Below are 72,089 nucleotides of genomic sequence, written 5' to 3'. Positions count from 1 at the left end.
TATATTACAAAAGAAACTCCACAGATTAGTTGATAAATTTTGCAAATCAATTGTGAATTAAAAAATTCTCTGTATCAGAAAATTATCTGGTTCGATAGAGAAGCACTTTAAGCACTTCCTACACTTTGATGAGAAGATAGACAAGAGTTGAAGGATTCTTGAACGCATGTAATTATAATTTTAAGGTGAATAATATGCGAAAAATAGCTGCATAATTTTGTCGATAATGCATAGTGTGAAGCACCGTATATTACTAACACAAAAAAGCAAAGCAAAGCAAAGTCATCTCCGTACAGGCCATGTAAACCCTCGAAGGGGTGGAAGGTAAGGGCTTCCACTATCCGTAACCTCGGCACTTGATGAAGTAAAGTGCTTAGCTCTATTCCCGGCCGCCTTTGCCCCCAGGAATTAACCTGGTGCTAATTTTTGGTGCTGGCTGAGTTAACCTCAGGGCCATATTCCTAACACAGAAATGCTAAATTCAACAAAATACATCATTACTTTATCTTTATCAGTAGGCATGCAGTATTGTCTCTGCGTTACTTTTTAATTGTAAATATAAGAAAAGCAAGTAGCAAGTGCAGAGTTCTACAGAAATCAACACATATACAAATCAATTTTTCTCATTTTGAATATTTTCTTTTTAAACAATTGCTCACTTTACGTAACTTAGATTAGAGATAGGTAACTTTTTTCTCAGTTTACGTTACCCATTTAACATTCCAACAACATATCATGTAATGCCAATATTGAAAATATAGATTACTTCGTCTCTGATTGAACCTAAAGTTGGAATAATGAGAAAAATTGTCTACGTCTTAGTCACCGAAGTGGCCCATATTTGGCGATATTTAGTTGATAAGTAATGTCTCCATTTTAGTCACTTACAAAATTTGTTCGTATGAGAGTGCTTCTAACGTATGGACTATTCATCAGTTCTGCAGTTCATTACGCACTCACAGAATCGTAAGCATTACTTATTATTTCTGAACATTATGCATATCATCACCGAAGAAGCAATACCTCGTATGTCACAATGTTCTTCCAATCCATCTTGTTCATTAAGAAGTGTCACGTCTCCCAGTCACTTGTGGATATGCAGTCTATCAGAATAATTTTGGTTGTGTTCATTTTCCTATGGTTACGTGTATAGGAAAACGAACCTTAACATATATCTGCATGACGTTTTTACGCATTTGTACAATACACCGTATTTATGATTCATTTTCATCTGTACACAAGAATACCAAAATGAACACAACGGACGTTGTTACAATGGACAGCGTATCCGCTGGGAGACTTGACCAGTCTCAAGGAAAGTACTGGAAAGGTGGAGAATTGTGACATACGGTTTATTGATTCTCTGGCGTCGATATGATATTTGACCGGTTATTTTCCTTGTTAGCATATTAACGTTGAAATTCTAATCGATTAAATATTCTTTGATGTTACCTATCTTACACAAAAGTATAGGAATTGTTATACGAAAGTGATTCTCTAATACACCAGAGAATTTGCTGGTACAGAATTACTGTATTTTCTCTTAAATGACGGCAGATTGAACAAGAATTCTATCTCGCAACCTTCAGCTGGACTGTGAAGTTATGCTATTTTATCGTCATGAATGAAGGAATTAATGAATGAATGAACGATCGAACCAGTGAATCAATCAATTGATCATTCTTAATTTCGTAAAAGTAAGCATGAAAAGATAGGATCTATATGTCCGTTGATATTTTTGTCGATATGAGTATAAAACATTCCTGAAGAGCCGAAGACAAATCCATCTTGGTACAGACCATGAAGGACCTTTGAGAAGTGGTATTAACCTTGGTACTAAATGGAATGTTGCGGTTAGCTCTGCATCAAGGAATTAATCTGGTGCTCACTATTGGTGTAGGCTGAGTGAACCTCAGGCCCATGTGACTCTCCTGAAGTTCAAATCTCATTTCGACTTCCTGATGAATAATCGAACCCACATCCTGGAACCGAGCACGCCTTTACTACTTCAGTTAAGCAGTCCACAATCATTTCTCTATTGTTAACAATACGTAATGTGATAATATGTATCATCTACTAACATTTGCTGGCCCCGTGGTTTGGAAGCCCGGAGGCCACGGGTTCTGTTCTCTACCAGGGATTGAGGACTGATTCGAGGTGCACTCAATCTACGGGATTACAATTGAGGATTTATCTGACAATGAGACAGCGGCTCCGGGCTACATAGCCAAGAATAACGACTGAGAAGATTCGTCGTGCTCTTCGCGTCACCTCGTCATCTGTAGATCTCTGGACTGTGCAGTGGTCTCTTGATATGCCAAGGTTCGTCAGGGATCTGGTACCATGAGATTATTACTATCATTTATTGGAGCATGCAAAGTTTTTTACGCTATTCTGCACTTAAACTGAGAATTATAATAATGTCAATGAAACTGGACTGTAGTCTAGTTCTTGATTGAACTCTGTTAAGGAAGCATTATTAATGACTAATTTTAATTCTAAAATTCCACTATATTTAGAGCATAAATAAAGCAACTGGCCATTACTTACTAAACTAATTGTTTACTCTTGTTTTTGATTTCAAACGACTTTTGGATGAAGTATTCAGAGTACTCGAGCGCACAAACATTTCTGGCACGCTCTCAAAGGATTTGTTGCGTCTCATTCATAGAAACAGCGTTAAATAAGCCTACCTTACCACTGAATTGTTTATTCGAGGTTTATGACAATGAATTTCGAGCCATGAAATGTGCCGTTACGAGTAATTTGTCTCTTGACCATGGGAAAACCTTTCTACGGAAGAGGTGGGATGCCTCAGCGCTGTTCCATTCACCTTCCTAAAAATGGCAGACAAAAGGAATTGATGTTCACGTGCGACCATTGTGTCGTCCATAAGCATGAATTCTACTAATTCAGAATTGGTCATATAAGATAAATTCGAACTTAATTTCCTGTTTTTATGGATTGGTCATCCACATGTGTGTACGTAGTGTCGTGCATTGTTCGAATTTGAGACGGGTAACCAAGAGAGAACATCATGTGCCTTGCTGCATATGCAACCAGTACCACGCATGAGTCGAGCGTGTAAGCTAAAATGCCCGAGTTTGCTCCAATTTGTTCGACAGGGCATGTTCGAAGTGAAGTTTTCTGAGTAGGGAGGATGGCCTTGCTTGCTTTACTGACGTTGCAAGCAACGTGGTTTTTCCACATATAGGGAATCCCTTGTTTTCATAGAGCAAAGCTCGGGATTTCGGTGAGCTGAAGTTCACCATGCCACGTGAATCGACGGACAGCGTTATGACTAAAATTCAAAGCAGTGTATATAAACTATTCAAAGGAGATAGGCTCAGTTCTGGTGTTTTGAAGAAGTTCCTGCTTGTGATCACTGCATATAGTCAGCAGGCAGGGTATGTGTTCTGTGAAATGTTCAATGCACTGTTAACATATAAATCCGGTACAACTCATTAAAAAAACACGTTTGTAAATTTAATGCAGGCTTTTCTCGCCAAGTATTTCCCGGCATTACAAAGCAAACCTTAACTAGCACGGGTGTTTTCATGTGTGCCAAAGATTTCCGACCGTTTAAAACTATTGCCGGAGAAGGCTGGCTACTCAGGGGATCAGTAGTGTGGAGTTACAGCTCTAGTTCTGTCCAAAATTAATCTTGTTTTCCTACTGGGCATCCTACCTGTGGTACATAAGATGAGACGATACGTACTATTGCTGACCCGGTGACAACTCGAATGGCGATCGGTATAAGGTCTAAGTATCTCACAGCCTCTTGGAGACGGCAATTGTCAAACCATTTCGGCAGGATGTTGTGCCATACTACAAGAGCTTATATCCTGCACCAATGTCACAGGCTTTCGCACCTTCCCACATCGTCTACTGAATACAGGCAATGTCGACTCGTCATAGCTTGAGTTTATTTGGCCAACTCGCGGCTGCGTCTAGTCATTGTCCCATTGTTGATCCTTGCAAATTTGGCAATTCGGGCTCGCTTCCTTGAACTGGGGTCGGTACTTAACAGATGAGGTTAATTTTTTACGGCCGGAGCATTTCCTATGTAGAGGGATGTGTTCACTGTTGCATATTTTAGTAGTGGTTTGCAGTGTGATATGTTGTATGTAAACGAAAATGTATATGAAGACGAACATAAACACCCAGCTTCCAAGTTACAGCGCTTAACCAGAAAATAATAAAATCTCTGACTTCGCCCGGAATCAAACAGAATGCCATTACACTGACCATTCAGCCAAGGAGCCGTTCTTTGACTACATTCGCAGAATGAGAAGATAACGTTACAGACATGAAATCTGTGTATCGTTGGAATTCCCTAATAATATACGTGGGGAATTTACGGAGAACAGCTCACCTTTGAACTATTTTGTTCTTGGGAAATTAGTAGGACTTAAATTTTGATGGATAGGAATTTGTGATTATCCACGAGAATCCAGTATTCCTCTAGTGGCCTTGCTCAATCAGCACGTTAATTAGACAATACGGGTCATCCAGACGTAAAATTTCTTTCACGTAATCCACCATCTGCAGAACTGAAGATATTATTGCTGTTTGTGCTTTATACACCAGGCAAATGCCAGATTAGTGGCCTGTCACAGGTGAGACCAACATTGCTACATTCCTAGTTCAACCCCTTTCCTATCTTAACGTCACCGCAAACCTATAAGCTAGCGTGACTATTAACAGCCAGTAAGGATTATGGACAACATTTAAAGAAATAGAGATGAACTCTTAGTCTTTGAGCTGCGTTTAGTGTCTTTGTGAAGAAGTGCCAAAGTTAGACTCATGCGTATTGTTAATTCTTGGGTTGTCCTTAGGATAGATAATTATGTCGAAGGTAGTGGTCCACGTATAAAATAACTGTAACTGAGATGCTTATTGGACCACGTGTGGAGAGGTTTGTTCTAGGACTGCTCTTACAAAACAAGTTGAACAGTAGAAGATGCAATGTGTGCCTTTCTTTTAGCAGTATGCTACTTCACGGGATGAAAATTATATTTGTCAACAAATTATTCTTTTTCTTAGATTTAATTCCTATGTATAGAAAAGTTGCCTTTCCGGTGTACTCGCGGAACATCCCGCTAATCTGACTACTTCGCTGTAGAGTTAACTATGTAGCTTAAGACTGACGTCTGGTTGGTACGGATTTGATGCTATCCATTTGAGGATTGATGTAAGGATTATAATGCGATTCATTCCGGTAAATAACCTCAAATCCCTAAGTCCTCCACTCTCCATCTTTCTGCAGAGACACCACTTGGCACCAAAAACTCAAAGTTTATCGTAAACGAAGGATAATTGAGAGCTCTAAAAGACGGAAAATTTGCGAAGTTCCTGGGAAGTCCGCTAGGATTCCACACCATGAAGATAGCTTATTCTTCGGACCTGTGGTGGCGTTGGCGACTGGATCCGAAGATCACTGGTCCAAACCTTACAGAGTTTTGAAGAGCAAGAAAGAGAAAGCCTACATCCGACACTCCAAGTCGTATTATTTAACAGAACTCTGGTGACCCATTTGGTGTTTACCCGACAACATTAATTAAAATTCGATTATATATCACTCAACATAGACCTGGTTTTCTCTGACCCCTGGTAACGTAAAATGGAAAGTCGAAATTGATATGCAGGCAGCCGAGATTGTGCCAGTGGTGTTTACACCCGGTATGCGAGAACATACGGTTATTATTATTATTAGGTGAAGAAGTGGGTTAAAATGCATCGTCACTTCTGTGATTCTCCTTCAGTTCCACATTTGACCACATTTTCGAAGTCTACCGCTTATAACATTTTTTTTGCTATTTGCTTTACGTCGCACCGACACAGAGAGATCTTATGGCGACGAACTTATAACTTCTATTGCAGGCATTGCTAGCGATGGTAAGTAGTATAATTGGATGGTTCGGCGGCCTCCTCCTCCTCCGGCTCTCGGAAGAGGCCTCCTCCTCAGCCAGTGGCCTCCTCCTCCTCCTCAGCCAGTGGCCTCCCAGTGGCCACCTCCTCCTCCTCCTCAGCCAGTGGCCTCCCAGTGGCCTCCTCCACCTCAGCCAGAGGCCTCTTCCAGTGCTGCCAACTTAACCTAACTAGCGCGAGATAAACAAAGCCACGTGCTTTTTGACAGACAACAACGCACCGCTAACCTCAGTACTGCCATCTTGACGGGCCTAAACCTCAGTAGTGCCAACTTAACCTCACAAGCGCGAGGTAAACAAAGCCACGTGCTTTTTGACAGCCACGTGCTTTTTGACAGATTTGTAAACAAAGCCACGTGCATTTTGACAGCTGTCATCGACAACAACGCATCGCAAACCTCAGTACTACCATCTTGACGGGCCTAAACCTCAGTAGTGCCAACTTAACCTAACTAGCTCGAGATAAACAAAGCCACGTGCTTTTTGACAACCACGTGCTTTTTGACAGATTTGTAAACAAAGCCACGTGTTTTTTGACAGCCACGTGCTTTTTGACAGACAACAACGCATCGCTAACCTCAGTACTGCCATCTTGACGGGCCTAAACCTTAGTAGTGCCAACTTAACCTCACTAGCGCGAGGTAAACAAAGCCACGTGTTTTTTGACAGCCACGTGCTTTTGACAGATTTGTAAACAAAGCCACGTGCTTTTTGACAGACAACAACGCATCGCAAACCTCAGTACTGCCATCTTGACGGGAATAAACCTTAGTGGTACCAACTTAACCTCACTAGCTCGAGATAAACAAAGCCACGTGCTTTTTGACAGCCACGTGCTTTTTGACAACTGTCATCCGCCATCTTTGAGCACCGTGCTGCCCTCTTGCGTCACCTGTCATCGGCAGTGCTGCCATCTTGGCGGGCCTAAACCTTAGTGCTACCAACTTAACCTCACTAGCTCGAGATAAACAAATCCACGTGCTTTTTGACAGCCACGTGCTTTTTTGACAGCTGTCATCCGCCTTCTTTGAGCACCGTGCTGCCCTCTTTAGCTACTTACCTTTGAAATGTGGTGGCGGATAATTTGAAAAATGCTTTTTGACAGCAGCCATCTTGCATCGCAAACCTCAGTGCTGCCCTCTTTAGCTAGATACCTGTGGTAGCAGACAATTCCACGTGACAGCAGCCATCTTTAATCAAGAGAGCACCGTGCTGCCCTCTATGTGGTGGCGGCAAATTGAAAAATTCCACGTGCTCTTGTTTGGAAACAAACTCACGTGCTTTTTTGACAGCTACCATCCACCATCTTTAATCAACAGAGCACAGTGCTGTACTCTTTAGCTAGATACCTTTGAAATGTGGTGGCGGCAATTTGAAAAATTCTATGTGCTCTTGTTGGGAAACAAAGCCACGTGCTTTTTTGACAGCTGTCATCCGCCATCTTTAATCAATAGAGCACTGTGCTGCGGGCAATTTCATCACCTATCACCCGCCATCTTTAATCTACAGAACACCGTGCTGCCCTCTTTATGGCTACTACCTTAAGCATGTAGTAGCGGGCAATTTGAAAAGTTCTGTTAGCTATCATCCGCCATCTTTAATCAAGAGAGCACCGTGCTGCCATCTTTAGCTAGATACCTTTGAAATGTGGTGGCGGCAAATTGAAAAATTCCACATGCTCTTGTTTGGAAACAAACTGACGTGCTTTTTGACAGCTACCATCCGCCATCTTTAATCAACAGAGCATAGTGCTGCCCTCTTTAGTTTGAAATGTGGTGGCGGCAAATTCCACATGCTCTTGTTTGGTAAACATAGCCACGTGCAGCTATCATCCGCCATCTTTAATCCAGAGAGCACCGTGCTGCCCTCTTTATCGCAGTAGATGTAAATTCGTCACCTGTCATACGCAGTGCTGCTATCTTTAGCTAGATACCTTTGAAATGTGGTGGTGGATAATTTAAAAAGAAAAATTCTACAGCAGTCCTCTCTCGACGCTAATTGCATAAGATGGCGGCTATACATGACTACTTAAGGGTGCTTACGCAAGATGGCTGCTATACACAGGTTCTTATGAGACGCCCTTGGGATGCTTGCGCAAGATGGTGGTTATACAAGGCTCCTTATGAGACACCCTAGTGATGCTTGCGCAAGATGGCGGTTGCTCTTATGAGGCGGCTTAAGGGTCCTTGCACAAGATGGCTAGAGACGCCCTAAGGATGCTTGCGCAAGATGGCGGACACAAGATGGCGGCTATACACGTCTCCTTATGAGACGCCTTAAGGGTGCTTGCGCAAGATGGCTGCTGCTCTTAGCTTAGAGGCTAACGTGTCCTGCTAGTTCGATTCATTAAATTTAGGGCTTAAATGCAAAATGTTAAATATCTCGAAAGCAGTGCACCGTAGAGCAAAACGGACAAAATTTTTCTGCCTAATACCTAGGTTCGCAGTATGAGGAACAAGAAAATCATAGTCTAATGATGGGATCAACGGTTCGGTTCCTACTTAGGCCCTTTGGCATTTGCTCTGTTTTAGCTTGTATTGAAGCGAGTCTTCGTAACATGATCAGGTTTAGCTATGGTAGAGAGTATAACGTACCGTGCAGGTTCGATTCATTAAATTTGGAGGCTTAAATGCAAAATGTTAAATATCTCGAAAACGATGCATCGTAGAGCAAAACGGACAAAATTTTTCCGCCTAATACGTAGGTTCGTAGTATCAGGAACAAGAAAAAACATAGTCTAATGATGAGATCAACGGTTCGATTCCTACTTAAGCCCTTTGGCATTCGCAGCTATCTATTTCCACAAGATGGTGGCTGCTCTTATGAGAAACAAGATGCCTTGAGACGTCCTAGGGATGCTTACGCAAGATGGCAGACACAAAATGGTGACTATACATAGCTCCTTATGAGACGGCCTAGGGGTGCTCGCACAAGATGGCGGCTACTCTTATGAAGAAAGCTAGCTTAGAGGCTACTGCGCAAGATAACAGCTGCTGTTATGCATGTGGTGGAGGGCAATTTGAAATTCTATGTGCTTAATCAACAGAGCACCCTGCTGCCCTCTTTAGCTGAAATGTGGTGGTGGATAATTTGAAAAATTCTTTTGACAGCTATCATCTTTAAAAACAATGGCGACTATACATAGGCTGTTAAGGCCTTATCATTCTCCTCCTCCTCCTCCTCCTCCTCCTCCTCCCCCTCCTCCTCCTCCTTCTCTACCTCCTCCTCCGCCTCTTATGTCAAGGCATAGCTTTATATCGAACAAGTTTAAACCTGCATCGCGAAGGCAAGCGTGTGCAGCGATAACATTATTGTGCATGTTTAGACTTTCGAAACATAAGAAGAGTAGAATCAAACGCTGTACTCGATACGACATGTGATCAGAACATTGATTGATGCGTTCAGAAAACAAAATAAGTGATCAAGACTAGAATCGAACAATGTACTCAATACATCATGTGTTTAGAATATGTCAGGGGATACGCTTGTTCTAAGAAGATCAGATTGAAACATAACAAGACTAGAATAGAACACTGTAATCGATGTTGTTAACTTCAACATGTGATCAGAACATTGATTGATGTGTTCAGAACACAAAATAAGTGATCATGACTAGAATCGAACACTGTACTCGATACAACATGTGATCAGAACATTGATCGATGTGTTCAGAACACGAAATAAGTGATCAAGACTAGAATCGAACACTGTACTCAATACAACATGTGTTTAGAACATGTTAGGGGGTACCCTCGTTCTAAGAAGATCAGAATGAAACATAACAAGACTAGAATCGAACACTGTAATCGATGTTGTTAACCTCAACATATGATCAGAACATTGTTTGATGTGTTCAGAGCAAAAGTACAATTTTGATGATTTGCGCAGCTAACTCGCTCGGTAAACGATATAGCCAAAGTATAACTTCAAATTATTTACCTTCCATCATTCGTCTTGTGTGTAAAAATCAGTCGAACAAGTTATCGCATAAACATGGCTGAAAAAAAATCGTGATAGGGTACGGAACCCAGGGGTTACATCTTACCAGAAGGGCAAAAAGGATGAAAGGACTCTTCCTCCTCCTTACCGCACATTCCTTGGCTAAAGGGCTAATGGGCTAAAGGACTAAAGGGCTAATGGGCTAAAGGGCTAATGGGCTAAAGGGCTAAAGGGCTAAAGGTGCAACAACCTCATCGATCGCTATCAGCAAGAACGCTTGTACTTTGTAGAAAATTAATCTTTATTGGTAAATGGTTTTATGTTCAGAACAAGGAATGGAACCTAGGGGTTACGTCTTACCTAATAAAATCCCCGAGGTGCGATGAGTTACGTTTTTCGAACTAGTGTTTGGAACACTGAACTTTTCAAGATGGCAAGAGTGAGGTTAGCAATGTTCTGTTGTTGGATTTTAAATTCCGCGCTACAACATGCATAAGGTGGCAGCCCTTGAGGTTTACTCCCGTAAAGATGGCAAGAGTGAGGTTAGCAATGTTCCGTTGTTGGATTTTTAAAATTCCCCGCTATAACATGCAAAAGGTGGCAGCCTTGAGGTTTACCGCCGTAAAGATGGCAGCAGTGAGGTTAGCGACGCTCCATTGTCCTTCAAAGTGAGGTTAGGGTTCGTCAAGAAGACAGCTGTCAAAAAACCACGTGGCTATGTTTACCAAACAAGAGCACGTGGTCGTGACGTCACGGTCACGTAGTATGCTGCCTCAGCATGTAAAGTTCAATGTCTACACCTACGTAGTTAACACTCTGCTATGTTCACAAGATTTTTATACATCACTATTCTTTAAGCTTTAAGTGCATTCACATAGGCTATGCTAAGATAGCAGCACAAACACATGCGAACTTTGTACATTCTAATGGAATAAGTTTAGTACTGTGTGCGTCATGGATACATGATGTGTGCACGCATTTAATCTTAACTATACGTAATGCTGCTGCTTTGTTTACAAGATTTTTATACATTGCTATTCTTTATGCTTTAAGTTCGTGCACGCACAAGCGATACTCGTACGCTCTAGCAGGAGAAGTTTAGTACGATATTCGATACATACATTATCGATAGGTGATGTGTACACGCTTTAGAACATAGCTCATCTTTATGCTTTAAGTTCATGCACATGGGTTAGGGATACTCAAAAGCGATTGCTACATGCTCTAGCGGAAGGCGTCTAGTACGATAGTAGATGCATGTAAAATCGATAGGTTATGCTAAGATAGCAGCACACTTACATGATTTTAGCACAATCTAGTGGGAAATGTTTAGTATGATAGTCGTTTCGTGCAAAATCATTAGGTAATGTGTAAACGCTTCGAAACAAGGCTATTCTTTGTACTTTAAGTTCATGCGTACAGGTTATGCTAAGATAGCGGCACAATCTAGCGCAAGAAGTTTAGTACGAGAGTCGATGTATGTAAAATCGATAAGTAATGAGTACACGCTTTAAAACATGGTTATTCTTCGTACTTTCAGTTCATGCATCTTAGTTATGCTAAGATAGCAGCACAATCTAGCGGAAGAAGTTTAGTACGATATTTGTTGCATGCAAATCGATAGGTGATGTGTACACACTTTGAAACATGGCTATTCTTTTTACTTTAAGGTCATGCGTATAGGTTATGCTAGGATAGCAGCACAATCTAGCGGGAGGAGATTAGTACGAGAGTCAATGCATGCAAAATCCATAGGTAATGTGTACATGCTTTGAAACATGGCTATTCTTTGTACTTTTAAGTACATGTGTATAAGTTATGCTAAGATGTCAGCACAATCTAGCGGAAGAAGTTTAGTACGAGAGTCAATGCATGCAAAATCGATAGGTAATGTGTACACGCTTTGAAACATGGCTATTCTTTGTACCTTAAGGCCATGCGTATAGGTTTTGCTAAGATACCAGCACAATCTAGCGGAAGAAGTTTAGTACGAGAGTCGATGCTTGTAAAATCGATAGGTAATGTGTACATGCTTTGAGACATAGCTATTCTTTGTACTTTAAGTTCATGCGTCTTAGTTATGCTAAGATAGCAGCACAATCTACCTGCAGAAGTTTAGTACGAGAGTCGATACATGCAAATTCGATAGTTGATGTGTACACGCTTTGAAACATGACTAATCATTGTACTTTAAGTTCATTGGTATAGGTTATGCTAAGATGTCAGCACAATCTAGCGGAAGAAGTTTAGTACGAGATTTGATGCATGCAAAATCGATAGGTAATGTGTACACGCTTTGAAACATGGCTATTCTTTGTACCAGATACCAGCACAATCTAGCGGAAGAAGTTTAGTACAATATTTGTTGCATGCAAAGTCGATAGGTAATGTGTACACACTTTGAAACATGGCTATTCTTTGTACTTTAAGTACATGCGTACAGGTTATGCTAAGATAGCAGCACAACCTAGCGGAAGAAGTTTAGTACAATATTTGTTGCATGCAAAGTCGATAGGTAATGTGTACACACTTTGAAACATGGCTATTCTTTTTTACTTTAAGGTCATGCGTATTGGTTATGCTAAGATAGCAGCACGATCTAGCGGAAGGAGTTTAGTACGAGAGTCAATACATGCAAATTCGATAGTTGATGTGTACACGCTTTGAAACATGGCTATTCTTTGTACTTTTAAGTTCATGTGTATAAGTTATGCTAAGATACCAGCACAATCTAGCGGACGAAGTTCAGTACGAGATTCGATGCATGCAAAATCGATAGGTGATGTGTACACGCTTTGAAACATGGCTATTCATTGTACTTTAAAGTCATGCTAAGATAGCAGCACGATCTAGCGGATGAAGTTTAGTTCGATGGTCGATGCATGTAAAATCGATAGGTGATGTGTACACGCTTTGAAACATGGCAATTCATACTGCTGCTCTGTTCCCAAGACTTTTAAGAATAGCTAATCCTAATACTGCTCTTAACGACGTCGAGCTAAGGATTGATTACGTGACCGTGACGTCACAGCCACGTGCTCTTGTTTGGTAAACATAGCCACGTGCTTTTTTGACAGCTGTCTTCTTGACGAACCCTAACCTCACTTTGAAGGACAATGGAGCGTCGCTAACCTCACTGCTGCCATCTTTACGGCGGTAAACCTCAAGGCTGCCACCTTTTGCATGTTATAGCGGGGAATTTTAAAAATCCAACAACGGAACATTGCTAACCTCACTCTTGCCATCTTTACGGGAGTAAACCTCAAGGGCTGCCACCTTATGCATGTTGTAGCGCGGAATTTAAAATCCAACAACAGAACATTGCTAACCTCACTCTTGCCATCTTGAAAAGTTCAGTGTTCCAAACACTAGTTCGAAAAACGTAACTCATCGCACCTCGGGGATTTTATTAGGTAAGACGTAACCCCTAGGTTCCATTCCTTGTTCTGAACATAAAACCATTTACCAATAAAGATTAATTTTCTACAAAGTACAAGCGTTCTTGCTGATAGCGATCGATGAGGTTGTTGCACCTTTAGCCCTTTAGCCCTTTAGCCCATTAGCCCTTTAGCCCATTAGCCCTTTAGTCCTTTAGCCCATTAGCCCTTTAGCCAAGGAATGTGCGGTAAGGAGGAGGAAGAGTCCTTTCATCCTTTTTGCCCTTCTGGTAAGATGTAACCCCTGGGTTCCGTACCCTATCACGATTTTTTTTCAGCCATGTTTATGCGATAACTTGTTCGACTGATTTTTACACACAAGACGAATGATGGAAGGTAAATAATTTGAAGTTATACTTTGGCTATATCGTTTACCGAGCGAGTTAGCTGCGCAAATCATCAAAATTGTACTTTTGCTCTGAACACATCAAACAATGTTCTGATCATATGTTGAGGTTAACAACATCGATTACAGTGTTCGATTCTAGTCTTGTTATGTTTCATTCTGATCTTCTTAGAACGAGGGTACCCCCTAACATGTTCTAAACACATGTTGTATTGAGTACAGTGTTCGATTCTAGTCTTGATCACTTATTTCGTGTTCTGAACACATCGATCAATGTTCTGATCACATGTTGTATCGAGTACAGTGTTCGATTCTAGTCATGATCACTTATTTTGTGTTCTGAACACATCAATCAATGTTCTGATCACATGTTGAAGTTAACAACATCGATTACAGTGTTCTATTCTAGTCTTGTTATGTTTCAATCTGATCTTCTTAGAACAAGCGTATCCCCTGACATATTCTAAACACATGATGTATTGAGTACATTGTTCGATTCTAGTCTTGATCACTTATTTTGTTTTCTGAACGCATCAATCAATGTTCTGATCACATGTCGTATCGAGTACAGCGTTTGATTCTACTCTTCTTATGTTTCGAAAGTCTAAACATGCACAATAATGTTATCGCTGCACACGCTTGCCTTCGCGATGCAGGTTTAAACTTGTTCGATATAAAGCTATGCCTTGACATAAGAGGCGGAGGAGGAGGTAGAGAAGGAGGAGGAGGAGGGGGAGGAGGAGGAGGAGGAGGAGGAGGAGGAGAATGATAAGGCCTTAACAGCCTATGTATAGTCGCCATTGTTTTTAAAGATGATAGCTGTCAAAAGAATTTTTCAAATTATCCACCACCACATTTCAGCTAAAGAGGGCAGCAGGGTGCTCTGTTGATTAAGCACATAGAATTTCAAATTGCCCTCCACCACATGCATAACAGCAGCTGTTATCTTGCGCAGTAGCCTCTAAGCTAGCTTTCTTCATAAGAGTAGCCGCCATCTTGTGCGAGCACCCCTAGGCCGTCTCATAAGGAGCTATGTATAGTCACCATTTTGTGTCTGCCATCTTGCGTAAGCATCCCTAGGACGTCTCAAGGCATCTTGTTTCTCATAAGAGCAGCCACCATCTTGTGGAAATAGATAGCTGCGAATGCCAAAGGGCTTAAGTAGGAATCGAACCGTTGATCTCATCATTAGACTATGTTTTTTCTTGTTCCTGATACTACGAACCTACGTATTAGGCGGAAAAATTTTGTCCGTTTTGCTCTACGATGCATCGTTTTCGAGATATTTAACATTTTGCATTTAAGCCTCCAAATTTAATGAATCGAACCTGCACGGTACGTTATACTCTCTACCATAGCTAAACCTGATCATGTTACGAAGACTCGCTTCAATACAAGCTAAAACAGAGCAAATGCCAAAGGGCCTAAGTAGGAACCGAACCGTTGATCCCATCATTAGACTATGATTTTCTTGTTCCTCATACTGCGAACCTAGGTATTAGGCAGAAAAATTTTGTCCGTTTTGCTCTACGGTGCACTGCTTTCGAGATATTTAACATTTTGCATTTAAGCCCTAAATTTAATGAATCGAACTAGCACGACACGTTAGCCTCTAAGCTAAGAGCAGCAGCCATCTTGCGCAAGCACCCTTAAGGCGTCTCATAAGGAGACGTGTATAGCCGCCATCTTGTGTCCGCCATCTTGCACAAGCATCCTTAGGGCGTCTCTAGCCATCTTGTGCAAGGACCCTTAAGCCGCCTCATAAGAGCAACCGCCATCTTGCGCAAGCATCACTAGGGTGTCTCATAAGGAGCCTTGTATAACCACCATCTTGCGCAAGCATCCCAAGGGAGTCTCATAAGAACCTGTGTATAGCAGCCATCTTGCGTAAGCACCCTTAAGGAGTCATGTATAGCCGCCATCTTATGCAATTAGCGTCGAGAGAGGACTGCTGTAGAATTTTTCTTTTTAAATTATCCACCACCACATTTCAAAGGTATCTAGCTAAAGATAGCAGCACTGCGTATGACAGGTGACGTATTTACATCTACTGCGATAAAGAGGGCAGCACGGTGCTCTCTGGATTAAAGATGGCGGATGATAGCTGTCAAAAAAGCACGTGGCTATGTTTACCAAACAAGAGCATGTGGAATTTGCCGCCACCACATTTCAAACTAAAGAGGGCAGCACTATGCTCTGTTGATTAAAGATGGCGGATGGTAGCTGTCAAAAAGCACGTGAGTTTGTTTCCAAACAAGAGCATGTGGAATTTTTCAATTTGCCGCCACCACATTTCAAAGGTATCTAGCTAAAGATGGCAGCACGGTGCTCTCTTGATTAAAGATGGCGGATGATAGCTAACAGAACTTTTCAAATTGCCCGCTACTACATGCTTAAGGTAGTAGCCATAAAGAGGGCAGCACGGTGTTCTGTAGATTAAAGATGGCGGGTGATAGGTGATGAAATTGCCCGCAGCACGGTGCTCTATTGATTAAAGATGGCGGATGACAGCTGTCAAAAAAGCACGTGGCTTTGTTTCCCAACAAGAGCACATAGAATTTTTCAAATTGCCGCCACCACATTTCAAAGGTATCTAGCTAAAGAGTACAGCACTGTGCTCTGTTGATTAAAGATGGTGGATGGTAGCTGTCAAAAAAGCACGTGAGTTTGTTTCCAAACAAGAGCACGTGGAATTTTTCAATTTGCCGCCACCACATAGAGGGCAGCACGGTGCTCTCTTGATTAAAGATGGCTGCTGTCACGTGGAATTGTCTGCTACCACAGGTATCTAGCTAAAGAGGGCAGCACTGAGGTTTGCGATGCAAGATGGCTGCTGTCAAAAAGCATTTTTCAAATTATCCGCCACCACATTTCAAAGGTAAGTAGCTAAAGAGGGCAGCACGGTGCTCAAAGATGGCGGATGACAGCTGTCAAAAAAGCACGTGGCTGTCAAAAAGCACGTGGATTTGTTTATCTCGAGCTAGTGAGGTTAAGTTGGTAGCACTAAGGTTTAGGCCCGCCAAGGTGGCAGCACTGCCGATGACAGGTGACGCAAGAGGGCAGCACGGTGCTCAAAGATGGCGGATGACAGCTGTCAAAAAGCACGTGGCTGTCAAAAAGCACGTGGCTTTGTTTATCTCGAGCTAGTGAGGTTAAGTTGGTACCACTAAGGTTTATTCCCGTCAAGATGGCAGTACTGAGGTTTGCGATGCGTTGTTGTCTGTCAAAAAGCACGTGGCTTTGTTTACAAATCTGTCAAAAGCACGTGGCTGTCAAAAAACACGTGGCTTTGTTTACCTCGCGCTAGTGAGGTTAAGTTGGCACTACTAAGGTTTAGGCCAGTCAAGATGGCAGTACTGAGGTTAGCGATGCGTTGTTGTCTGTCAAAAAGCACGTGGCTGTCAAAAAACACGTGGCTTTGTTTACAAATCTGTCAAAAAGCACGTGGTTGTCAAAAAGCACGTGGCTTTGTTTATCTCGAGCTAGTTAGGTTAAGTTGGCACTACTGAGGTTTAGGCCCGTCAAGATGGTAGTACTGAGGTTTGCGATGCGTTGTTGTCGATGACAGCTGTCAAAAAGCACGTGGCTTTGTTTACAAATCTGTCAAAAAGCACGTGGCTGTCAAAAAGCACGTGGCTTTGTTTACCTCGCGCTTGTGAGGTTAAGTTGGCACTACTGAGGTTTAGGCCCGTCAAGATGGCAGTACTGAGGTTAGCGGTGCGTTGTTGTCTGTCAAAAAGCACGTGGCTTTGTTTATCTCGCGCTAGTTAGGTTAAGTTGGCAGCACTGGAAGAGGCCTCTGGCTGAGGTGGAGGAGGCCACTGGGAGGCCACTGGCTGAGGAGGAGGAGGAGGTGGCCACTGGGAGGCCACTGGCTGAGGAGGAGGAGGAGGCCACTGGCTGAGGAGGAGGCCTCTTCCGAGAGCCGGAGGAGGAGGAGGCCGCCGAACCATCCAATTATACTACTATGGTAGGTCTGTACAGGGTGGTCGGAAACAACGTGAACCAAGTATATTACCGTTAGAGTGTTGATGTTAGCCAATCAGATCGTTTCGCGGGCGAATTGGAATGTTCTTGCGAGGCGGTGTTTCTAAATCTGCGCGTGGCTTAAGACCGGCTTGAACGCATTGCCAAGAAATAAGGATCAAGCACAAACACATCGTGAGCTTCCTGTCACCTCGGAGGTACGTGTTCAAATCCGACCCCTGGTTGAACATTTTTTTCTTTCAAGCCGGTCTTAAGAAGTCTTATGCGCTAGCCTTCTGACCCCAACTTGGCAGGTTTGATCCTGACTCAGTCCGGTGGTATCCTTAAGGTGCTCAAATACTTCAGCCTCGGTGTCGGTACATTTGCCGGCGCGTAAAAGAACTCCTGTGGGATTAAATTCCGGCACCTCGGCGTCTCCAAAAACCGAAAAACTAGTTAGTCGGACGTAAAAGCAAACAACATTCTTCTTCTTTTTTAATATTATTATTATTTATTTATACGTCAACCTCAGTTCAATTGCGAAGCCATTGGCGCCGTGCTAGTTATGCTAGAGAATGCGCTATAGCCAAGTCACCATGCGTTTATTTAGATCACGTCAATACTGGTTGACAGATCAGAATATAATTTAGATTATAGTTTCCTGTTTAAGCACTAGTATTTCAAATCCCGCAATACTGGCGACTTTTGAGAGTGTATTTCTTTTTAGATATTTGGCATTCAAATGGCAGATATTTCTACAGAACTATAACTTTGAATTTCCATGGGATTTTAATCAAACACACTGCAATTGAAATATATGATAGTTTAATACTTCAATTGAAGTCAATATTGTATTGTGAAGTATTTTTCCGAATATGAACATCTCTGTATTACGAAATGTCAACAACAACGTGTTGTGGATACAGAAAAAAGTAGAATTTGCTGAAATAAGGAATCCATAATGAATTGTGTTTGTCGTTTCACATATCGTGGGTACCTGTTTTTTATGTGAATTAATTCACCTTTTCCTTTCCTATTCTTCATGCAGGTCCAGCCTTCGAATCGTCCCGAAAATTTTATTTTCTCACTTCACTCAGGTGCAAGAATTTTGTGAAAATGAACATGGAGGAAGAGTATTGGGTTGTCTGTAGCATACCACAATAACAGATTAACAGGATACTGTGTCCGTAGGGATGTTCCAAAGTCACTTGGACCTACGAGTTACAAGCCTTAGTCTATCAGACGAATTTTGGATAACATGTTTCCCTTTGTAACGATAAGGCAGTTCATTCCTTGGGACTCAGTTCATTTGAATAGGAGGTGAATTCCCGTTTTTTCATTTGGTGAGTCAGGATTTATCTATTTGTCCTTTACCGTTTTCAAGAAGCTGGTGCCGAATAGTGGACGTAAAGTTTGTATGATATATTCGTGCCTCCCGTTGTTTTCTGTGGCTTCTCCTATGATGCCAGATGGAGTAAACCCAGCATGTTAGTTAATTTTATCGATTGGTGTGGGTCTTAGGAATCCTGTAATAATTCTGAAATTCTCATTGAAAGACACATCAATTACTTTAATGAGGGCTGATTTTTACCATACATTATGGTGGCGAGGAAGATAGCATAGACTTTAGGTACTGCTGTTGTCTTTTTTCTAAAACTTAAGTTAAAAAATCCATCAGTTCCATTTGAAAAGATGCATGAGTTTATAAAATTCAGATTCAGAGTCTGTCTCAGTCACTTAGTGTTGGCCATCGCAAAGCACAGACTGACGGACTACTGCCAACGGAAACTGTTAGACAACCTATGTCATTGTCGTATGAGGTGGAAGTGTGTGCTGTTGGGTGTGGGACTAGGATAGGTGCTCTGGTACTCGAAATCAGGTACTACCGATGTATTTTCGTGGAAAGTAGGGAAAACCACGTGGAATTACCACAATGACAACGGTCGGTGTAGGTGTTAAATTCGAACTACAGGTGTCCGAACGGAATGGTGAATAAAGTTCTTAGCAGAAGTAGTAACGAAAAATTCTCAGAAAACGGCACCATAACAACATCAGATTATGAGTGTCATAGAACAAATTAGTAGCATTCGAACTCTTACACTCTAGTGCTTGTCTGCTTCGATTCCAAGCGATGCAGTGCTTGTCAAACGCTGGAGTCTGTGTAACCGAGTGAAAGCATGCAGGCGATGTAATTGTATTCGTTCACTCTGCCATCCGTCTTCATTCTCTATTAACGTGTCGGCAGCCCTACGCACACTCGCTGCTGGGCAGTGTCGGATAGGACTCAGAGTTTTAAACATTCCGACAATAATATCTTCCTTATTATTCCTCCTGTCGAACAGGCTAACATGAGAAAAATAACGTTTTTAAAAATATTTCCACACCACTTTCGGCAGCCCTGAAGATGGTTTTCCATGGTTTTCCATTTTCACACCAGGCAAATTTTGGGGCTGTACCTTAAGGCTGCGATCGCTTCCTTCCCTCTCCTAGCCCTCTCCTATCCCATCGTTGAAATAAGTGTTTTTGTACCGAGCGAGTTAGCCGTGCCGTAAGGGGTGCGCAGCCGTTAACTTGCATTTGAGAGAGAGTGGGTTCGAACCCCACTGTCGATATCCCTGAAGATGGTATTCCACGGTTTCCCATTTTCATCCCAGGCAAATGTTGGCGCTGTACCTTAAGGCTACGGTAGTATACTTCTCACGCCTAGCCCACTCCTAGCCCTTTCCTATTCCATTGTCACCGTAAGACCTATCTGTTTCGGTACGATGTAACGTAAATAGTGAAAAAAGGAACCTCCGTTATCTGTGTCGATGTGACGTAAAGCAGACTGTAGATAAAAGTGTTTCTATTAAGGCTGGTAATTATGCATAAATGTTGGTTTTGAATGTTTTGTGGGAGAGTAAAATCACTTTTTGTCTTCTTATAAACCACCATTCCAATCAGGAATTTTGAAATTTTATGAGCTCTAAAACCTGCCTTTAGATAGGTTGAATTATAAATATGAAATTTCGTTATTGTATATGCAGTGGTTTTCCAGTTACAATCTAACAGATAAGCTAAACTATCTATACATCATCATTATTACACCTGAAACGGGTAAGTATGCCAAATTTTTTTGAAAATAATCAATATACAAGCACACGGTAGTTACACGTATTTTCCCAACAGCCGTTACGGCTTTATTTAAATAATCTATGAAAACCGACAAAATAGATCGTGGGTCGTAAAAACAATAACATTTGAAATTATTACTTATATACATAATTACGTACATAGTTTTCATATAACGCCGTAGAGTCACGCTAGCATTCAGTAAATGACTGAAGAGCAAGGTAAAGGTCATCACTGTATTTCTTGTCTTCGAATGTCTCGTGCAGAAATGCATATATTGCGCGAATGTAAAGTCCCTTCGTGGAATATCGTCACGATCGGATATGCTGCTCATACTTTTCAACTACTGGGAAAGGGGTTTGGCTGCGGGCAATCTGTGCTGCGGCATAATGCCAGCACGCAGCCACCCAACAATTGGCTCTTTGAACGACCCGAGCTCCAAGTGGGCGGGAGGGCTCTATAGCTCTGCCAGGAACAGATACACCGCATTGCTTTCCTAATTTTATGTTAACCGAGCCGCAGATATCAGACCATTTACTTTTCAACCACCCGGCCAATGACTGGAACTGACGGTAGAGATATTAAACATTGCCGTAACAGAAGACCTTACACAATGAATTGTGTCGTATTGCAGATCATGATGAAGGACAGATGTGCGAGGATTGTTATGTGGATGTTTGCCACGTTGATGAATTTCTTCTTAACTGAACATTTGCATTGCCGGTCATTATTAATGATGGCAAATATGTCACAATCAACTTTTATAATAGTAGTAACAATAAATAGTTATTTAAATTATAATGTAGAAATATGTTGAATATAATATCTCTTGTCGAGATTTACGTCTTCCGCCTTGGCTCTACACCAGAAAAAAGCGTCGGCTGGCTCTACAGTGAGTACAAAGTTCTTTATAATTCTTCAAAAGTTATTGAGAGTAAGACTATTGCACAAATTGCGACGTTTCTTAGAAATTGCTTTTTTTAAAATTAACATTTATGATATAATCCATATAATTTGCGAACGTGTAGATTAATCATCCTTTATACAATTTTGGAAAAGGATTGACGGATCAAGGAGAGGGCATCAAGACTCACTAAGGTTAGCAGATGACATAGACATTTAGTAATTTCTTATTGTTTTAAAGGCTTGTGTTCCAGGAAAACGCCGATTTTTCAGGTTTATTTATTTATTTATTTATTTATTTATTTATTTATTTATTTATTTATTTATTTATTTATTTATTTATTTATTTCACAACAGACAAATGCTGGGGCTGTACCTTAATTAAGGCCATGGCCGCTTCCTTCCCACTTCTTGCTCTTTCCTCTCCCGCCGTCGCCATAAGACCTATCTTTGCCGATGCGACGTAATGCAAACTGTGTTTATTTATTTATTAAAGTACGTATAAATATAATACACTTTTTCTGCAAATAATGTTTCTTTCAAAACCTCAAGTTCATCAACGTAGGGAATAATATGACAGAGTACAAAATCATATCTACTAACTTTTTCGGTATCTAGTAACCAGTAACGGGAAGAGCTTCCCATGAATTTTCCATTAGATACCTGACCTTCAATGTTACAGAAAGGAGCAGCAACAAGTCATTATTTCATACTGTATATGATTTCTCCATGGTAAGGTCATTCATTTCCGAAGGTATCTGGAAAGTATCTCCAACGTACCCAACGTATAGGGAAAGGAACTATTTTGAGTAGGAAGTAAACAGTATTATTATAAACATACGAATAAATCCAAATTTGCTCGTGGATTCAGACATGCGCGGTCTTGCAGCAACAAGAGTGCAGAAGGGCTTAGGGAAGACCTAATGAACCATACCTGAATACCCACAAGGACTTCTAACAAGCACTCAGCAATAGGAAACGTTCGTAAAAAGATGCCACCAATATTAAGAAGTTTAGTCCTAAGAAGTTTTATCTTCTGAAATTCCTTACAGTTTTCAATATCTTAAAATAATAATAATGTTATTTGTTTTACGTCCCACTAACTATTCTTTTACGGTTTTCGGAGACGCCGAGGTGCCGGAATTTTGTCCCGCAGGAGTTCTTTTACGTACCACTAAATCTACCGACACGAGGCTGACGTATTTGAGCACTTTCAAATAGCACCGGACTGAGCCAGGATCGAACCTGCCAAGTTGGGGTTAGAAGGCCAGCGCCTTAACCGTCTTAGCCACTCAGCCCGGCTTTCAGTATGTTACCATACAGCTACTTGACTGAAAGGCCAGGGTATTCGCCTTCAGTTCAGAGGGTCTCGAATTCGATTCCCGGCCTAGTCAGAGATTTTAATATTAAATGGCAAATTTCCCTGGCTCATGGACTGGGTGTTTGTACTGTCCCCAGCATCCCTACAACTCATACACAACACTATCCTCCCCCCCACAATAACACGCAGTTTCACACACACGGCAGAATTCGCCCACCCTCGTCGGAGGGTCTGCCTTACTAGGAGTGCACCAGGCTAACAAAAGCCACACGGAATCATTACTAGCTTATGCTTTCAAAGTCGGTCAGGTGTTTATGGTGGTGACTCGTTTTAAGGGGACGAAATAATGTCCAACAGCTCCACTTTAGATTTATCATAAGAGAAACTGAAAAGTCTCAGGGCCTTCCCAGATCAAGTAATGATCTTGAATGGTTGATTACGTTTTCACTTTATGAAAAAGTCCCTTGTATCTGCATTTTTCTAACCTTTTCCCGATTTTCTAGTCATTATTCCTTTATTTGGTGTGATCCATTAAACTTACAGTACATTACTGTAATTATATACGAGCGCTACTGTGATAACCTTGATCTTCCTCTTCCTTCCTTTCCTAGTATTTTTCCTTCAAAGACGTTTACTAGGAAGGAATTATGTCTCAGAATATGACCAACAAGTTCTATCTTCTTTCAGCTCATATTCCTTATCAGTATCCATTGTTCATTTCCTTTTCAGTCCAGCATGCCCTCGTCATTTTCCCCCAAGTCCATATTTCAGTTGCTGCTAATGAATCTCTTTCCTTTTTTCCAATAGTCCAGCTCTCACAACAGTAAAATAGTACACTCCAGACAAAGGATTTTACAAAAGGCTACCTTGTTTCTGAAGTTTTATGAGTATGTGTAAAAAGACTTCTTTTATTTTGAAAGTCCTGATTGGCAAGAGCTAACCTTTTGATTTCCTTTAATTTTTCCTAAGTAACAGAAATGCTGCACTTGCTCTATTTTGGGATTCCCTATTGTTATGTTTGTACTAAATTCCCTCCCATCTTTGCTCACTATTAAAATTTTGGTTTTCTCACTATTGATTTTAAGTTTGTAATGCTTCATTGTATCTCACAGAACAGTCAACATTCTACAACAAAATAATAATAATAATAATAATAATAATAATAATAATAATAATAAAAGTAATGGCGTGTTGTCACCGGAGAGGCCTGGCACAGGTCTTTTCCAAATAAACGGCCTATAGGTGACATGCACGTCTGTGAGGATGATGCCGTAATTAGGGCGCTGTCTAATGCTCAAGATATCACAAAAGCGCAGTCCCCGAGCCAAAAGAATTAATAAATTAAGGTGTTCATTGAAACGCGAGTGGATACACGTCATTCTTTGTTTACCCATATGTTGGAAAGTTAGCAGATTCATCGGCAATGAGTTGCCTAGTTACATGAAAGTACATCTCTAACACGGCATGTTGGATGGCTATTTCCAAAAAACAGGCAACGAGTTGTCTATTTACATGAACCTCCTAGCAAGAAAGGCTCTTCATAAATCATGACGGCGTGTTCCCATCCTCCTATATACAGCACTTCTTGCTAGCGGCAATCTATCCATCAAAGTTGATCCGAATCTTGGTGCGGCTTTGCAATTAAATGAATTACAGAAAATAAATATATTTCCGTTGACTTTTCAAGAAATGCAAGATTTTTTCCTGTACTATTGAGACCATTTAGAAGATTTTTATACAAACCGCACCTTTTAACTCCCTCCGCTTTAAGAGCTTGAGTTTCGTGAAACATAAACATCAGCGTTTTTTATACATAGATATTCTCTACCTGGCCAAGAATCAAACCCGGGACCCCCTAGGCCAAAAGCCAGTGCCTTAACAATTTGGCCGTGAAGCCGGCGTCCAATAATAACTTATTCCTGATAAGACTCTCCCCCATACTTCAGCGCTCTCTTCTGCCTCTACGTTACATAGCGTGTGAATTTCCGTGATGTGACGTCGTTTGACTTCCGGAGATTTTCTTGTTTACGACGATGGGGGACCTGAGTGTGTGGCGGGTGATGGTAATATTAAAAACAAACGTGAATTCGTATCGATGCCCCGTGATGGTGCAGCTATTTTCAGAAAAATCCTCGAAGGAGGTCAGGAGGTACCACTAGAAACACACCAGCACATCAGCCATTCTTAGATCTCAGGCAGTACGGGTCGAACCCGGGTGACACTAGGCGAGTTGGACATGCGGTCAGGGGCACGTGGCTGTGAGCTTGCATCCGGGAGATAGTGGGCTCGAATCCCACTGTCGGCAGCTCTAAAGATGGTTTTCCGTGGTTTCCCATTTTCACGCCAGGCAGATGTTGGGGCTGTACCTTAATTAAGGCCACGGTCGCTTCCTTCCAACTCCTTGGGCTTTCCTATCCCATCGTTGCCATAAGACCTATGTGTGTCGGTGCGGCGTAAAGCAACTAGCGAACCCAGGTCACAGGGGTTGGCAGCTCATAGTGCCAGCCGTTACGCGGTGAAGGATGATAAGTTGGTGATGATAATAAATGCGTGTGGCTATTTCTAGCCGTGTGTAGCCCTTGTAAGGCAGACCCTTCGATGAGGGTGGGCGGCATCCGCCATGTGTAGGTAACTGCGTATTATTGTGGTGGAGGATAGTGTTATGTGTGGTGTGTGTTGCAGGGATGTTGGGAACAGCACAAACACCCAGCCCTCGAGCCATTGGAATTAACCAATGAAGGTTAAAACCCCCTACCCGGCTGGGAATCGATCCCGCGACCCTCTGAACCGAAGGCCAGTACGCTGAACATTCAGTCAACGAGTCGGACTATGTTGGTGATGATGATGGTGAGGATGTAGGGAGGGAAGGGAACCGGCTGCTGGCTATAGTCTACTCTTGTCGAATAACTCCAAAGTGTCTGATATGGGCTTAACATACCCATCTGACGGACAATTTCCCACCAGTAGCGTAATATTCCCTCACTCAATAGGGATACTGTTTATGGATTTGGAATAAATTGAACCTGGGCCTCTGGCATGCAATCTAGTGATAGGAAATTGTACATCACTACCTCTCGCACCCTATCAGGGAACATTCTGTTGGTGAAAACGTTGAACAATCGCGGGTCTCGAACTAGCTAACCACAGTGTCACACCATGAAGACCTGGTGACTTAACGAACATGATCATCATTTCCATCACTAATGAACATTGCATGTACTTGTATCCGATTAGGTAGTTTATTGTTATTGAAGTTTTCCAGTCGTCGTCATAATATTCACTATCACTCTAACCTATCCATGACTAAAATCACTTCCCAACAACATTCATATAGACCTATGTTTGAAAAATCCAATAATACCGCTTTGTGGAAAAAATTCTTAATCATTACACGATTAGATAAAACTTCGCCTAGTCTAAATCTCTGAATTCGAATCTGATTGATAATCACCGGATTTGCATTTGGGTTTGTTGCTCAGGTGGCAGATTCTGTATCGGTTGTTTACTCAGCCTTTTCTTAAGTATTTTCACGGAACTTGGAGATTAATCGAACATCTAGTTGACTAAATTATTCCAACCACTAATTCCTCTTGCTATAAACAAATATTTGTCTCAATTCGTCCTCTTTAATTCCTAATTTTTTCTTCATATTATGATCTTTCCCTGTTTTGAAAGCTTTATGCATCCGACTGTTGGCATCCCTGAAGATTGGTTTTCCATGGTTTCCCATTTTCACATCAGTCAAATGCTGGGGCTGTACCTTAATTAAGGCCACGGCCGCTTCCTTTCCACTCCTAGCCCTCTCCTATCCCTTCGTCGCCATAAGACCTATCGGTGTCGGTGCGACGTAAAGCCAATTGCAAATAAAAAAGTAATCAAACTTATTAATCTACTAATGTCATTCCACGCCATCTCTCCACTGACAACTCTGAATACACCGCGTGGTGGAGCAGCTCTTCTCCTAACACCAGAGTCTTTCCAGCCCAAAGGACGCAAAATTTTCGTAACACTGCTTGATTAACGAGAATCGCACACAACTGATCGTGGTGCTTTTCTTTGGATCCTTTCCATGTCCACATCATGAACGAGTATTCCTAGTGAGATTTCTATACACAGCAGTTACGCTTTAACTCGGTCTTATCACTGAATTACACGTCCTCTCTTAACGAGATACTTTCACTCCATCAACACAGTAATTAAAACTACGAGGCCGTTTCCTCTTTGTGAAACCTACAATCTGACTATTACCCAAGTTACCATCATCCTGTTACTCGTTATCCATCTAACAATTTTGTCGAGTTCGTCTTGCATTTGCTTACAATCCTATAACCTATCAGAAAGTCTTGCCTATGATTCCGGTTCTTTATCCATAACTAGGAAAAGTATTTTTAAGCACTAGTAATTTTTAATTCCATCGTATTTAAGCAAGACGCTAGTGTCTACTACCCGCACAACGGCTCTGCAGTGAGATTTGTATAACTATCAGTGATCTGAACTAACAGAACCCTTGATATGCAACACACTAATGTTTCAGCAGTGCGGAAAAAATTGTACTTGCGCCTTGTTGAAATACGTTTGCATTCTAACCTCTCGATGACTGAAAATCACTTCCGTACAACATTTATATAGTCCTATATATAAAACATCCAATACTACCTCTTAATCATTACAAGATAAGATAAAGCTTCACCTACTCTAATTATCTGAATTCTAATGCCTAGAAATTTTAACCGCTCATTCAAATACGTTTTCGTCTACTCCAGCAGCCCTCATTTTCGTCAATAGTCGAGGATGGTCTACCCTACCAAATCCTTGGATATATCAACAGCGACATAGTTCATTTGACGTCCTGAATCTAAAATATTCAATATATCTTGCTGGAATACTTCAAGTTGAGCCTCACTTGAATACGAATTTCTAAACACTAGCTGAAGTATATGAAAACAGTAATTTCCCAAACATATCTAATATAATCGGAGAGAATACTTTCCCAGAGTTCACAAGCAGCACATGTCAAGCTGACTGGTCTGTAATTATCCGCTTTATATTTGTTAACCTTGCCTTTGTACTCGGGGCTACTATAGTAAGCCTCTATTTATTTTTTAGCCTATATTCCCTTTTCCTGGCTCTAATTTTTATCTTATTATCCCAAGCCTTTCACCCTTACATAATGTCACTCAAAGACAGAGTAATTTTGACGATTTTAACACTTGCGTTAGTAACGGATATCAATAAAGCGTTTCGTCGCTGCGCCTGTAAACACCACTATGTGAAATATTTTAGCTTAGAACTTTGGCGGGTAAGGTTCTGTCATCTTAGGTTCAATATAATGCGAATATTGTCAAGGAATCCTCGCTCTTCATAATGTATGTGATGCGGGTCAGTTCTTCTCCAAAGAATGTTATCACATAGCGATCAATCCTACTCCACACGGCTGTACCACGTCCGACGTGTGAATCCTCCGGGTCACTTGTGTGAAATGATCATTTAATACTTGAAGTTCCAATTATTTGACGGATTAATAGACTTAACGATGGGAATGCATATTGGGATTATAGTAGGATTTTTTTGTATCGTGCTTGTATACCTCACTTTCGATGCGTCAACAGTTTACCTGTTATTTTACTTTTGTCGGATAAAACATGCGCCAAAACAAAGACTAGTATTTTGCCTGGATAACTACAGGAGTTTGGGTTGTTCGGTGACATATTCGTTTTTTATAGTCGCCACTTGCTCTGCTATTTTAAAACTACCGGTACCTGTTCCCGTGAATGAGAGCGTAATTATGTATACGACAAGGCCTCTCTGGGTGCATGCACCAGTGTATTGCACGACGCAAGGTGCAAAAGACGACCTCGCCAGGTTGATCAGAGTGCAAATCCCCACTCCTCGTTTTCTAGCAATAGCGCTGTGTCTCCCTTTCCGTACACCTGTCTCGCTCGCTCCGCCCGTCCCCCACCTTTCTCACTTGCTGCGTAGCGCTCCACCATCCGAGCAGAGTTGAGTCGAGTTTAACCGAGCTGTCCCGAGACAAAACGCTCGTCCGAACCGAACCGAGCCGAGTCGGACAGATGCACCGTGCACTGGACTTCTCCGCCTCGGTTTGCTCGCGTGAGATTTTGGGTTTTTCAGAGGCCCTGGTATACGATAACGTATAAGTTCGAACAAGCCCACCTGAAGTCTATACGGCCTGATACCGTGGTTAGCCGGTTCGATTCACGTGGGTTGAAAAAATTTCACCATCAGAATGTTGGCTGACATGGTAGGGGAGGTATTGTTATACAATATTTCGAATCACCGGATTGCGTGCCTAAAGTATGGATTGCATTCCAAACCTCTCCGCAGTTCTCATATGGAGTGAGGGCATATGACGCTCTTGATGGGGACATTAAGCCTTGAGCAAACCCCTTGGAGCTATTTGGCAGGAGTAGGCTATATGCCGACGCCAGATTTCACCCTCTCCCTTCCTACTATCATATATCACGTTATTCACTTAATCTCATTAACTCCTCTGATGAGGTTGACGTCAGGAAGGGTGTCCGGTCATAAAAACTCGCTACGAAGATTCATCTCACTTCATACCCGATCCCGTAAATGAACGGGAAAGAGTTGGACATGCACAAATAATAGTTAGGAAGAATTATATTCATCAGTGTTGAAGGAATTGCTAAAATAACTCACAAACTCTCTCTTTATACAGCGATGTTAAAATATTTAAACGAGAAGTATAAATTACAGGGACCGAGCTCGATAGCTGTAGTCGCTTAAGTGCGGCCAGTATCCAGTAATCGGGAGATTGTGGGTTCGAGCCCCACTGTCGGCAGCCCTGAAGATGGTTTTCCGTGGTTTCCCATTTTCACACCAGGCAAATGCCGGGGCTGTACCTTAATTAAGGCCACGGCCGCTTCCTTTCAATTCTGAGGCCTTTCCTATCCCATCGTCACTGTAAGATATATCTGTGTCGGTGAGACGTAAAGCAAATAGCAAAAAAAAAAAAAAATACAGGTGAATATACATGAAGGTTTTACCACATGTGTAGCTGTTTTCTTTTGATATTGTTTGTTTCTCAAATTTCCAGAAAATTCCTAGGGAACTGGAGAAAAATCTAAGTTCTGCGATAAAGATGAAGCGAGGAGTTCTACAACATTTTATGATTAAGGAAAAGTGTTATCTGCAAGATAGGGGAAATGTTTGTCAGTTACGGTAAGTATAAGGGAGGAAATGTGTGTCACATATTGCATGCTAATGTACCAAACCAAACCAAACCCCATGGCATTACAGCCCTTGAAGGGCCTTGGCCTACCAAGCGACCGCTGCTCAGCCCGAAGGCCTGCAGGTTACGAGGTGTCGTGTGGTCAGCACGACGAATCCTCTCGGCCGTTATTCTTGGCTTTCTAGACCGGGGCCGCCATCTCACCGTCAGATAGCTCCTCAATTCTAATCACGTAGGCTGAGTGGACCTCGAACCAGCCTTCAGGTCCAGGTAAAAATCCCTGACCTGGCCGGGAATCGAACCCGGGGCCTCCGGGTAAGAGGCAGGCACGCTACCCCTACACCACGGGGCCGGCTATGCTAATGTACAGTGACTTAAAATAAACGTAGGATTGGCCGATTTGTACAGAGTTTCCTGTTTAAAGCCTAAATATCTATAAATAAAAGGTATGTAAAAATCAAAACTATTTTACACAGGGTAGAATTCTTGATTTTAATTCGCCACGTATATTGCAAAGTTAATATCTTCTATAACACCGCTGCTAACTGAACCATGTGTGTGGCATTAAATTGTGATATGCTTTGTAAAAATTGTAGAATGTTTCAAATTTCTCAAAATTTTCTCACATTTTAAACCGTAAACGTGTCTTGGTCATAGTTCCTTAAAAAAATTAAAATGTGTTTTACAAAGAAAATTTTGTCCAAACTATAGAAGAAGTTGTAAATTGTGTAGAAATACAGCACATTTTACATGCTTTCGTCATGGAGATTAACTGAACTGTTCTAAATTAGTGAAATATGAGTTATTTTGTATAATGAACGAGCTTAGCGTGACTGATGATATCGTAATTATAGCCACGGGACTTTGTCACTCGGCTATAATGATTCTCTGAAGGGGAAGCTTCAGAACAGTGACATCTTCAAAATTATCTTTGACGTGAGTTACAGGCATGATCGAGTTCACTAAGCGGTATGAATCGTGTAACTGTACGTTTATGTTTATATTTGAGAGGTGATGGATAACAACCACCTTCGGTGTATCCATATAGATGTTTTCCGTAGTTGTCTATGTTTCCCTTGAAACTTCTGGGACTGTACCTAAATTGGTGCCAGGATTACTACTACTCCGTCCTAGATCTTTCCAGTTCCATCTTCTACCGAAATATTGTATTAGGTGGTGCAAGGTTAAGAAAGAACTAGCAAAATAATTTGATGGTAATATGTAAGGAGAATTACGTTAGGTCTTCACCAAAGAGATGTTTAAACGGTGTCCTCGTACCGATTACCCTAATTCCAATTGCAGTTGTTTGTTCACCATCCCTGTATAAACTGTGGTATGTACTGATACATTCTGTGCTCGCCACTAATTAAACAGAAGCTAATAGAGACTGGACCAGGAAGGTACAGTCCGAGTAAATATTCAAGCGACGAGGACGTTTACTGAATATGCTCTAATAGCTGGAGATTAGTTCAGTGTTACATCCAACTCTAAACATTAAATCTTTCATTGTTAAGCGAAAATTTATTTTGTTACCCGTTTAATGTTGTACTGACACGTGCAGTATTTCGAAAATGTTGTCAGAGAATGTGGCTAGATGAGAAGATAGAGACGTAGTTTTAATGAAGGTACCTCACTGTGATTTATCTGAGAGCCTCCGTGGCTCAGGTGGCAGCGCAACGGCCTCTTACTACTGAGTTCAGTGTTTCAAAACCCGATCACTCCATGTGAGATTTGTGCTGGACAAAGCGGAATTGGGACAGGTTTCTCTCCTGGTACGCAAGTTTTCCCTTTCATCCTTCATTCCAGCAACACTCTCCAATATCATTTCACTTCATCTGTCAGTATGAAGCGTTGACCCAGAGGAGTGCGATAGGCTTCGGCAGCCAGCACATTTCTTATCGTCGCCGCTAGATGGGGGATTCATTAATACCTGACCAGGTAGAAACTGAAAACAGGCTGTGGATTTTCATTTCACTCTGATTTATCTGGGGAAGTATGTAAAATTATCTTCGGGGCTATAAAAAGGAAATTAGGGTTCGAACCCACCATCTACTGAATGCAAGTTCATAGCTACAAAATCCGATGGGGGAAGGGAATAAAATAGATATAATACTTATAGTTTCTGAAATAATTAATGGTGATCATTACTTCTTGCGGTTGGTTTACTTTTAGAAATAATCTTTAAGCATGCCAGAATTTTCTCCTTTTTCCTTCTTCTTCTTATTCATGTGCTATGTCCTCGCAGAACGTCTGTGATCAGTATTATGTTTGTTTACTGCTGATCTGAATAGAATAAGCTTCGCCACCCCATACCACTGGCTCAAGTTGCCGAGTCACGATATTCTACTTAGCTCCGAACCACGTTCACCATTAATTTTCCATTGAAGTATTATTTGTAGAAGGTGGCACTTCCTGTTCGGCATCATATGGCCAGGGTATTCTAGCTTCCTTCACCTGATGGAAGTTAGATTTTCTGCTTCTTTGTTCATGCGGCGCAAAACTTCCAGAATACTAAAGAATAATATTGTACTGATTATAAAATGAGCCTCACTGACAAACTCTAAGCCACAGATTTTACAGTTAATGGTGACTAAATAATAGAAAAAGACAAAGACGGGCAAGAAAGGGTGACTGACGCGAGAAAAGGTAAGATGTTTTCAAAACTTTGCGCAATTACAGTTCAACAAATTGAAATTTATTGCAGTATAACATACAAGAGTAAGGTGTAGCTTCCACCGAAGTCCCAGTCTCATCCTAGGCTATGACGGTTGAGGTATGGGCGGTGCTGAGTAATGACATTCAGAGCACAACTAGTGCGTCCATTTGTTATGAAACGTGTTGCTCATTGGGTAAGTTTGCTGCAATAGCACTCTCTGGCCCAGTAAGGAAAGCAATGGCAAACTACCTCGCTCCTGCTTTCACCTAGTACGCCTAATTTTGGTGCCACCATCGGTTTTTGCGTTTTCTCCATAGCCATATGACCCTTGGTGGTGCTACATGAGGATCCAACCAGCCTCTGGGCTGATGACCTAACAGGCAGTCATCATTATAAAACAAGCCAGTCAGAATGCACTGAATGTGGCCAACTCTTGGTGAAAAATAATGTTACTGAGCCGGGCTGTGTGGCTCAGATGGGTGAGATGCTGGCCTTCTGCCCCCAACTTTGCAGGTTCGATCCTGTCTCAGTCCGGTGGTATTTGAAGGTGCTCAAATAAGTCAGCTTCGCGTCGGTAGATTTACTGGCATGTAAAAGAACTCCCGCGGGACTAAATTCTTGCACCTCGACGTCTCCGAAAACCCTACAAGTAGTTATTGGGACGTAAAGCAAATAATATTATTTTTTAAATGTTAATGTTACCGAGCTAGTTGGCAACGCGGCTAGATTCGCGCAGTTGTAATTAGGCGATACTGCGTTCGAACTCCACTGTCGGCAGCCCTAAATATGGTTGTGGTGGTTTCCCATTTCCACATCAGAAAAATGTGTTACTGTACCTTAATTAAGGCCACGGCCGCTTGCTTCTCAGTTCTAGTATCCCATTGTCACCACCAAAAATGCCTGTGTCGGTGCAACGTAAAAGAAATTATTGAAAACAGTTAACATTAAGATTCTTTTCGCTGAGTTTTATGATTGTGGCACAAGGAGAATAATAATATAAGGAAAGTATGAAATTTATTAAATCAAAACGTATCTTCAATGAACAAATAATCACAACTCATACTTGAGTGTACAACAACATTCCATCCGCTAACCCTTTTTTAGGTTGTATTGTTGTACATAATTAGGATTCATACATTACTGTCCAAAGGGGATTTAACAGTCAGCTTATTTTTTCACCACCATCTAAATCTCTACATCTCGTCCATCCTATTATTTATCCATCCCGGATTAAATTTCACAATCCGTTCCGAGACTTATAAACTGGCTTAAAATCCGTCCACAATTGAATGTCGTTCGTTAACCAATCTTCTTGGTGGCTGGATGATTAACAGACGTTTTGTGTAAAGGCAAGTGTGACAAGGTTTATGATACCGAGTCAAAGAGGGAAACGTAACTTATTTTAAGTAATCTGTTCAATCGAAGTTGTCCTGTGGGAGGGGGGGAAAGAACGGTGGAAAGGCAGAGTCAGTTTTGAATGTTTGCTCAGTGTATATGCAGTTACAGACGATAATGTTGTACATCCATACCCATCTTTTGACCACAAAAATATTAAACAAGACGCGTTATCGGCCCCATTGGAGTGGAATATATTGGGGAACATTTTCTTCAGGTAGGCTCAGTGTAAGGAACAGAACTAACAAACGCACCGACGAATGTTAAGATCACACCTACCTTAAGCGAGTTATGTACAGTGATAGGAGGAAACTCCTACCATTCCTTCCAAAAAGAGAGGTAGTTGAATATATTAAAATTCAAGAACAGCAAAACATAGCAGCCAAATGAAAAAATATACAATTTCTGTTGGTGAATAATGCACCATTAAAACTAAGCATGGATATCATGGAAATGCTTGAGACTCTCTTTTGCATCCGAACGAGTTTACATGTCATATTCTAATTCTGGTGTTCCATTGGAAGAGTCACCATTACTCCGTTCTTTATGGTTCACATATTCCTCATCTCAACACAATTGGAAGTCTGTACAGGTTCATCGTCAGGGCCTTATGCTGCACTTTTGAAATCTTACAGTGGCCAAGTTTTGGTCCTAATAGAGACAGAGACTTTTACATATCTACGAGTATTACATTCCTTACTTTACTGGTTCTTGTCTCTTGAAATTGAAAGTTTCCCTATTTTCCTGTGAAATTTCGATGTTGTTGTTTGAGTCATCAGTTCATAGACTGGTTTGATGCAGCTCTCCATGCCACCCTATCCTGTGCTAACCTTTTCATTTCTACGTGACTGCAGCATCCTACATCTGCTCTAATCTGCTTGTCATATTCATACCTCGGTCTACCCCTACCGTTCATACCACCTACACTTCCTTCAAAAACCAACTGAACAAGTCCTGGGTGTCTTAAGATGTGTCCTATCATTCTATCTCTTCTTCTCATCAAATTTAGCCAAATCGATCTCCACTCACCAATTCGATTCAGTATCTCTTCATTCGTGATTCGATCTATCCATCTCACCTTCAGCATTCTTCTGTAACACCACATTTCAAAAGCTTCTATTCTCTTTCTTTCTGAGCTAGTTATCGTCCATGTTTCACTTCCATTGCGATAGGTTGCACAAATAGCCAGGTTAAAATTCAGAACATAACGTCACTTCCGCCTCCAATAAGTCTTCAATTTTTAGGTCTTCTTTTGACCTCGTCTTCCAGCTCAAAGGTCCTAGTGTTGATACTCGCTGTTTTAAAGTTATGAACCCGTTCCAACTTATCGGAATGTTTGTACCATTGTGCTGAGTTATCGATTTAAAACCTTCACAGTAGTGCCAAAATAATGACGTTCTTCCTTTCAACCTGTCACTTCCCTCTGGATACACCGTGAGTTTTCCGTAAATGCTTAACGTTCTCTTCTATACAGTGATGTTCAAATTCGCGAAATATGAAGGCTGTCACTTTTGAGATTGGCAGAATTGCCAGATACATTCTATTGACATCTGAATTAGAAAATAACTTCTTTAGAAGTAGTATATTATGCAGAGATACTATAAAAGAACAAAAATATACTTATAGTTCTTCAAAGTGGATTCCAATTGTCCTAAATTTTCAACATGATGTTAGTGTAATGACAAGTCTTCCCCCTGTGCTAGGTAAAGATAACCTGACTTTCGTAGTTTCCTGTCCAGCTGAATGTAAGTTAGATTGTTCCTTGTACATCGGCTAATTGTATTCTTCATTTCAGAGACGTAGAAGTCTGTCTTGTACTGTAAAGTCATTTACTCTCCTTCACTGCAAGATGATGTTTCTTCATGGAAATTTTTACATAGTTTACTTCCACGAACCTGCTACGCTGGCGTAGCAGGGGGAGAGGTGATACTCCCACGTGGCGCGTCCCAAGTGGCGGATAGGGGTGTCCTAACCGGCTTGCCGACGGACTTGAAGGAAATAAAATACCTCTCGCGGACCAAACACACTACCCCCTGCGGGTGTGGGACGCACATGTAGAATACACCCGCGGTATCCCCTGCCTGTCGTGAGAAGCGACTAAAAGGGGCGACCAAGGGATGACGGAATTAGAACCGTGAAACTACTTTTGATTAGTACCATCACGCGGGGAAAACCATGGGTCGCCTTTTCTTGCGCGTAGTACCACTATGTTAGGTACACAATAGGTTTGTGCTTAGCAGCAGCGAGAGGGTCACTGTGGGTTAGGGGCACGAAGCTGTGAGCTTGCATTCGGGAGATAGTGGGTTTGAACCCCACTGTCGGCAACTCTAAAGATGGTTTTTCGAGTTTACCATTTCCACATCAAGCAAATGCTCTGGCCATGGACGCTTCCTTCCCACTTCTAGCCTTTTCCTATCCCATCGTCGCCATATGACCTATCTGTGTCGGTGTGACGTAAAGCCAATTGAAAAATAATCCGTCTTGGCATTCCACCTTTGGTACATTTTGGAAAATTGTATATATATATAACGCCTTTGCTGGCAAGATGTAGTGTTTACAGTGAACTATGTCTTCTGGTATGGGCTAGAATAAAATTCTACATTGTCCCATCCCAGATGATCCCCCAGAGTTGTACGCAAAAATTATATTATTTAATAAAACAATATACACCAGACTGATGTGCAATAGCAACTTCTGGCTCAGTGAGGAAAGCCACGGGAAACTACTTCACACCTCATTTCCATAGTACGTCTCTTCAGTGACACCTAGGACATCTATGACAGCTAATGGAGAACCTGTTGAGGATCCAACCAGCCTTCGGGCTGAATACCCAACACGCATATATATAATACATTTTTAAATATTTCACCATCCCAGATGATCCCCCAGAGTTGTACGCAAAAATTATACTATTTATTAAAACAATATATACCAGAGTTGAACAAAAGTACACAATCCACACTTCTTTTTAACCTTCCACTCACTCTCATATTTTGGTATCTCTTACACGAAGAGAAAAACATACGCACAACAGACCTCAAGATAACTCAACTGTTCTCTTCTCTCGCCACCGCCATTAAGATCTCTAAAGTAATTATTATAACATGGATACAGTATAAAGAAAACCATTCTTGGGACAATGTAGTTACCAGGAGAATTATTGCTCGTTGAAATAGGACTAATTCACTTTTATTCAATGCAAGTCAATTTCTATAATATTCATTGTATTTACATCTTCCACCAGCCTCTCTCGTAGTTTAAAATTTGTCGTATCTACTCCATACTACTCAAACATGAAAGCAAGAAACTGCACAAATGGTGAACAACGATAAGAGTACACATTGCTTTAGTATGCAGTACAGTGATTTACACTGCTTCTCGTTTCCACACACTAACTCTGCATGTGTGCGCGTTGTTATATATATAAATTTTAAATTGAGAAACAAGTGCGTCAAATTATACCGGTATATATTTAACTATGCAATGGGTTTTGTTAAGATCGCACTCAAAAGCTGAACCTTAATATCTGCGACCGAAATTTGGATAAGAAGTGCGAGCTGGCTTCGAATCAACACAGTAATGACCATGCGAGCAACTGACATCAGGGGTGTGATTATGGTCACATTCTTCTTCAAATTAAGTTTTATTTGATCATACGGTGAGATTTGAAGTATTGTGTCAGGTTTCCAAATTGTAGCTTAAAACTTATGCGAAGAAGGTACTGTAGTATCAATTTACATTCTTTATTGATTATATATGAAAGTGAGATCTTCCGTTCGTATACATTCCTCGGAGTATAATATTATATTCTGCAACTTCACGTACACTTATCTAAGGCGATTTTCACGCAAACCTACATACTAAAAAGGAGTTATTGCATCCTGGAGATAGTGGGTTCGAATCATACTGTCGTCAGCCCTGAAGAAGGTTTTCCGTGGTTGCCGATTTTCACATCAGGCAAATGCTGGGGCTGTACCTTATTTAGGGTCATGGGCACTTCCTTCCAACTCCTAGGCCTTTCCTATCCCATCGTCCCCATAAGACCTATCTGTGTCGGTGCGACGTAAATCCACTAGCAAAAAAAGAACAAAAGGAGTTAGCTGTTTAGAGACCAGCGAAAATCTAACATAATTGATTCTACTTTACAATGTACATGCCACTGAGACAGAATTTTCCTATTATAAAGTCTGGGTAATATAAATAGATGCAAATAGACGTTTAGTAAATTTATGTTTATAACACGCTCATCATGAAAGTTAAGCGTACCAGATTCTGTTGTGTTGAGGTGGAACTGGTTTCCTGTTATTTAATGTGAAACTCAGAATAGTAAAGAGAACGGAAACCTATATTCCTCGGTAACTTTGGATCCAGTTTGAAAAGAAAGACATTCAGTATGTGATTAAACCAAACAATATAAAAAAAATTCAGTCTGTTAAACACAGAGCAATTACAATATAAATGATAACACTATAAACATACCTTTAAAAATACGCACTAACATACAAAGAATGGCATGTTTCGTTCTACAAGAACATCCTCAGGTTCTACGTTGCGTAAACTTGTCAATGGTAGTGATAACACGAACGAGTAATGACAAAAAATAAATTTACAAGTATTAATATTATGAAAAACTTGCATACTCGTATCTACACTGTGTCCTTAAATAATGTTTGGGGACAACGAACTTAGCATCGGCAGTCTAGATACGTATGTAATTTTTTCATTATATTAGTGTCCGGCTCCGTGGCTAAATGGCTAGCGCGCTGGCCTTTGGACACAGGGGTCCCGGGTTCGATTCCCGGCAGGGTCGTGAATTTTGACCACCATTGGTTAATTCGCTGGCACGGGGGCTGGGTGTATGTGTCGTCTTAATCATCATTTCATCCTCCTCATGGCGCACAGGTCGCTTACGAGCGTCAAATCAAAAGACCTGCACCTGGTGAGCCGAACTTGTCCTTGGACACTCCCAGCACTACAAGCCATTCGCTATTTCATTTCATTATATTGTGCCCGTCCCTACACCTAATGGCTCCGGCATGATGTCTACAGGGCGTTAACGGGTTGGAATAAAACAAATGGGCGCTTAACTCGACTAAGCTTAAGGGCATACAGGGTAGGAGACGGGTCATACCTAATTACAATGAGAACACATTCGGGTTAAAGATTAGATTAATACACGTGGTTTATTAGGCCTTAATGATGATGATGGTAATGACGCATTTATATACAAATGAATTACATGGATTATTATCAATTGTTGTTGTTTGTTATCGACTTTCAGTCGTTTGTGATGGATCCGAGTATTATCTATCGCAGAGCGATCCATTATGACGAGATTCGAACGGGAAAACACTTATCATAGACACTGAGGCTATGTGATATCATTGACCAATAGGATTAACATGCATGCAACGAATCTGAGCAATCCCTATACTAAACACACAGCTATTCCCCAACGAAGTACCACGAAGGAACTCATAAAAATGTGGAACAAACGCCCGGGTTTGAACCGACCCTCACTTGTAAAAAATTCACCACCCCGATGGTCAACACCATCGGTAACTCAATTATAATCACAACAAGATACATAAACCCTTAAAGAACACAAATTATATACAGTAAACACGTGAGACATCCAGCCTTCGGTTGAGCATTGGGGTACCAATGCCGCTGTCGGGAACTGAACTGACACCCGTTGGGATGGAAGTGGGACTCTGAAAACCCTAAACTACGTTATACTCAAGTGTGTAATGGCAGTAAACTAACAAGTACTGGTAACAATCGCCGTGTCATTTATTAGCGACTACATCAGTCTGGCGTGTTGAATATTTCATTATTAAGCGATTCTTTCGCCCTCATTCACTTCAACTCAAGGCTCCCTCTTACACGAGCGGACGAGAAGACACAAAAAACCGACACTTCTCCTCAGTAGGTCAACTGCCCCCAGCCCCCACACGGCGGGTGGTCATTGGCCTCGGCCTTCACAGGCATAACGCCCTTTCTTAACAAAACACCCCATCTCGGGGATCGTTCACTAATAAACTGAGCCTCATTGTTCCTTAAACAAAATTACATCGGCTCTCAATACTTCACTTCAATTCAACACACATATTCGTTTACAACATCATGATCCCGCGACGCGACACCGGTTTCTATGATACCAATACTTGTTTGATTACCATAACTACAATTTATTATTATTATTATTATTATTATTATTATTATTATTATTATTATTATTATTATTATTATTATTATTGGGTTCATCATTACACCATCTCCCTACACGACTTACCTGGAAATTAGACCATACTGCGTGATCATAATTAACTTCCTCGTAATGACGGTGTAATTAATCCATATCTAAATTGTGATTTCTGATAAAATCGTCACACGGTAATACAATTATGAATTAAATATTCCTCAATTTGCACTTAAATTGTGATAAGCCTGCCAATTAAAATCGTACACTTCCTATCTAAATATATGTCAGTGGAGGCCTTGGATGTCAGTTCCGAAGTCATATCTCGTAGCTCTGGGTGCTCACGGAATAAAATTACACTATTTACCAGCCATGCAATATCCTCGCTGGACTAACTACAACCTAACTTGAATTACTCTGAATTACTAAAAATTAGTCTCCTGACCCATCAATAATTACAAGTTTTCCCAAATAAAATGATTAAGTCAATCTACTACTGCATGCACACTTATCGTGTTACCCCTTTATTTACAATTGATTGCTCAGACGTGTTACTAATTAAATAAAGTAAATGGAAGCTACGTGTATCATGGTAGCACATCTACCTTACTGAAGTTACAATCTTTAACATTATAGCGTCAGGTAATGATAACTGTTCCCCGCCCAATCTGATTACGTCATATTAATTATGATTTATACTCATCTCCATCTCGATGACCCGTTGTCAGCTCAGGGAGTCCATTGTGGGTTTAGTGCTGACCCATAAGCACCACAGCAGTTACTGGAGGCACCATTCTTCTTTCCAACTGGGAGTCCATTGTTCTAGGTTGACGAAACCGCTGGCAATATTCCTGAGGCACACGACACGTCACTATTTATTCCAAGATTTATTTAGTTACATTCGGTGTGAACGTCCAGCCACGATACCGGACCTCACTCCGCAATCCGCGATTCAGTATCGGATTCCGCGTACCTTTGTCACTACTCGACACAGTAGCGCCGTAGTAATAATAATAATAATATTATTACAAATTATATTTAATGTTCGCGACACGTCTCTGATCTTTAAAGTTTAGACCCTAGCATCACGTCTATCCAATCTCTGCAATATTTACGCACAGTACGCGATTTCACTTGTAAATTAAATTGAAATTCACTCAAACAAAAGATCACTGGAAGCTCGACAACACGTAGCTTCGCCGCCTGTAAGCCACAAATCCCGACTGACGCTTCTCCCCTTCTGCAGTAGTTTTTACTAGGGAGCGATACCCCTTCCACTAATTTGCGTATCGCCTATTCCCGGCGTACTCGAGGTAAAATAGTACGATTGGTCGGTGACCAGTATCTAGTTGGTGCGATTGAGACATAACCACTCAATTATCCTTCGGTGAATCTCTTTAAATTAATTAAAATATGTTCTGCTTCCCCCACCACACGGGGTGAAGTCCCGGTCTCGAGGAGCTGTCATGACACTAACCAGATGGCCCCAGTACTTTTCCACGCAGAAACAACACAGTATTCTTTCTCCTGCTGAAAGTTATCACGGAAGAGGACATTAAACACTCTAAATAAATGTCCCAGTAGCATTCATCCCTTTTAAATCGGGAGATGAGCCCCTAATTCGAGTTTTATTAATTTTCTACCTCGTCGGTAATTAAGTTGGCCAGTCCGATTCCAAGATGGCTCCTATATTCCGTTTCGAAAAAGTTAGTTTCCCCTCATTCTGTGAGCCTTGAGGAGGGATGTCTTCTCTCGAGTGATGTCACAGGGAATCCCCATTCGTAACCCCTCCCGGGTCTAAGTTGGCTTGGCTTCATCTGCGGGGCCCCCGCTACACAAAGGATAATACTGCGCAATAGGTCGCAGACAAAGAAATCTCATAAAATAATTTTAAAATACACAATTTATCTATCTCAATGGTATGAATATTAATTAGTTTCGGTATGACCTCTATTAATGATATGAATATTAATCATTTTCAGCGTTCTTTCCCTTTAATAGCATTGCGTGCGTAATTACTGAGATCGATATCAACCCAAGGTCCTTGGATCATGCCCCTGTCGGGTTCATATTCCCCTCTCCCCGAGAAGAAATGGGTACAGGCACTGGACACATTTCGTCGCTAAATATTCAATTGGCAATATCGATTCACAACTGTTTCCAAACCTTTGCTTTCTGGCGAAGTTCCTGGTTCTCTCTTTCCAAATAATATGCTATCTGACGCAATGCTTCTCTGTAGTTCTCTAGGTACTGACATTCTGGACATTCTTCATCCCCAAGATCTCTCTGTGAAAACAAATTCTCCAAATAATTGACTTCTTCGGCTTCCTCATTTGGTCCCGACTCTTCATCTGACACGTCACGTCGATCTTCTTCTCCGTCATCCTCATCCTCTTCTTCATCCGTTGCTCCAAGTTCTTCAGCGTTGTCCACGTCTTCTAAGTTGCCTCCGGACGTATGGTACAACTTCAGATTTGCCGCGTTGTAGATGGTTTCGGTCGCGCCGTCCATGCTTTGCACCTTGTACGCGTTGTTGTCGAGGTTCTGGATAACTCGGTAAGGACCGATGTACAGTTCAGCGAACTTGTGGTAGAACTTGTTAGGTGGATCGGATACTGTTGGTCGTTTAACGAGAACAAGTTCCCCTACGCGCAGTGGTCGATGGTACCTCTTGTTACGGAGACGACGTAATCTTCGTTCTGCTTGGGCCTTCAAATGTTTTGCTGTCTCTTGTATGCATAGCTCAACCGATAGTCTAGGATCCTGCGGACATTTTAAGACCTCGTGCCATGGTCTCTTTGGAAAACTGTTGAAATGAATCACTGACGGAATTTGCCCGGTGGATTCGTGGATAGTGCCGTTGATACTTCCTGTGATAACAGGAATCACGTCCACCCAACGCCAATGTTGTCTAGGACAGTAGATACGGCAAAACTTTGCGATTTCTCGCATTATCCGCTCTGCGGGATTCGATTCCGGATGCCTAATTGAACTTAGATGATGTTTGATGTTTAAGTTTTCGATGTCTCGCTTGAAGTTTCCCGATGTGAACTGCGACCCATGATCCGTGAGAACACATTCGGGCTTGCCCATACGTGGTATGATTTTAGTCTTCAACTGATCTATAACGGCTCTAGTATTTGCCTTCTGGATTGGACAGAGAGTGACGAATTTTGAAAACACATCCACGCATACCAAAATGTATTGAAGCCCTCTCTTTCCCTTGGGAAGTGGTCCGTAAAAGTCTAAAGCGAACAGTTCCCGAGGTTTACTTGGCAACAACGGCTTCGGTTTTTGCTTAAGTAGGTATGGATTGGGTTTTACCCGTTGGCAAATGTCGCAAGTAAGGAGTACCTGCTGAACAATTTTCCTCAAATTTTTCCAGATAAAAGTTTCCCGAAGTGTAGCAATCACTTTATCTCTCCCTGCGTGACCTGTAACGTGATGAGCGAGCCAAACTAAATCAACCTGCAACGTCGTTGGAACCACGATCCTGAATTGCGTGTGGTCCTCGTCCACGAATTTATGCAGCATACCATTAAAAAATTGGTACTTCTCGGATCTTTTCTGAAGTTCACGGTATTCATCCGTCCCTGGCTGTATTCTACGTTGGAGGAAATCGATCAACTTCTTCATTTCCGGACATTTCTGCTGTTCTTCACCAATAGTCCGCAGCCTTTCTATGATTTCGCGGTCCCCTTGTTCTATCAACTGTATTTGGTTAACCACGATAGGTTCCGGATATGGATTTCTACTGAGGGCGTCTGCAATTACATTTGCCTTTCCAGCGCAGTGCTCGACTGTAATGTCGAATTGCTGCACAAACAAGCACCACCGGCTGACTCTCTCGCTTGTTAATGCAGATTTCATCATGAACGTCAGAGCTTTGTGATCCGTTCTCAACACAATTGGGTACCCATAAATGTATTTCTTCCAATGGTTAAGAGCGGTCACGATCGCGAGCATCTCTAGTTCGGTCACGGTGTATTTCAACTCATGCGACCTTAATTTGCGACTCATGAAAGCCAAATAGGTGATCCTCTGTTCGGGTTCGGGCGTCTCTTGATATAGTACTGCCCCGACTCCTATAATCGACGCATCAGTTTGCACAATAAACTTCTGTGTATAGTCCGGATATCCTAATTTCACACTATGGGCCAACAGATCCTTTGCTTTAGCAAATGCTTCATCGCATGCAAGATCCCATTTCCACCTATTGTTTTTCTTGAGGAGATCTTGTAATGGTGCAACTATACTGGTATAGTTCGGACAATGATCCGCGAAAAAGTTACAAACTCCTAAAAATTGCCTGACATGTTTCACCTTCGTCGGCCTTGGAAAATTTTGAATTGCCTTTAATTTAACAGGATTGGGCATGATTCCTTCTGAGTCGATCACATGACCTAAAAATAGGATACTCCTTTGGCAGAAATTAGACTTGGGTAGGTTTACCTTGAAGTTGTTCCTTTCTAAATCAGCTAATAGTTTATCAAGTTTCTCCAGGTGCTCTGGCAAAGTTTCAGATGCAATAAGGATGTCATCCACGTACCTCACCGTAAACTGTTTAACTTCGTCACTGAGGTTACGATCTAGTGCCCTAATGAGCGCTGACCCTGCTGTTTTCAATCCAAAGGGTAACCGGTTAAAAACGTAGGTTTGCCCATCAAACAGAAACCCGGTCAAAATTTTGGTGGCTGGGTCAAGTTCCACGTGATGAAAGGATGATGTCAGATCAACTCCACTAAATAATTTCATTCCCCAGAATTTCTTAAGGACCTCTTTTATACACGGGGCCTGGTCATACTCTGGGATTAATCGCTGGTTTATTGCTCGCGCGTCGAGGCAAACCCGCAACGAACCGTTGCCCTTCTCCACCACGACCAAGGGATTCAAAAATGGTGTGGGTGATTTTGATATAATTCCGTTATCCTCCATCTCCTGTATAATTTTCTTCACCCCAGCGTGAAACTTTTCAGGTATCGGGTATGGTCTTTGCCGAAATGGTTCCCAATTGTTGACGACTAAGGAATATTTGAAATTTGGAATTTTCCCTGGACGTGAACCAAATACATTTTCGTGTCTCTCTATGACTCTCTGTAATGCGCCTTTGTCTTCCTCCCCTATCTTCGCTTCGTCGATCTTTTCTTGGACTACCTCCGCCAATGATGGTCCTTCATTCTCCGCTTCTAACTTGAAAACCATCCCTTCAAACTCCTTGATCATCTCGTCCCGATAGGCATCCCAGTTTGGGAAGCAATCTCCTCCTTCATGTTTCAATTGTTCTATCTCCATGGTCCAAATTTTCTCCTCCCCGTGTTGTCCCTCGAAGTCGTTTAATCTTACATCTCCCTGAATTGAATCGTTCCTGAATCTAATTTCATTCTTGTCCATGTCAATGACCGCTTTGAATTCCCGAAGAAAATCAGCTCCAATGATGATATTATATTCCATTCTAGTCAAAATTATAAATGGATGTGATATGAGGTTGTTCCCAATTTCCAAATCTAGATAGGCCTGGCTATTGCATGTAGTTGTGCGGTCCAGAATTATTCCTCTAACCTTAATATTGGAAATCGGAATGATTGGAATACATTGCTTCGATTCCAGTTCTTTGACTAATACTTTAGATACCACGCTGACGCTCGCGCCTGTGTCTACAAGGCAACGAACCAGCAACTGGTTAACACGGACATAAATGACGGGTAACGCTCTGATTGGTTTTGGACATGCCTGAACGGGATCTTCAACGAGGTCATCGGGCTGAACTATCCATGATGCGATGGTCACGGACGTCCACGGTTCCCCCTTCGCGTTGGTAGTCCTCGAAAATCCGACTATCTCCTCACTCGGTTTTCCTAATTTTTTTTTAGCTGACCTCCGCCTCCACTTGAATATGGTGGTGCGCGGGGATCAAGATTACTGGCACGGTTTGCAGCATTATGTGCCTGTAGTTCGAGGCTCTCTGCCCCTCGACACTCATCCGACTTAGCAAACTGCTGCATCGAATCTTTCCACCGATCGTTTCCGGCCTGGGTATCTTGCAGATCTCTGACGTAACGGCGTGACTCATTCCTTCTGTCGTTGAGGTCACCCCGATAGTATTCTCGCGGTCTGTTGTTCTGTCGACCACGGTTACCCCAGTAGGAATTGGGTGTTCTCTCGTAAGGTCGTCGCCCTCGTGCGCCGCTCTGTCCGTGGTTGTACCTCCCTGACTGATACCATTGACTCCTACCCTGGTCATTTCGACACTTCCATTGGTGGTTTTCCCACTTCGGAGACCTCCAATCCCTATTATTCCTGTTCTGGTTGCCTATCTGAGCATCAGTCTGGGTACTTGTCACCTGAGTACTCCGGTTTACCGACTGATCCCCCTCTCGAACGTTTAACGTGTTGATGGCTTCTACGTTTCTAGCTCGGCCGTGCCCGACATGAGATGTCTGATCCAACTGTCTTAACATGTGCTCGGCTTCCACTGCCGTACGGATATTTGCCGCAATCAACATGCGCTGGACGTCAGCGGGGAATTGCTTTGTGATGGCGGTTATTAATTCACTTTCAGTCGGCGGGCTGTCCAGTTCGCGCATCTTCACCAGCTGGGACGTGAAATAATCGCAGAACCTTGTGGGTCCTCCCGAAGCGTACCTCCTCGAGTAAAGCTCTAACCTAAGTCCTTGCTGCGTGTCCAAACCCCAGTATTTTTCCAAAAATAGCTTCTTAAAGCCTTCATAGCTATCAAAACAGTAGCGGAACGCTTTAAACCATTCGAGAGCCTGGTCTTCCAAAAATTTTTCAACTACACGTAACTTCCTATCCGCTGGTACCCGATGATCTGCCATATAATCATCTACCTCGCGGAGGAAACTTTTTGGCGTAGTCCTAGTGCCTGGTTTGAATTTCTTTGGCTTATCATCCGCCGAACGTAAGAGGCTATACATCGGTATTGAATTTTGGCCAAGCAAGGTCGACGTTCTCTCGTCCATCGTCGGTAATTTATACTCTTCATTGCCGGGTAGTTGCTCCTTGAACAGACTGTAGCCCATTTGATGTGATCCGCTACCTAATTCCATTTTCTTCATTCCGGCCGTTTCCATTTTGAAATGTGGTTCATCCCGGATGTCTAATTTCTTCATTCCCTCTATTTCTTCGCGAAGCGCGTTAATTTGTTCTTCGTGGATCTCCAATTTCACCATCATTTTCGAGCCTTTCTCTTCGCTCCATTCGTGGATCTGTTTAGCAGTCTCTCCTACTATTTGTCCTGACACTTCCTTCCGTAACCTGGCAAAAGTTAGTTTCGTATCGGACTGCGCTGCTTGCGATACTGACGTAATCTTTTCGTCTAGGGCCTCAATTACCGCCAAGGCTTTCTCCGTCCTTTCTTCAACGATCCTGATATTTATCTGGTTGTCCTTGACCTGCTCCACTATCTCTTCGATCTTCGTGTCGCGGTCATTCGCTTTGGACCTGACCTGTTCCATCTCACCATTCAGCCGATCGATTTCCTCTTTTACATCCACGATTTCGCCATTCACGCGAGTTATGTCTCTCTCGATACCGGCCTCAACCTGACCAAGCCGCTCAACTATTCCCTCGACCTTTATTTCAACAACGGCATTGAGCTGAGAAACTGCGTCTATTTTATCGCTTAGTTCCTTAGCCCCCTCTTCGCATTGTTGTTGAACCTCCTGAATTTTGTTCATTAAACTACTGCATTTCTCCTCGATCATCTTACTAGTCTCGGTTCGGTTTTCTTCCAATTTAACCTCAAAATGTGTTAATTTACCGTCAAAGCTCTCTAGTTGTTCTCTGACCTCCGCGCGCCCCTGTTTGCATTCATTTTCAAGCGTCTTAATATCGTCCTTCATTTCCTCCCGATTCGCCTTTAAATCGTCCTTCACACCGTCCTTCATTTCCCTAATCTGCGCACTGTTATCTTCCATCTTATTTTCCATCGCCTTCCTGCTCTCTTCCATCTTATTTTCAAGTGCCTTAAAGGCGTCCATCAAAGCCCGCATGGCTTCACTATCCATGTCGCTATCCTTTGAGATGACAGGACCCCCCTCGCTAACGTCGGCGTCAACAAACCACAACAATATATAATTATTATTTATTTTAAAAGAAAGGATTCCTCTATCCAACTTTACGTTCTTCCAGCTTCAAATAATTTTTACTTTAATCATCATTGCAAATTAAGCCTCAAAAACGGCTATCATTGAAGCTGCCTAACCGCCTAACATCATTAAGGTTCATGAAATCCATATAAGAAGGCAACGGGAAATTTCCGGAAATGATTATAACATTAGCCCTCAAATTCAGTTAATAAAGTTGCCGGTTTACCTGTGATTCTAAAATTGGGCTCGATTTTAAATACCAACACATGTGGTATAGTGCCAGTAAATCAACCCATGCCCTCAGCATTGAGGTCCTTCAAACACACAAAGTCATCAGAATCTCAAACTGAACCCATGAAATCAACCTACTGCCACTCGAAAAAGAAAAGTAGGCGTGAGGTTACCTCTTCTCATCCACGGTTATACTAACGTACAATATATTTCCTAATAGCAGGTTGTTTGGTGACGAAACACGCACCACTGGCTAATATCCGTGAATAGATATGCACTAAGAGAAAGCCACTATTCACTTCAAACCTCACTTATGGGAAATTCATTTTATTGTTTCCCGGGATTCGAACTAATCCCCTTAAATTTTGGATACGCCCCTGCTGACGCGAATGTCATGGCTCTGCCCATATCATTGGACCATGACTGTGTTCTCATTCATAAAACGATTTAATATTGACATCAAGGTATCACTTATTCAATCATAATGAACTGGGCCTCGCGTGGAAATGTCAGAAGCAGACATGGGTTACCAAAATAATCGTGCCCACTCCTGGAAGCCGCACAAGTATGCCTTGCCTAATACACAACACACCACGCCCCTATCTTTGCATTAATGGTATGCAATAGGTGGGATAATTATGCGCCTATTAAACATCAAAATACGCCTATTAAACCGTAGAATATGTCCCACCTTGGGCCGTACTTATATAGCCAGACATTGGATGTCATTCTATATGGCGCTAAATTTCCTAAATCTGGGTAGCCCTTATTTACGGACATATCGAGCCCCCACAGTTCACTTACGCCCTTTTATCTGGCCCCACTTTGGATGCGCCATCTTAAGTATGTGCCCGTCCCTACACCTAATGGCTCCGGCATGATGTCTACAGGGCGTTAACGGGTTGGAATAAAACAAATGGGCGCTTAACTCGACTAAGCTTAAGGGCATACAGGGTAGGAGACGGGTCATACCTAATTACAATGAGAACACATTCGGGTTAAAGATTAGATTAATACACGTGGTTTATTAGGCCTTAATGATGATGATGGTAATGACGCATTTATATACAAATGAATTACATGGATTATTATCAATTGTTGTTGTTTGTTATCGACTTTCAGTCGTTTGTGGTGGATCCGAGTATTATCTATCGCAGAGCGATCCATTATGACGAGATTCGAACGGGAAAACACTTATCATAGACACTGAGGCTATGTGATATCATTGACCAATAGGATTAACATGCATGCAACGAATCTGAGCAATCCCTATACTAAACACACAGCTATTCCCCAACGAAGTACCACGAAGGAACTCATAAAAATGTGGAACAAACGCCCGGGTTTGAACCGACCCTCACTTGTAAAAAATTCACCACCCCGATGGTCAACACCATCGGTAACTCAATTATAATCACAACAAGATACATAAACCCTTAAAGAACACAAATTATATACAGTAAACACGTGAGACATCCAGCCTTCGGTTGAGCATTGGGGTACCAATGCCGCTGTCGGGAACTGAACTGACACCCGTTGGGATGGAAGTGGGACTCTGAAAACCCTAAACTACGTTATACTCAAGTGTGTAATGGCAGTAAACTAACAAGTACTGGTAACAATCGCCGTGTCATTTATTAGCGACTACATCAGTCTGGCGTGTTGAATATTTCATTATTAAGCGATTCTTTCGCCCTCATTCACTTCAACTCAAGGCTCCCTCTTACACGAGCGGACGAGAAGACACAAAAAACCGACACTTCTCCTCAGTAGGTCAACTGCCCCCAGCCCCCACACGGCGGGTGGTCATTGGCCTCGGCCTTCACAGGCATAACGCCCTTTCTTAACAAAACACCCCATCTCGGGGATCGTTCACTAATAAACTGAGCCTCATTGTTCCTTAAACAAAATTACATCGGCTCTCAATACTTCACTTCAATTCAACACACATATTCGTTTACAACATCATGATCCCGCGACGCGACACCGGTTTCTATGATACCAATACTTGTTTGATTACCATAACTACAATTTATTATTATTATTATTATTATTATTATTATTATTGGGTTCATCATTACACCATCTCCCTACACGACTTACCTGGAAATTAGACCATACTGCGTGATCATAATTAACTTCCTCGTAATGACGGTGTAATTAATCCATATCTAAATTGTGATTTCTGATAAAATCGTCACACGGTAATACAATTATGAATTAAATATTCCTCAATTTGCACTTAAATTGTGATAAGCCTGCCAATTAAAATCGTACACTTCCTATCTAAATATATGTCAGTGGAGGCCTTGGATGTCAGTTCCGAAGTCATATCTCGTAGCTCTGGGTGCTCACGGAATAAAATTACACTATTTACCAGCCATGCAATATCCTCGCTGGACTAACTACAACCTAACTTGAATTACTCTGAATTACTAAAAATTAGTCTCCTGACGCATCAATAATTACAAGTTTTCCCAAATAAAATGATTAAGTCAATCTACTACTGCATGCACACTTATCGTGTTACCCCTTTATTTACAATTGATTGCTCAGACGTGTTACTAATTAAATAAAGTAAATGGAAGCTACGTGTATCATGGTAGCACATCTACCTTACTGAAGTTACAATCTTTAACATTATAGCGTCAGGTAATGATAACTGTTCCCCGCCCAATCTGATTACGTCATATTAATTATGATTTATACTCATCTCCATCTCGATGACCCGTTGTCAGCTCAGGGAGTCCATTGTGGGTTTAGTGCTGACCCATAAGCACCACAGCAGTTACTGGAGGCACCATTCTTCTTTCCAACTGGGAGTCCATTGTTCTAGGTTGACGAAACCGCTGGCAATATTCCTGAGGCACACGACACGTCACTATTTATTCCAAGATTTATTTAGTTACATTCGGTGTGAACGTCCAGCCACGATACCGGACCTCACTCCGCAATCCGCGATTCAGTATCGGATTCCGCGTACCTTTGTCACTACTCGACACAGTAGCGCCGTAGTAATAATAATAATAATATTATTACAAATTATATTTAATGTTCGCGACACGTCTCTGATCTTTAAAGTTTAGACCCTAGCATCACGTCTATCCAATCTCTGCAATATTTACGCACAGTACGCGATTTCACTTGTAAATTAAATTGAAATTCACTCAAACAAAAGATCACTGGAAGCTCGACAACACGTAGCTTCGCCGCCTGTAAGCCACAAATCCCGACTGACGCTTCTCCCCTTCTGCAGTAGTTTTTACTAGGGAGCGATACCCCTTCCACTAATTTGCGTATCGCCTATTCCCGGCGTACTCGAGGTAAAATAGTACGATTGGTCGGTGACCAGTATCTAGTTGGTGCGATTGAGACATAACCACTCAATTATCCTTCGGTGAATCTCTTTAAATTAATTAAAATATGTTCTGCTTCCCCCACCACACGGGGTGAAGTCCCGGTCTCGAGGAGCTGTCATGACACTAACCAGATGGCCCCAGTACTTTTCCACGCAGAAACAACACAGTATTCTTTCTCCTGCTGAAAGTTATCACGGAAGAGGACATTAAACACTCTAAATAAATGTCCCAGTAGCATTCATCCCTTTTAAATCGGGAGATGAGCCCCTAATTCGAGTTTTATTAATTTTCTACCTCGTCGGTAATTAAGTTGGCCAGTCCGATTCCAAGATGGCTCCTATATTCCGTTTCGAAAAAGTTAGTTTCCCCTCATTCTGTGAGCCTTGAGGAGGGATGTCTTCTCTCGAGTGATGTCACAGGGAATCCCCATTCGTAACCCCTCCCGGGTCTAAGTTGGCTTGGCTTCATCTGCGGGGCCCCCGCTACACAAAGGATAATACTGCGCAATAGGTCGCAGACAAAGAAATCTCATAAAATAATTTTAAAATACACAATTTATCTATCTCAATGGTATGAATATTAATTAGTTTCGGTATGACCTCTATTAATGATATGAATATTAATCATTTTCAGCGTTCTTTCCCTTTAATAGCATTGCGTGCGTAATTACTGAGATCGATATCAACCCAAGGTCCTTGGATCATGCCCCTGTCGGTTTCAATATGAATACTTATAAATTTACTTTTGTCATTACTGGTTCATGTTATTACTAAACTCTCTACCATTGACAAGTTTACGCAACGCAAACAATACTATACATATTATGAGCGTGTTTTAAGTGATTTGATAGAATCTGAGGATGTTCATGTAGAACAAAACATACCATTCTTTGTATGATAATGCGTATTTTTAAGGTATATTTATATTGTCATAATTTATATTATAATTGCTTAATTGCTCTGCGCTTAACAGACCAAAAGTTTTTGTTACATTTAACGAAGTCGACACTGAAAAATATGGCTTCATTCATAATCAAATAAACCAAACAAATTAAGGAACCTCTTCACTTAGAATATTCGTCCGACTCGTTGGCTCAATGGTCAGCGTACTGGCCTTTGGTTCAGAGGGTCCCGGGTTCGATTCTCGGCCGGGTCGGGGATTTTAACCTTAATTGGTTAATTCCAATGGTTCGGGGGCTGGGTGTGTGTGGCGTATTCAACATTATAAATCATCCTAGGTAGGGCCCTCATCTTCACAGACAAGCAGGTCGCCTAATAGGCCGTCTACTAGAAAAATACCTGCACCAGGCCTCTCCTGAGGACATACGCTATTAGATTTAGAATATTACAAAATTAAAGAGTTTTCAAAAGTTGTGACACGAGTCAACTGTTGGTCCTCCCTGAGACACTCTTGAATGCTGCGGGGCATGCTCAGTAGTAAATCATTGAGCACTTCTGAGAAAATGGTCCCACTCCTGGATGGCAGCATTCTAAAGGGCCTGCCTTGTTAATGATGGATGTTGTCGGTTGGCAATTGCTCTTTCAGAAAGATCCATGCATGCTCTATGCAGTTCATGTTCGGAGAAGACAGCCCAGCACATTCTGTGGATCCCACATTCTTCAGGTATCCATTCACGGCTGCTGCACGATGTTAACGAGGTTATCGTCCTGTATAATAGACACCTCTCTGCTTCAGTCTCTGAAAAACCACTTGTAGAGGATCAAGGAAAGTTGTGTTCGTATACCACGGCCTTCATGGCACCTTGAATATTAACCAGTGGTGTACGGCGGCCGAACATACCTGCCCAGAATAGTGCTGAACCTCCAACCTGTAGTTAAGCTCTGCGGAGAGCGATTCATCGTAACGTTCCCAAATTGTCCTCCAAATTCCCAAAGAGTTGCCATCAGGGTGTATTGTTATTTGCTCTTCATCAACGAACAACGTCCTGTACCACTGATCTCATCTCCATGCGCTCTAGGTCATCGAACGCGTTCGTTGTCGTCGAATTGGAGGAGTCTTGTGCTGTGTTCTAGAACACGATACCTCATTAGAGAGTCTATCTACAGTAAATCGTGTGGCGTGTCGAAGCCCATGCCGCACAGTAGCAGCTGTGCTACTGTCTATGTGTCCATGCGCATATATGCTGGTCTTGAAATGCTGTTTTTTTTTTTTTTTTGCGCGGATGGCCCGTGCGATGTCCATGAATGTTTCAGCGGGAGGCGAGTCTTCTAGACGGGGACGCCGTCTCTCAGGCTAGGAGCTTTGTGTCGGAGAAGATATGCATAGAGGATGAGAAGGAATTGTCCCGATATTCGCCTTAGTGCAGGAGAATAGAAAACCATTCTCAGACAGCCGACGGTGGGGAAAATCCGCTCTGTGTTTCGCGAATACAGAGGCGTAGAGTCACGGTAGTGCCGTGGCAAAACCCCCCACCACATTCCTCTGCTCGGTTGGCCGGTCAGAGTGCAAAGCTGTCGGACCACGGACCAGCCATGGCCACTTATAATCCGAGACCCACTTTGCATCCGCTGACGCTTAATGCGAACTGCCGTACACAGCGTATGGGGCGGCGGCATTTTAGTGCACAGTGCATAGAAGTGAGACGCACTGACAAGCTTGCACCTCACCTATAATGTACTAGAATGTTTTACCAATCGTGAGTCGATTGCTCCTACCTGTGAAAAAGGCAGGTTTGCCACGGTTTAAGCAACGTGTTTACTTGGCTATTTAATCATAAATGTTAGCCATTGGTGGCTAAACTGTAAATATACTTAACATTTTTATACATACATACATACATACATACATACATACATACATACATACATACATACATACATACATACATACATACATTATCATTATAGACTGTTATGCCTTTCAGCGTTCAGTCTGCAAGCCTCTGAGAATTTACTAAACGTCGCCACAATCCTCGATTTGCAACTAGTGTTGTGGCCTCTTATCTTTAAATCATTAGAAACCGAGTCTAACCATCGTCGTCTTGGTCTCCTCTACTTCTCTTACCCTCCATAACAGATTCCATTATTCTCCTAGGTAACCTATCCTCGTCCATTCGCCTCACATGACCCCACCACCGAAGCCGGTTTATGCGTACAGCTTCATCCATCCAGTTAAATCCTAAATTAGCCTTTATCTCCTCATTCCGAGTACCCTCCTGCCATTGTTCCCACCTGTTTGTACCAGCAATCATTCTTGCTACCTTCATGTATGTTACTTCTAACTTATGAACAAGATATCCTGAGTCCACCCGGCTTTCGCTCCCGTAAAGCAAAGTTGGTCTGAAAACAGACCGATGTAAAGATAGTTTCGTCTGGGAGCTGACTTCCTTCTTACAGAATACTGCTGATCACAACTGCGAGCTCACTGCGTTAGCTTTACTACACCTTGATTCAATCTCACTTACTATATTACCATCCTGGGAGAACACACAACCTAAATACTTGAAACTATCAACCTGTTCTAGCTTTGTATCACCAATCTGACATTCAATTCTGTTGAATTTCTTACCTACTGCCATCAATTTAGTCGTCGAGAGGCTCATTTTCATACCATACTCATTGCACCTATTTTCAAGTTACAAGATATTAGACTGCAGGCTTTCGGCATAGTCTGCCATTAAGACCAAGTCGTCAGCATAGGTCAAACTGCTCACTACATTTCCACCTAACTGAATCCCTCCCTGCCATTTTATACCTTTCAGCAGATGATCCATGTAAACTACGAACAGCAAAGGTGAAATATTACAGCCTTGTCTAACTCCTGTAAGTACCCTGAACCATGAACTCATTCTACCATCAATTCTCACTGAAGCCCAATTGTCAACATAAATGCCTTTGATTGATTTTAATAATCTACCTATAATTCCATAGTCCCCCAGTATGGCGAACATCTTTTCCTTCGGTACCCTGTCATATGCTTTCTCTATATCTACGAAACATAAACACAACTGCCTATTCCTCTCGTAGCATTTTTCAATTACCTGGCGCATACTGAATATCTGATCCTGACAGCCTCTCTGTGGTCTGAAACCACACTGGTTTTCATCCAACTTCCTCTCAACAACTGATCGCACCCTCCCTTCCAAGATGCCAGTGAACACTTTGTCTGGTATACTAATCAATGAGATACCTCGATAGTTGTTGCAATCCTTCCTGTTCCCTTGCTTATAGATAGGTGCAATTACTGCTTTTGTCCAATCTGAAGGTACTTTACCAACACTCCACGCTAATTTTACTACTCTATGAAGCCATTTCATCCCTGCCTTCCCATTGTACTTCACAATTTCAGGTCTAATTTCATCTATTCCTGCTGCCTTATGACAATGGAGTTTATTTACCAACCTTTCCACTTCCTCAAGCATAATTTCACCAACATCATTTTCCTCCTCCCCATGAGCTTGGCTGTTAGCAACACCACCATGATGTTTTCCTTTTACATTGAGAAGATGTTCAAAATATTCCCTCCACCTCTCCAGTGATTCCCTGGGATCTATTATGAGTTCACCTGAATTACTCAAAACACTGTTCATTTCCTTTTTCCCTCCCTTCCTAAGATTCTTTATTACTGTCCAGAAAGGTTTCCCTGCTGCTTGACCTAGCCTTTCCAGGTTATTACCAAAATCTTCCCATGACTTCCTTTTGGATTCAACAACGATTTGTTTCGCTCTGTTTCTTTCATCTACGGACCAATCCCTGTCTGCCTCGGCCCTTGTTTGGAGCCATTTCTGATAAGCCTTCTCTTTACGTTTAGGCTGCTCTCACTTCATCATTCCACAAAGATGTTCGCCTTTTCCCATCTTTACACACGGTTCTTCCTAGCATTCCCTTGCTGTTTCTACTACAGCATCCCTGTATGCCACCCATTCACTTTCTATATCCTGAACCTGCTTACTGTTCGAAACTTCTCACTGATCATATCCATGTACTTCTGTCTAATTTCCTCGTCCTGGAGATTTTCTACCCTTATTCGTTTGCAGACAGATTTCACTTTCTCTACCCTAGGCCTAGAGATACTTAGTTCACTACAGATCAGATAGTGGTCTGTATCATTGAAAAATCCGCGAAAAACTCGTACATACCTAACAGATTTCCTGAATTCAAAGTCTGTTAAGATATAGTCTATTATGGATCTGGTACCCCTAGCCTCCCATGTGTAGCGGTGAATAGCCTTATTCTTGAAGAATGTATTCGTAACGGCTAAACCCATACTAGCACAGAAGTCCAGCAAACGCTTCCCATTCCCATTAGCTTCCATATCTTCCCCACATTTACCAATCACCCTTTCGTATCCTTCAGTTCTATTCCCAACTCTCGCATTGAAATCGCCCATTAGCACTATTCTATCCTTGCTGTTGACCCTGACCACGATGTCACTCAATGCTTCATAAAACTTGTCAACTTCATCCTCATGTGCACCCTCACATGGTGAATACACGGACACAATTCTTGTCCTAATTCCTCTCACTGACAAATCTACCCACATTATTCGCTCATTTACGTGCCTAACAGAAACTATGTTGCGTGCAATGGTATTCCTGATAAAGAGCCTTACCCCGGGCTCTGCCCTTCCCTTTCTAACACCCGTCAAGTACACTTTATAATCTCCTATCTCTACCTCATTATCTCCCCTTACCCGAATATCACTTACTCCTAGCACATCCAGATGCATCCTTTTTGCTGACTCAGCCAGTTCTATCTTCTTTCTTCCATAAGCCCCATTAATATTGATAGCCCCCCATCGAATTCCATTTCGTTCGCCAAGTTGTTTTCAAGGAGTCCCTCGCCTGCCAAATGGGAGTGGGACTCCATTACTCCCATAGGTCCGAGGCTTGCTTAAAGTGTTCTGAGCTCGGTAAATTCATGAAGCAGGATGCTGCCCTACTTGCACATAGTCCAAGTGAGGATCTCTCCTCTAACGGGTTATGGACCACCGGTGAATTGTATAGTCCTAGCCGCCTGAGCACAAGGAGGGCCACGACTCAGAATATGACCGAGATGCCCACTCCCATTCCATAGCAACTGGTATCCCGACTCTCAGGACCACTTACTAGGCCGCTCAGCCGTTGCCCATGGTTCACGAACTAGGACGTGACTACAGTAACCCACAAACATGAACATTTTTATGAGTGCAGTTATTTTTTAAGCTTAAAATAAGTTTATATTAGCATTGTACTTACATTGATTACCATCTCAACTAACAATAAAAGACAAGTAAGCTGAACTACTATTAAAAGTACTTTAGATGTACAAGAATTGAAAATAATCATTAATACAGGGGTTTAGAAAAATTCCAGGGCTTCTGCTTGAGAAAGGGAAGTTTATGCGTGGTCAAAAATACCATGAATACCATTGGAATTGTATGTAGTAGGTCGTAATACATTCACCTCATCTAGGAGCGAATTTGTTTTAGTTACTTATTTATGTATTTTTTATTTACTACCAAAGGTACCCGTGCTTCCCTACAGTCCTATCCTATACGGATTTCTCCGTAAATTACTGTGAAGACAGTGAGAAAGATTATATTAAATTTCCATACATTGTTTCCGATGTAAGGTAGGCACTGGGGAAGTTTGGCAATAATGGCAGGTCACATTCGCTACTGCCATCACAATCGAGTTCGGGAGTTTCTACTATAACGGCAGGCTCAATTCGCAACCACCATTCACAGTAAAGATGGAGTTTTCAGTACAAAGACAGGCCCCTTTTCCTAATGCAGTCACAATCGAGTTGGAGAAATTTGATTATAATCGAGAAATGCAGCGCTATCTAACTTATCAACAATCGAAACACGGCAGTAAATCATAGGACCATATCTGTAGATCTCTCCAAATTGAACTGCAATTGTGCTGTCAGTTCTGTACTACGACTTACCGTTTAGAAAAAATCTCAGTATCCAGTATTCGGGAGATAGTAGGTTCGAACCCCACTGTCGGCAGCCCTGAAGATGGTTTTCCGTGGTTTCCCATTTTCACACCAGGCAAATGCTAGGGCTGTACCTTAATTAAGGCCATGGCCGCTTCCTTCCCACTCCCAGCCATTTCCTGTCCTATCGTCGCCAGAAGACCTATCTGTGTCGGTGCGACGTAAAGCAACTAGCAAAAAAAAAAAGTACATAAAATAAAAAACACCCCTACTCCGAAACGAAGTTCTGCGCCGACATTAAAATGCATCCATAATCCGATATTTTACGAGGCCAAAAGTTATACACTTGAACAGCTTGGAATTTTTCCTCAAAGAACAGAGTGTCCAGGTTTTGCGATTAGCAATTGCATACATACGGATAAATTATGGAAGAAAGTAATACAGTTAAGAAATTTGATATAATGGAAAATGGTATTATAACTGAGGACAGTCGCATAGGACATATATGTAAATATTAAGTGTGTGTATTGAAAAATAAACTACCCCTCATATGAGTTACGGATATAAGAAGGCGGTAACAGAGGAGAAATTTAGGCGCATGGATTCCTAGATAAACAGATAAAAGGATGACTTAAGCCTAAAGAGACAATGCAGAGGCAAGAAATTAAAGCGGAAAACAGAAGTGGAATAGAAATACTGTAAAAATGATGACAAATTCCAGAAAGATACTTACGGTGTGAAATAATGGGCTACACTACGCAGTACTGTTCAAATATTAACAACGCCCTTTAGTGCCATCCGAGGACAATTGTAACCTGCAATGGTATTCCACCAATATCCCCCAAAATGGCCGATTAACGTCTCTCTTGCTTTCTAGCCAAGGAACAACCACGAGTTTACAGGAATGATGCCGAAAGTGGCAATATGCTACTTCCCTGCTGGCAAGCAGTTAAAGACGTTGCTATGGTAACCTGTAGGTTCGTTGTCGGTCTATCAGGCACTCATTGCAGAGCATGAGACCTGCAGAAAATAGTATGTTCTTCCGTCATTTGAAAAGCAAACTTACGTTCATAACAAAAGCTGTTTATAATGAATGGACGTTTCACATATAGTCCATGTATTTTACTGAAAATCAATAGTGTAAGAGGAAATGGAAGAAAACTGTTCTGATTTCCCTAGAAACCCCCCGTCCATTCAGACATTTTAAAGTCATATGCATATCGAAACCTTCCTCGGGCCGAGTATACTTTAAATATGAAGTTTGGTTGAGATGCATCTAGCCGTTTCGCCGTGATGGTGGAACAAACAAACAGACACACACGAAAAATATAAACCATTGATACGGTCTTGAGTTGACCTAAAACGGAAAAATATCTGAAAAATTGGCAAAACAAATGAAATTACAGACAGCGGACCACCTACAACTTTATTTATATAGATTGTATTTATTTATTTATTTATTTATTTATTTATTTATTTATTTATTTATTTATTTATTTATTTATTTATTTATTTATTTATTTATTTATTTATTTACTTAGAATTTACCTGCGGTTTATACGCGTGGAATTCCCTACAGTATCATTACAATTTCAACCAGTAGTAACTCGCGGTTGGTTTTCCCGTGAGAGGAGTACGTGGAACTTCGTCGGTGTGAATATGTCTGGTGGAAGCGATACATATTATAGTCTCCCGAGCACATGACAGAGAAACTGAGAAAGTCTAGATCTTGTTGCGACAGGTTACCTTTCACTACTGTTTGCACCCGTCGTCATGCAAGTAGGAAGGGTAAACCTTCCATCTCTCCCTGCCTTCTAAGTTAAACGTAAGTGAACTGAATCTGCCGAAGAAGTAGTCGGAGTGCTTTATTCAGCACTTACTAAAGCGATAATACTGGTCGTAAATACAGAGTGAATGTTATTAAATTCTTTAGTTGAATCAGTGGTTCATTTTGTAATGTTCTGTAATGCACAACATTCAATCCATGCATTTTAACTACAATGTTTCCTTCAGTCTGCTCAACTTGCGACAGGCCTGGGCTCCAAACTCGAAATCCTCCTTTAAGATATAAGTCTACAATTTTCTGGAAAATGGTTTTATTACGAAGAAACCTTTGCATATGAAATTTAATTCTAAATCATGCATATTTACTCCTCCTTACTGGATGTTTTGTATTTTACTGGTTTAATCATGTACCAAAACATAGAAAAGCTGATTTTCCTGGATAACTGCTAGAGGTAGGACGAAAGTGTTTGAATAACCTAACATTCTGAATACACTTACAGGACTACATTCATTAAAATGTCACCGTATTCATTTTCAATGTTTTAGGAGACACAGTTTTCTAGACGTACATTTCCTAGTTTAAACTGCTTGCTATTCTAATAGCATAGCCTATATTAATTAGTATCTCGTTATAATGTGGAAAACTAAACTCTTAAATGGTGAACGAATATTTATTTAAGTAGTTCCTGAGAGAATCCCCCAGTTTAAAACATACTCAAAAAATCTCTCTGATATTAATATTACGACTGAATATTTCATTGAACTAGTTTAATCTATGACAAGCAAAGGAGTACACACCCACCCACACACACACAATAATAATAATAACACAACTCAGCAAGGTTCCTGGAACTGGGAAGGGAAAGAATGGATTTTATTACACATAATGTGCTGATTACGTTGCTGAAAACAAAACGTTTCTATCACGTCAGAAAGATAAGGTTGTAGTTCATGCTTACGACTGCATGCATAAATATTAGTCTTGTTAAGTGGATGAGATTAGAACCGTTTATTCTCTTTAAGTGGATGACTGCAGCTGCGTTTATAGAAATTATCTGAGTATAAAGTTTGCTTCTTAATATTTTCATTAGCTAATATCTCTATCTAAACCCTGGTGATAGGACCTAGCTGTTGTATGCGATGTTTTGAATTTTTAGGTTCTGCTCTGCTTTTACGCTTAAACGATGAAGTATAAACATGGGTCTATTAATTCCCTGGATTTATTGTTTGAAATGCGGAGGATTCAGAACTAGTACTCAATGGAAACCTATTACTAAACTACTGAAAACTGGATATCGCCTCTATTTCTACTGTTCGTTCAGTGGCCAATATGAAGGCTTCACACCACATATAACTTTCAGTGGGAACTCAGTGGCTAAAAGGTGGAGAAACAGCATATCCCTTTGGCATTTCCCATGTTATGCCATGAGCAAGCAAATCATGTCGATGGTTGTAATTTTTGCATAACCAAAATAGCAGGTTTTATTTATTAAAATAACCTGTGAATCTTATACCCTTCAGACTTTGTGAAGGGAATAATCATGAATTACCAACTTTGTTAACGCCTTCAGATTTATGTAACTTTAAATCATTTCAGTCTGTCGATAATATTTATAACACATATAACACTGTAACATACAATAAAATCAAGAATTAATAAGATCTACATGGCCTACCACCATTTCACCAAAGATACTTATAACAAACGGTAAATAACCTTCAAATCCAAGCTTATACATTACTGTACAGTAAATCGTCCTAAAACTCGGCATGCAGCATAATGACTCTCAATGAATAAGAAAGATCTGGCAAAATAACTGGAAGCTAAAGGAAGGAAGATTCTAAGGAAAATCCACGGTGCATTAAAGGAAATTGGAGCATATAGGATAAGCAGCAATCATGAACTATACCTACATACGGGAAAAATAACGTACACTATTAGGAAAAGGATTTTTCTATGGTCGCTTAACAGAAGTGAGACCAGACAAATTGTCCACTGGATTCTCTGCCTACTTTCAGAATGTGAAAAATAAGGGGTCTAGTTCACTGTGGGGGGGGGGGGAGGATTTACAAGAATTGGGGATCTTACATGATGACATCCTGGAATGTTACAGTACAAAGAAGAAACTTGAAGGTCTACATTGTTTCCTAACAAAACCTAAAATGAAGACAGGCAAGACGTGGAGCGTAGAACGGAAGGAAGATCACCGAAAAAGAATGCGGAAGTACTGGGCGAGTGCTAAAGCTCAAGACAGAAAATGGTTGAAATAGCGTGTTCTATAGCTGGCCGAAACGAAACAAGAATAAGAATATATTATGAAATACCTGCAAAAATACTCACTATCAAACAAAGAATGGCATGTTTCTTTCTTCAATAACATCCTCAGATTATATCAAATAACTTTAAATCATGCGCATATATGTACAATATCGTTTACGCAGCGTAAACTTGTCAATGATTGAGAGTTGGTGATGTTATCAACAAGTGTTAACAAATAATTATTATAGTAGTATTCAACCGTCACCTTATTAACTTATAAAGGTGTTTCTTACCTATCTAAGCTGACAAGGAATAGTCCGTCACCTTCAAGAACTCCTTCCGGACTGAGATGGCCTTGGCAAGTATGATATCACCAACTCTCAATCACTGACAAGTTCACGCTACGTAAAAAATGTTGTACATATATATGCGAATGATTTATAGTGATTTGATAGAATCTGAGGATGTTCTTGTAGAACAAAGCATGTAATTTTTAATATCGTGCATTTTACAGCTGTGTTATAGCAAATAGTGTTTATGACGGACTGAAAAGCTTTAAAGTTACGTAAACTAAGTCGACGCTGAAAAATATGGATTCCTACTGGTTATTCTGTACCACATGTTTATATTTTTGTATAAGAGGTCAATGAGAATTTTAAACTGCCGAATTACAATAAATATAATAAGATATCTAAAGAACTGAGGCGATGGAAAGAAACGGATGTCAGATTCGAAATCAGCATGGCCTAATTATTATAAATCAGGTAATTTTATATCAGTTCCTTGAGTTCTTTTTTAATTAGTAGACTTGTGTTACCGATAATGAATGACAACACTTCTGTCCATTTATGAAAGTCTCTTGCCCTCACAGAGAGTCTTCGGCTGGCAGTCTTTCCCTGAAACGGGTGATCATTCTGTAATCTTGATTGACAGGTTTCAACTTTCACTTCGCTTCGCACGTACTACAGTCTTTTCACACAGTAGTTCCATGTAGCCAGGTTCGAATGCACGTCCGTTGGCTATCGCAAACGCACGAGGACGTTGCTCTTGGTTCGTTTCCTTACAAAAGTGACAATTCACACATTCAACCACGCGACTGCTGCACGCACTACGCAATGCATATCACTTCTCAAGAGAACAGCTAAATAAAACACAACGCACCACCAACTGCTCCTGTTGGAGGTCAAGCAGCTTTTATGCACCTAGTGATGAATCTCTAGTATCCTCGGGGTGAGGCCAGAATACGAGTGTTCTAGTTTCATCTTCCAGAAAACTCATGGACACACCAGACAAAATATTACGTGCCTACAGGCCGGCCATTAGTTCCCCCGGGCTGACGCTTCATCCCTTCAAGGAAATACCAGAGTGGGTTTCAATAGGGTTGATAGTTGCATTACCACGTAACAATATTACTGTTCTCCATATGTATTTATTTAGTTAATTATTCAGTTAAAATAAGTCACTCGGCGAATATAGGGGACTGATATATACAGAGTATACCTGAATTATACCGATAAAACATGAGGGATATACTTCGTGTTATGTAAAGAATAATGGTGCAATGAGATTGGCGGAGACATATTTTCTTTTCAAGAAAATAACGCTACTGTATTTCAACCGGGTGCGCGATTCAACCCGACAAACTCTCCGTATTTGCTGTGCCAGAGCGCATACCTCTGTCTACTGCTGTGTTGCAGAGAAGGGAAGGGAAGTGGGGTGATAATGCCCAGCGCGAGTGCACGAGTTTCTCGTTAGTTGAGCGCATTCTATTCCCAGCCCCAGTAGACCGTTCTATCCATATTGGCTTCTAAGTTTGCAATATAAATGATTGACGGAAACGGAGATAATTCTCGGTGCGAATGCACAAATTTATCGTTCGTTTAGCGCAGTCACTTCCCAGCACCACTAAAGAGTATACCGTTTGTTCCGTAGAAACTGGTACAATGTTTGTGGTATTAATGGGTGAAAATGGCTCCATTTCTTACATAGACGAAGAAATGGCTGATATGCATCTAGCCTATGGCACAGCAAATGGCAACGGGAGGAGAGCCCCTCCGATTTTTTGCGTCCGACATTCTAATCGTCGCCTACCTCGTCATTCAGGCTTCGTGTCTTTTGGCAGGTGACCGCTTGAAGGAGGGCGGAAGGAAACACTCATGTGACAGTGGTGTGCACATTTCAGCATCGGTTTAGTAACAGTATTTGAGTCGAGATTGCACTGGCGTGCACTGAACCTCCATCTACCCCGTCACTGCTGGGGTAAAAAACTTTTGCAGTCGCTTAAGTGCGGCCAGTATCCAGTATTCGGGAGATAGTATGTTCGAACCCCACTGTCGGTAGCCCTGAAAATGGTTTTCCGTGGTTTCCCATTTTCACACCAGGCAAATGCTGGGGCTGTACCTTAATTAAGGCCACGGCCGCTTCCTTACCACTCCTAGCCCTTCCCTGTCCCATCGTCGCCATAAGACCTATCTGTGTCGGTGCAACGTAAAGCAATTAACAACAAAAAACTTTGTATTAACATTTTCTTATTATTCCTAAGAACGCTTTTTATAGAGATTTAAAAACTGCGAAAATGTAAGCCAAGCCAAGTATAGCTCTGTCGAAAATCCGCTCGCACTGCCGCAGTTCAGCTTCTCCAGCGAACTGGCTTTCCTTGCCGGTGCGAAAGAGAGGTACCCCAGCGAAATTAAAGTTGCTTGGTTGACGCATGCACTTGAAGCTTCCTTGTCCTGGAAGCGGGGCGGGACTGTGGGCACTCCCCGACTGGAATTTACAGTGACAGACCAACTAGCGTAGGTAAGGTATGTTAGTTTTAATACTTGACACTCGAAGTGTTCAGCGCCACACGCTAGAGGCTACAAGAAAAAAAATCAACATTTTAACAGTATAGCCACTTGCACATCGTCTTGCTAACAAAAGTAAAGCCAGTTTATGAAATCAATAATAATATTGAAGAATATATTTTATTTTATTTTTGAATTTCGTCGTATATAAAAAAAATTTGAGCAATTCATTGATGGAAAAAATGAAATGGCGTATGGCTTTTAGTGCCGGGAGTGTCCGAGGACAAGTTCGGCTCCCCAGGTGCAGGTCTTTTGATTTGACTCCCGTAGGCGACCTGCGTGTCGTGATGAGGATGAAATGATGACAACACACACACCCAGCCCCCGTGTCAGCGAAATTAACCAACGATGGTTAAAATTCCCAACCCTGTCGGGAATCGAACCCGGGACCCCTGTGACCAAAGGCCCGCACGCTAACCATTTAGCCATGGAGCCGGACAATTCATTGATGACACCTTTAGAGTAAGTTTTCCGATAGCTGCAGAAAAGTATTTAGGTTGCCCACCTTGAACACAGAGTTAAGCGCGAAGTGAAAGAATTTTGTATTTGGTTGTCTGTGATGGTGGTATATAGCGATTTTTTTAGTGTTCCTCTTGGATTATAGGGGAAGGATTCGAGAGTTATGTGGTATTCTTCATGAATGTAGCGTGTGTTATACCTCGTGACGAATATTTTCCCTCGTTTGTCGTTCTTGCGCGTACACTCAGTAAGCGAGGCAAACTATAAAACTTTGGCGACGGCAAAGTACCAGTTAAATTTTGCTGATTTAGTTTAGGTTAAGCTTTTTAAGTTAAAAACAAATAGTACCATTGTATTTTTGTGAAAACCATGACTGTACTATCACAACGCGTCACCTGGTGAAACTAAGTACATTAAAGTCTGCTATAGATTAACTTATGATGGTGTCGTCACGGCGGTGAATATAAAAATTCGCGTGGAACATTACCCCCCGCCCCCCGCGAGCTCGATAGCTGCAGTCGCTTAAGTGCGGCCAGTATCCAGTATTCGGGAGGTAGTAGGTTCGAACCCCACTGTCGGCAGCCCTGAAACTGGTTTTCCGTGGTTTCCCATTTTCACACCAGGCAAATGCTGGGGCTGTATCTTAATTAAGGCCACGGCCGCTTCCTTCCCACTCCTAGCCCTTTCCTGTCCCATCGTCGCCGTAAGACCTATCTGTGTCGGTGCGACGTAAAACAACTAGCAAAAAAATTACCCCCCCCCCTCCCGACTTCCCCTCAGTTCCCAGAAGCGCAGCAGCGGGCAGCGGTATGCGCTCTGGCATAGCAAATACGGTTAGTTCATCAATCTGAATCGCACTCGGATATAACGAAGTAACGTCATTTCTTTTAGAAAATAAATTTTTCTGCCATTTCGATTGCACTATCGTTCTTAAGATAACACAAAGAGCATTGCTGATTTTTTCGGTATAATTTAGATACACCCTATGTAATTACAGCAACGTTATAATCACACGATGCTACTATTTCCCTAACACAAAAAAGAACGTTGTATGATTTATTCCTATTACCCTGTCTATAAATAGTGCTAGAAAAGAGGTGACAGAAAGATATTACCGTGAAGAATTCATGCGCAGAATTCATCTTTCTCAGTTTACTTCCAAAATTCGAAATGTTAATATAATCTTTCCTCTACAGATGGCCCTAATTAGACAAGACTCGAACGTTTGCAAGTTGAATATTACATTTGTTATACTGAATGTCCTGAAACTTTCATACACTTTTGTTAATACCTGTATAATTATGCATTAGTGCATGGGTTATATTTACGTATCATAATTAAATGTCTAAGAGATCTACCAAATAATTCACAAGTCAGATTTTCAGAAGGCATATTCCCATATCTCCTGAGTTATACACCTTTCTTCTAGAGGATATATTTCGGGACTTGGACCGGGATGGGAAATATGGCAGCATTATAAACACCTGAAAATTCTTTAACTTAGCATTTTCAAATGGAAACAACCTGATTCTAGATGCTCACACGGAGCTTCATTTAATGCCGAAGGAACTGAACGAACAGAGTAATAAAGAGAGAATCCTAAGCCGGGCTTATTAGCTTAGACGGTAGAACGCTGGCCTTCTGAGTCCAAGTTGGCAGGTTCGATACTGGCTCAGTCCGGCGGTGTAGGGAGATTTACTGGCACGTAAAAGACCTTCATGACAACATTCTGGCACCTCGGCGTCTCTGAAAGCCATGAAATTTTACTTACTGGAACGTAGAAAAAGTAAAGTTATTGGAGAATTGGAGTGAATGATAAATGGAGATGTGGGTGTTTAAAAAGTAAAAGGCGAAGCAACATGTATCGTTGAGAAGTGTTCTTCGGTATAATACTGAATAAAGGGATCATTTGATAAGAAATTATAGCCTGAAACAACTTAATTCTATAGTGAATTTCTTCATTGGACCTACCAGTTCCTATATACGGTCCCTAACAAAGAAACAAATGAATCTACTCCAAATTTATCGGAAAAAAAATGAAATGGCGTATGGCTTTTAGTGCTGGGAGTGTCCGAGGACATGTTCGGCTCGCCAGGTACAGATCTTTCGATTCGACGCCCGTAGGCAACCTGTGCGTTGTGATGAGGATGAAGTGATGATAAAGACAACACATACACCCAGCCCTCTTGCCAGCGAAGTTAACCAATGTTGGTTAAAATTCCCGACCCTTACTGGAATCGAACCCGGGACCCTTGTTACCAAAGGCCAGCACGCTAACCATTTAGCCATGGAGCCGGATAATTTTTCGATGAAGGATGTGAATAAGCTTACTGGGTGCATATCTGACAGAACGTCTTTGGTAAACAGTACTAAGGCGGAGAACATCCAAACAGGATATATCGAAGGTTAGGCATTGTTCCAGAAGCAGAGCTGGACTACGTCTATGGCAAGACGTAATCCTAAGAAACAGATGAAGATAAAAGCAGAGTGGTATTCGGGAGATGGAAAACAGCGTTGAAGACGTCCATTATCCAGATGGCGGATATCACAAGGCCAGTATGGGACCATTATTGATAGAGAATTAATCAAGACTGTGGCATCTAGAGGATGTGATGGATACCTTTGACATTTTAGCGGATGGAGTGGAATCCGATCTTTAGGTAGTTCTCATTCAGTTATTCGATCATAGATCACTCAATTAACTCTCTCTCTCTCTCTCTCTCTCTCTCTTGATAACTGCCGTTGTGTATTTAACTATCATACTTTATATCAGAAACCAGATAATTTTCATTGATGAATTTGTTGTGCTGTTATTAGGCTTGCCGCTTTTATGAACTTCAAAACAATACAAAATGCTCTCCCCTTTATGTTTCCAAATAAATAATGCTCTGCTATATGCACATTAGCACCATTTAAAAAAGGCTAAAAACAGTTTTAGTTCGATGAATGGCTGTTAGAATATAAAGCGGTCGTTTCTGCCATTACATTTAAAAGGATGGTAACCTTCCAACCAAATGTAGCAAATGAATGCACAAGTTGTGGTTAATGCTTTAAAGCTCTCGTAGTGCATGGAGGAATGGTGTCCTCTAATTGAAGTCTGCAAGCGCTGAGCTCTCTACTTATTTTATACGGTGATGCTTTATGAAACATCACGACTTGATTTCGGTGCTCGACTACGCGAATGAGTGTAGAAAGAAAAAATACACGAGAGGAGATGAATATCGAGAAAAATATTATAATGAAGATAACTGACTCCGAAAAGAAAAAATGAATTTGATGGAGAGGGCGTGTATCTTAAAATGCCATATTGTGCCATATTGGTTACGCTTCTCAAAACATCGAAATTTCGATGGATACAGTGTCTTCATTAATATGCATATTTCGTGAGTGACTACCGTGGTGGCGCGGTTGGTAAGTAAATTCTCTTCCGTTTCCGAGTTAGTGAGATCGATCCCGGGGAGGCCGGTGGCATTACAGACTGTTTAAACGTGGCAACTCCAGTTTGTCGACTTCTGATACGTTAAACAAATCTGTGGGACATAATTTCTAAATATGCACGTATCCTGAAATTTATATTATTTGAAATGCGTTGTATTATTATTATTATATTATCGTAAATGTTTTTCATGAGCAGAGCATGACCCATATTTTACATCACTATTGAAATTAATCAAATCAAATAGATTTCTCAAACTGAGTTAAAATGTTAGCAATTTATTTTGATTCTACACTTAACTACAATTTGTATACTCAAAAATGATTCTGCATACACAAAATTGTCCACAGTAGTGTTCTTCTTAGGGCTGCCTGGCCGAGGCGGTAAAGGCGTGCTCGGTTCGCCAGGAAGGACGTGGATTCGTATACCAGTCAGAAAGTCGTAAAATTTAAGATACGAGATTTCCACTTCCGGAGGTGCATATGGCCCTGAGGTTCAGTCAGCTTACACCAAAAATAAGTACCAGGTTAATTCCTGGGGCAAAGGCGGCCGGGCGTAGAGCTAACAACTCTACCCCATCAAGTGCCAAGATTACGGATGGTGGAAGCCGTTACCTTCCACCCCTCCAAGAGCCTTCATGGCCTGTACGGAAATGACTTTGACTAGTGTCCTTCTTACTTTAACTTAAGTCATGGTTTGTAAAACATTCTGTAATTTACAATATAACTGAATGGGGTAATTCCACATGAAAAAACTGCTTTTAGGCGGTAAAATAAACGATTTAGTTTTATTAAGGGAATTCGTAGTACAGAATCATTTAAGCCCTATTTAAGAGAAGTATACATTTATTTCTGCCGTACACATATCTACCTCTCTCTATATAGATGGAAGTGTGTCTGGAGCAATCTTTAACGGATAAAAAGGAAAGTAGACGTGAATTAATGAGGCACTTTGAGGCATCTTGAAACTTAAAACTCCCTACCAGAGGAGAAGCTAATCTGAAGAAATCGAAAATTCCCAAAATTCCACGAATGTCCCAGGCTGGGGGGTTTCAAATTTGGGGCTCAGCATAAGAACGCAAGTGCAAACATTTCTTTCACCCAGTAGTAATTTTTTTTACAGCGATGATCTATAGTTTTCATGTGCTTAAACTTTCATGGAAGTCCTAATGTTAACCCCCAACCCCGACAAAGGAGAGAGGGAACACAATCTGCCACACGAGTTAGAAAATTGAAATTTGACAAAATTATAACTTTCAGCTTGTAACCGACGGAAAAACTCCAAGTTGTTAAAATGTTTACATTTTACCCCCGAAAATATTAAAATACGGAGGCAGTTTTAATGACGCTGCAGACCGTCGTTTCGAGGTATTTAAACGGTAAGTCATATCACAAAAATGATAGCATACTCACCGCTCAATTTTGGGATGTCTACAATTTTGGTCCTATGATTATTTATCGTGTATCGATTCTTTTTAAGTTAGGTAGCGCTGAGTTTCTCAATTTTGGGTAAATTTGATATAAGTTATAGTTTGACAAACATATAGGAAAGATAGAATCATCAAATTCGTCAAGCACATGGCATGACCAGTGGCCATGTGAGAGCCATGTTTTTATTCTACCTGCCACGTAAGTGTATGAAAACTAAAGTAATGTATGAAAACCGTCCACAAATTCACCCTAATGGAGGAGGTACGATAAAATCTCATAGGACCAAACATGTACACCTTTAATAAGGACATTTTTCACTATGACGTACGGTTCAGCCCCAGTTAATATCGAAATGAATGTCTGAAATTATACACGTGCATATACTGTTCTCTCGTATATCTATCTACATATATAAATGGAAGTCCACTTGTAGCAATGTAGAAAGGGGGGCCTGCCATTGTAATGAAAAATCCCCAAAACGACCTGACTAGCAGTAGGCAAGGGAGCCTACTATTTTGGTCAAAACACCCCTACCCTATTGTGAAAAGTGGCCTACTCTCAAAATCAAAACTATCCAACTCGACTGTGACTGGCGATAGAAGGAGTGCCTCTCATTATAATGCATACACATCAATTCGATTGTGCCTCGTAGTACGCAAAAGGGCCTGCTATTAGAATAAGAGAACCCCAACTGGATTCTGACTGGTAGTAGGCAAGGAGTCCCCCATTATAATAACAATTTCCCATCTCCATTGTGACTGGTAGTAGGCAAGGATGCCTGCCACTACAATCAAACCTCCCCAACTCGATTGCGACTGGCATTAGGAAAGGAGGCCTGACCACAACTCACTTCTGACTGGTAGTAGGGAACGGGC

This window comes from Anabrus simplex, chromosome 5, assembly GCF_040414725.1.
Source record: "Anabrus simplex isolate iqAnaSimp1 chromosome 5, ASM4041472v1, whole genome shotgun sequence".
NCBI lineage: Eukaryota > Metazoa > Arthropoda > Insecta > Orthoptera > Tettigoniidae > Anabrus > Anabrus simplex.
Note: the sequence above shows the minus strand (reverse complement) of the source record.